This window comes from Choloepus didactylus, chromosome 11 (genome assembly GCF_015220235.1).
Source record: "Choloepus didactylus isolate mChoDid1 chromosome 11, mChoDid1.pri, whole genome shotgun sequence".
In the NCBI taxonomy this organism is placed as follows: domain Eukaryota; kingdom Metazoa; phylum Chordata; class Mammalia; order Pilosa; family Megalonychidae; genus Choloepus; species Choloepus didactylus.
In genome coordinates, this window is record NC_051317.1 from 32,392,368 (window position 1) to 32,464,456 (window position 72,089).

A 72,089-nucleotide genomic window follows, 5' to 3' on the forward strand; every position below is an offset into this window, starting at 1 on the left:
AATACATTAAAAACAGAGTTCCCATATACCACCCTCTTATTGACACCTTGCATTAGTGTGGTACATTTGTTATAATTCATGAAAGACAATTTTTATAGTTGTACCATTAACTGTAGTTCATAGTTTACAGTAGGGTTCACGCTGTATGTGTTGTGCATTCCTATGTTTGTTTGTTTTTTTAGAAACCTTTATTCTAGCAATATATACATGACCTAAAATTTCCCCATTTAACCACACTCACATATGTAATTCAGCGCTGTTAATTACATTCACAATATTGTGCTACCATCACCACCATCCATTACCAAAACTTTACAATCAACCCAAATAGAAACTCCATATAATTTAAGCATTAACTCCACATTCCCTATCTCTAACACAGCCCCTGGTAACCTGTATTCTGATTACATGAGTTTGTTTATTCTAATTATTTTATATCAGTGAAATCATACAGTATTTGTCCTTTTCTATCTGGCTTATTTCACGCAACAGGATGTCTTCAAGTTTTTTCCATGTTGTAGCATGAATCAGAACCTCATTCTTTTTATGGCTGAATATAATTTTTCATTGCGTGTAAATACCACATTGTATTTATACATTCATCTGTTGGTGGACACTTGGGTTGCTTCCATCTTTTGGCAATTGTGAATAATGCTGCTATTGGTGTGCAAATATCTGTTCAAGTCCCTGTTTTCAATTCTTTTGGGTATATACTTAGTAGTGGGATTGCCAGGTCCTGTGGTAAGTCTATACTTAGCTTTCTAAGGAACTTCAAAACTGTCTTCCACAGTGGCTGCACCATTTTATTTGATAAAGTCCTTTGATGCACAAAAGTTTTTAATTTTGTTGAGGTCCCATTTATCTATTTTTTCTTCTGTTGCTTGTGATTTGGGTGTAAAGCTGAGAAAACATTGCCTAACACAAGATCCTATAAATTCTTCCCAATATGTTCTTCCAGAGGTTTTATACTCCTGGTTCTTATATTTAGGTCTTTGATCCATTTGGTGGTAATTTTTATATATGGTATGAGAAAGACGTCTTCCTTCATTCTTTTGCATTGGGATATCCAGTTCTCTCAGTACCATTTGTTGAAGAGACAATTCTTTCCCAATTGAATGGAGTTAGCATCCTTGTCAAAAATCAGTTTGTGGTAAGATGGTGGGGTAAGGAGCTTCAAGACTCAGGTCATCCTCCAAGGCAACTAGTAAACAGCCAGGAACTGTCTGAATCAACTGTTTCAGGGCTCCGGAGACCAGAAGAATCCAGGACACCATCTAGGGAAGGGTGGAAGGAAGAGACTGATAGCCTGCGGTGAAGAGCTACGAGTAAATCTCTCCGTGCTGCAGAGGCTGATGCCTATCCCCCACTCTCATGACAGGGCACCCCGGGGTCCAGTCCCTGACTGGAAATTAAAGTCCTCTTCCTAAAGAACAGGATGTGGAGGGCACAGCTGAGCAACAATCATGACTTTTGATTAGCAAATTTGGAATGCTGAGTCCTGGCTTTGAAAGCTGCTACAGTTTCAACCCGCCCAGGACAAAGAGCAGCTAGCAGCCTCTGTTTCAACCCCACCCCTAATAGGGGTGGAATTGGGCATGATTTAAAGATACAGTGCCTTTTTGGGACTATGGGAAACAGTTTTCTACAGGGTATCTCTTCTCCAAGAACAGGAAAGAGCATGACCAAGCACCAGTCATAGCTTTGGATTAGTGAATTCCAATCACTGGGTCCTCTCTCTGGGCTAGGGCTTCAATTCTCCCCAGATAAAAGCTGCTGGCAGCCTCTGTTTCAACCACAACCCTGACTTGGGCAGAGTCAGATGAGACTTAAAGGCGCAAAAACACCTTAAGACTGAAGGGGACAGCTTGCAGAAGAGCTCCATCTGCTGGCAGGCCAAGAAAGCACAGATTCAGGGAGTCATCAAAGAAAAGTTTTGCATCCTTCTGGGTCTCATTCCCAGGGCACTTTGGAACTCGTCTATGTCCCCTTCATGTGCTCCTGGTCCTGCTTTGACTGAGAAATACTGACTTGGAAAAGTTCTCTCCAGGGTGACCCTCTTCCCAAAATTTTGCCTCCAGGTAAAAGCAGCTAAAGACAATGTAATGAGTGTTAAAAAATATAGAGAGGGAAATCACAAATAGAACAGATCAAAATTCATGGAGAAGGAACAGGGGAAAGAAGCTTTCTCTTGGGGATGAAACAATTGCACAAATAGTGCCTTTGCAAAAATTGTATATCTAGAGCAAGAAATAGATTAATAAGAGCTGAAAAATCTGATAAGTTCAACACAAGGTATTCCAAAGGTCTGGAATAAGTTGAACCAAATGTCAAAGAAATGCCTTAGCACAAAGCCAATCCACAAGAAAATTCTAGGCAAGAGAGAGAAACTGACCCTCCAGAGTAAACTCATCAAGATAATCAGATGTCTAGAAAACTAGCAAAAATTACAACCTTTACTAAGAAACAGGAAGATATGACCCAGCCAAAGAAACAAATTAAAGCTTCAGAGGAGTCAGAGAATTTGGAACAACTAATCAAAGATATTGAAAGAAATCTAAATCAATTCAAGGAGATGAAGAACATATGGACAAAGAGATAAAGGACGTTAAAAAGACACTGCATGAGCATAAAAAAGAATTTGAAAACATAAAAAACATGATAGAAATGATGGGAATGATAGACAAAATAGAAGAGATTAAAAATACACTAGAGACAAACAACAGCAGATTTAAACAGGCAGAAGAAAAAGTCAGTGAGATAGAAGACAGGGCAGTTGAAATTTTACAGAAAGAAAAATAGATAGAGGAAAAAAATGGGAAAAAATTGAGCAGGGCCTCAGGGATTTGAATGACAGCACAGAGCATATGAACATATGCATCATGGGTGTCCCAGAAGGAGAAAAGAAGGGAAAAGGGGCAGAAAGAATATTTGAGGCGATAATGGCTGAAAATTTCCCAACTCTTATGAAGGATGTGAATATACATGTTCAAGAAGTTCAATGTATTCCAAACATACCCATTCTGAGACACATATTAATCAGAATGTCAACTGACAAAAATAAAGAGAGAATTCTTAAAGGAGCAAAAGAGAAGTGATTAGTCACTTCCAGAGAACTGCAAGGTGCTGTTTTCTCATCAGAAACCATGGAGGTGAGAAGGCAGTGGGGTGATATACTTAAGGTACTGAAAGAGAAAAAATGCCCACAAGAATTCTTTATCCAGCAAAACTGTCCTTGAAAAATGAAGGAAAGTTTAAAATATTCACAGATAAACAGGAGCTGAGACAGTGCATTATAAAAGTCCTGCCCTATAAGAAATACTAAAGGAAGTTCGTCAGGCTGAAAAGAAAAGATATGAGTGAGAGGCTTGTAGGAGTGTGTAGAAATGAAGATTATCAGTAATGGTAACTGAAAGGATAAAGAGAGAGAAAAAAGTAAGATATGGTATATAAAAACCAAAGGATAAAATGGTTGAAGTAAGTACCGCCTTTACAGTAATAACATAGACTGTTAATGGATTAAACCTTCCAATCAAAAGACACAGATTGGCAGAATGGATAAAAAGGTATAATCCATCTATATGCTGTCTACAAGAGACTCCCCTTAGACCCAAGGATACAAATAGGTTGAAAGTGAAAGGCTGTTTGGTTACACAAACAGTAACCAAAAGAGAGTTGGGTAGCTATACTAATATCAGAGAAAATGGACTTTAAATGCAAAACTATTATACAATATAAAGAAGGACATTATACATTAATAAAAGAGGCATCCACTGAAAAGAAGTAACAGTTATAAATATTTATCCACTTAACAAGGTTGCCCCAAAATACATGAGACAAACACTGGCAAAACTGAAGAGAAAAATAGACATCTCTATAATAATAGTTGGAGACTTCAATAAACCACTCATATCAATGGATAGAATATCTAGCAGAGGATCAATAGGAAATGGAAGGAAACATAGAACTTGAATAAAATGATAAATGATCTAGACCTAACAGACATTTATAGACCATTCCAATCTGAAACAGAGGTTATAATTCTTCATAAGTGATCATGGTTCATTTTACAGAATAGACCACATGTTGGCCTTCAAAACAAGTCTCAATAAAGTTAAAATGATTGAAATTATACACAGCACTTTCTCTGATTATAATGGAATGAAGCAGGAAATCAACAGTTGGAGAATAGAAAAATTCACAAATTCTTAAAAAATCAGTGGGTCAAACAATCAGTGGGTCAAGAGAAATTAGTGAAAATCTACAGATGAATGAAAACTAAAACACAACATATCAAAACCTATGGTATGCAGCAAAGGCAGTGCTGAGAAGGTAATTTATAGCTCTAAACACTTACATTAAAAAGGAAGAGCTAAAATCAAAGAACTAACCGCACATGTGGAGGAACTAGGAAAACAACTGCAAACTAATCCCAAAGCAAGCAGAAGGAAAGAAATAACAAAGATTAGAGCAGAAATAAATGAAATTGAGAGAAAAAAAAACAATAGAGAGAATCAACGAAACCAAAAGTTGGGTCCTCAAGAAGATCAACAAAATTGACAAACCTTTAGCTAGACTGACAAAGGAAAAAAGAAAGAAGATGCAAGTAAATAAAATCAGAAATGGAGGGGCATTACTACTGACCCCACAGAAATATTAAAGATAATAAAAGAATACTATGAACATCTGTATGCCAATAAATTAGACAACTTAGATGAAATGGACACTTCCTAGAAACACATGAACAACGTACACTGTCTATAGAAGAAACAGAAGATTTCAACAAACCAATCCCAAGTAAAGAGATTGATTCAGTCATTGAAAATCTACTAACAAAGAAAAGCTTAGGATCAAATGGCTCCAGAGATGAATTCTATGAATCATTGCAAGAAGAGTTAATACCAATCCTGCTCAAACTCTTCCAAGAAAAATGGAAGAGGAGGGAACACCACCAGAAAAAGATATGACAAGAAAAGAAAATTACATAACAACCTGTCAATGAACTTAGATGCAAAAATCCTCAATAAAATACTTGCAAACCCAATTCAACAGCACTGTAAAGGAATCATACACATGATTAAGTGAGTTTTATTCCAGATATGCAAGGGTAGTTCAACACAGGAAAATCAATTAATGTAAAACACCACATTAACAGATTGAAAGGGAAAAAGCATAAGATCATCTTGAATGATGCAGAAAAAACATTTGAGAAAATCCAGCATCCTTTCTTAACAAAAATACTTCAAAAGATAGGAATAGAAGAAAACTTCCTCAACATGATAAAGAGAATATATGAAAAACCCCATAGCTAACATCATACTCAATGGCGAAAGACTGAAAACTTTCCTTTTAATAACAAGAACAAGACGAGAGTGCCCATTGTCACCACTCTTATTCAACATTGTACTAGAAGTTCTAGCTAGAGCAATTAGGCAGGAAAAAGAATAAATTCATCCAAAATGGAAAGGAAGAAGTAAAACTTTCACTACTTGCAGATGACATGATCCCCATATTTAGAAAATCCTGAAAAATCCACAACATAGCTACTAGATAATAAACTAGCATTATTTTACTAGAAAATAAATGAGTTCAGCAAAGTGGTGGGATAAAAGATCAAGATGCAAAAATTGTAGTGTTTCTATACACTAATAGTGAGTGTTCTCAGGAGGAAGTCAAGAAAAAATTACATTTACAATAGCAACTAAAAGAATCTAGGAATAAATTTAACCAAGGATGTAAATGACCTGTACACAGAAAACTACAAAACAGTGCTAAAAGAAATCAAAGAGGACCTAAATTAATGGAAGGCATTCCATGTTCATGTAATGGAAGACTAAATATCATTAAGATGTCAATTGTACCCAAATTGACTTACAGATTCAATGCCATCTCAGTCAAAATTCCAATAGCCTACTTTGCAGAAATGTAAAAGCCAATTATCAGATTTATTTGGAAGGGTAAGGGGCCCCAAGTAGCAAAAAAAAATCTTGAAAAAGAAGAATGAGGTTGGAGGACTCACTTTCTGACTTTGAAGTATATTATAAAACTACAGTGGTAAAAACAGCATGGTAGTGCATAAAGATAGATTTTTGACCAAGAGAATAGAATTGAGAGTTCAGAAATAGATCCTCACGTCCATGGTCAATTGATTTTTGCCAAGGCTGTCAAGTCTACTCAACTGAGACAAAACAATCTCTTCAACAAATGGTGCTGGGAGAACTGGCTATCCATATCCATATCCAAAAGAATGAAAGAGGACCCCTATCTCACATCTTACTAAAATTAGCTTAAAATGGATGAAAGACCTAAATGTAAGAGCCATGACCATAAAACTCCTAAAGGAAAATGTAGGGAAGCATCTTCAAGACCTTGTTGTAGGCAATAGTTTCTTAGACTTTACACCCAGAGCACAAGAAATAGAAGAAAAAATATGTAAATGTGACCTCCTCAAAAGTAAATACTTTTGTGCTTAAAAAGACTATGTCAAGAAGGTGAATAGGCAGTCTACCCAATGGGAGAAGATATTTAGAAACCACACATTGGATAAGGGTTTAATTTCCAGAATATATAAAGAAACCCAACAACTCCACAATAAAAAGACAAACAATCCAATTAAAAAAATGGGCATAAGTCTTGAATAGAGAGCTTTCCAAAGAGGAAACACGAAGGGCTAAAAATCACATGAAAAGATGCTCAACATCACTAGCTATTAGGGAAATGCAAATAAAAACCATAAAATAGATATCATTTTACACCTATGAGAATGGCCACTATTGAAAACATCAACAGAAAACTACAGTGTTGAAGAGGATGTGGAGAAATAGGAACACTCATTCACTTCTGGTGGGACTGTAAAATGGTGCAGCCACTGTGGATGACAGTTTGGCAGTTTCTCAGTAAGGTAAGTATAGAATTGCCATATGATCTGGCAATCTGGCTGCTAGGTACCCAGAAGATCTAGAAGCAGGGATGCAAGCAAACATTTGCACGCTAGTGTTCATAGCAGCATTATTCACAATTGCCAAAAGATGGAAGCAACACATGTCCATCAACAAATGAATGGATAAACAAAATGTGGTATAAACATATGAAGGGATGTTATTCAGCAGTAGAAGGAATGAAGTCCTGAAGCACTTGACAACATGGATGATCCTTGAGGACGTTATATGACTTAAATGAGCCAGACAGAAAAGGATAAATATTGTATTATCTCACTATTATGACCTAATTATAATAAGCAAACTCATAGAGTTAAAATCTAGAAAGTAGGTTACCGGGAGTTAGATTGAGAGTACAGAATGGGGAGCTGATGCTTAATTTATGAAGAATTTTTAATAAGGTGGATTGTAAATGTTTGCAGATGGATAGAGGTAATGGTAGCACATTACTGTAAGTGTAATTAACAGTGCTGAATATATGTGAGAATGTGGTTGAAAGGGGAAGTTTAGGGTCACGTATGTCACTAGAAGGAAAGGTAGAGACTAAAACATGGGACTGTATAACACAGTGAACCCTGTTGTGGATGGTGTCCATAGTTAACAGTACAAATATAAGAATGTTCTTTCATGAACTAGAAAAAAAATGCCATACAGAACAGGAGAAGACATATCTGATATGGATTTAGTATCTAGAATACATAAAGGGATCCTGCACCTCAACACAAAGCAAACCAATTTAAAAATGAGAAAAAGTCATGAATGGACATTTCTCTGAATGACCAATCACCAATAAGAACATGAAAAGGTGCTCAACATCATTAAGCATTAGGGAAATGCATATCTAAACCATGATGAGCTACCGCCTCACACCCATGAGAATGGCTACTATTAAAAAAATGGAAAATAACAAGTATTGGGGAGGATGTGAAAATAGGAACATTGTTAATTGTTGGTGGGAATGTAAAATTGTGCACCTGTGGAGAAAACATTTTGATGGTTCCTCAGAAAATTTAGTATAGAATTATCAGATGATCCAGGAATCCAACTTCTAGGTATATATCCAAAAGAACAAAGTATGGCCTTGAACTGATTTTTTTCACACTGACATTCATAGCATCATTATTTGAAATTGGCGAAGAGAGAAGGAACCTAGGTTTCCATCAACATTTGAATGGATAAACAATTTATGGTATATATGCATGATTTAATATTATTCTGCAGTTTAAAAAAGTGAAGTTGTGATACAGGTGACATGGATGAACTCTGAAGACATGTTGAGTGAAATAAACCAGACACAAAAGGACAGATATCATATCATGTTACTTGTATGAAATCATTATAATATGCAAATTCATAGAGACAAAATCTAGAATAGTTTCCCAGGATCCAGTATAGGTGTAGGGAATGGGGAGTTAATGGGTAATTGGTATAGAGTTTCTGTTTAGGGTGATAGAAAATTTCCATAATGGATGGTGGTGATGGTAGCACAACATTGTGAATGTAATAAACAACATTGAATTGTATATTTGAAAGTGGTTAAAATGGGAAATTTTAGGTTGTATATATGTTACCAGAATAATTTTTTTAAAAATTCATAGAACTGTACAATACAAAGAGTGATCATTAATGTAAACTATGGGGCATAGTTAATAGTATAATTAAAATGATAGTTTCATCAATTTTAACAAAAGGACCACACTAATGCAAAATTTATTAGGGAAATATTGTATGTGACAGGTTATATAGAAAGTCTAGTTTCTGTATGGTTTTTCTGTAAACCCACAATTTCTCTAATCAAAAAAATGAAAAAGTAGTGGGCTATGGATGTGAGGGTCTATTTCCGAGCTCTTAATTAGATTCCATTGGTCTATATCTGTGTGCCAGTACCAGTTGTTTTGACCACCGTAGCTTTGTAATAAGTTTTCAAGTCAGGAAGTGTGAATTCTCCAATTTTGTTCTTCATTTTCAAGATGGTTTTGCTATTTGGGGCAGACAGGTAATCGTTTTTGAAAAGAGTGACTGTCTCAGGTTGGGTTTTCTGGAAGCAGAACCTGAGATGACGTTTGGGGTGAAAGATGCCCACTGGTGTTAGCACGTGTGAAAGGAAAATGGAGGAAGGGGGATGGGCAGAGGGCAAATCCCAGTGTGTGATGCTGTCCTGAACAAGCCGAGGCTACCCAGGTGGGAGCTGGGGTGGGAGCTGGGGGATGGGGCTGCCCAGCAGGTCATCCTACCTCAGAGAGCTGGACTGGCCAGGCCTTTGTACCAGACAGTGGGCACTGGACTGTGGGGAGGTAGCTACCTGCAACTACCTGTTGCTGAGCCCACCATGAAAGGGCTGAGGGCTGCCGGGTGTCTGCTGACCACAGCCCTGCCTCTGGGCAGCATGTCCTTCCTTGAAGGGCACGTGGGCAGCTCGTCTCTGTGTGTAACATGAGGAAACATGCTTGTTATACCACCCGGCAGTGCAAGTTCTCCAAGCTTTACGTTAGCCAGCATTTTAAATGCAAGCACACTTATTTGTCATAACCTACTAATTAGGATCAGGGATTTTCTTTGACCATATAATTACTAATTGGCAAGGGAGAGAACACTTGCCCTAAGGTTCAAATCTCAAGCAACTCAAACTAGTGTTGTGAAAATAACTGCAGGTTGCTTACCTAATTTCCATTCCTTTCCTCTCCTTCCTTCTTCCCTCCCTCCCTCCCTTCAGACAAGCCCTGTGTTTGCTCGTATGTGCTGTGGGTGGGGGAGCTATTTAAAAGTACTCAGCAACCCCAGACACGAGGCTGGGATAGCACAGATAGACATCTGGCTAGTGAAACAGACGGAAGTTCCAGGAAGGGAGATCCTAGGGTGGCCAGAAGGAAGCCCTTGGCCCCGCCCTCCACCCTTGGCCTCACCCTCCTCCCCCGGCCTCGCCCTCCCCCCTTGGCCCTCTCTCCTAGCCGGGAAGGTGGAGGAGCCGCCTGGGACTAGGGGCTGAAGCCGAGAGCCGGAGTGGAAACTCGGGAGTCTGGGTCCCTGAGTGGCTGGACTGAGCCCTGGGGCTACCCTTTTTTAAGATAAATCGACACCTAAGTGCTTATGCCAATGTCAAGGGGCATTTGGGGGCAAATAACAGAAAACCAAGCTAAGTGTTACCAAGCCCCTAGCCAGGGAAACCTGGAGGCTGCAGACTTACAAGTGATAACTGTTTTACAAAAAAAGCCATCATACATGCTTAGATCTCCCAATTGCCCCAACTGCTGCTTCTTCCCATTTTCTGGTAGAGGAACTGAGTTTCCGAGAGATGAAGGTCCTGTGACTTCTGCGGCTTCCACATAAGTCAGGGCAGAGCCCTGCGAGGGCAGGGGCTCCAGGAAGAGCCCTTCCTCCCCGGGAGCTTCAGGGATTGTCCTGGCGCCCCTGCCTCAGGTGAGTCGGAGCTGAAGTTGGCACTTGCTCATCCCTTCCAGAGAGCAGAGTCCTGGGCTCAGGGTCACGCCAGCGCCTGGACCCAGCAGGGACCGCTGGAGGAAGGGAGCCCTGTGGACCCAGCGGGACCTGAGGAGCCCGGGCTCAGGTGGCGGCTCCAGGTGCGAGTCAGCGGGAGCCCAGGTGGGGGGAGCCGCAGCCCCCAGACAGGTGAGCAGCGAGGGGCGGGATTGGGGGAGGGAGGTGCGTGCAGAGGGCCACGCAGGAAAGGATCCGCCTTCTGGCAAGTGCTAATGGGGAGAGAACCCGCTGCGCGTCCAGGGCGGTTCCCCAGCAGGGAGTGCGGGGCAGCACCTCAGGCTCCCAGGGGGCTGATGGCCCCGGGACCTGCTTAAAGGCCCGGGTGGGGCTGGTGGCAAGGGCAGCGCTTCCAGCAAGACCCCGGGAGGCTGAGCGCTGGTCGCAGAACAGGCTGCGAGGCAGGCGTCGGGGACCTTCAGGTAGAGGAGAAACAGCCCCTCGGGGCTTAGAGGGCCGGCGGAGGGGTCCCGGGCCAGCGCAGGGCGCGGGGAGACACAGGTGCTTTGGCAGGAGCACATGGGGGAGAGCCGGGGCCGCGTCTGCCTCTGGGAGGCCCTGAGCGGAGCGCCAAGATACCTGCACCCCAAACCGTACAGTGGGATTCGTTGTTTTTAAAAATTTGCAAAAGGAACTAATGTTTCCTTCCTGTAATAACGGCCAGGCATTGAACTAGGTATCTTAAACCTACTTTCCCGCATACTCTTGCGTGCATGTGATGGAGAGCGATGCAGCCAAGGTCACGTTTCGGGAAAGCTGTCAGACGGTGTGAGCGCTGAGGGTGGACGGCACCCCCCAGGCCAGCGCTGGAGAGACCCCGGCCGAGGAACCTGCGGCCGCCCAGGGCGACGGGGGCCAAGAAACAACCCCTTGGTGCGTCCAGATTTTGGCGAATTATTCTCTATAAGCAGCTTGATGACATGTTTGATGCTCAGGGACTTGCGGTGGGGGGTGGGGATAGAGGAGAGCCTTTCTGCTCGTTTCCATCCCCCTCTCCAATGTCGCCCCCACAGACCCTGGAGAGGAACAGAGCCCAGAAGTCAGAGAGATGGAAACACTTCGCAGTTCACCGTGAAGTGAGACCACAACCTTGTGGCCTTGAAAATTGACCAAAATCGATAACTCTGAGCTTCAGCGACTTAGTGTCTGTAGTAGAACAAAATTTCTTCAGTCTGACTAAATCCCCAATTCGCTGGGTGAGTCTATACCCCGTGCCCGGAGCTGGATCTCCCACGGTGCTGTCTCATTGAAGATGCTGTTCCATTTTCTCGCCATGCTTTGAATTTTTTTGTGTGTTGGGGTAAAGTATATTACCCTGCACTGCTTTTATTTGGTTTATTTCTTGAAGGTATAACTCAATAGCAAGATATAGGATAAGAATAATGCATAATTTGGATACATTATGTTGGTTAGCAAACTTTTCAGGGAATTTTAAAAACATCAATTTTGGTGTTTAGAAATCACCAAGAAGATGACAAAATAATAATAATAAATAAGCAAAGGATGAAAATGTGAATTCAGAAATATAAAGGGCCAGCACGTATGTGGGCAGAGGTCCAACATCACAGGAGTCGTAAAAGCAAAACCCCATTTCTCTCTCACACTCTTGGTCAAAACAAAAAAGAACGGCAATGTCAGGATGAAGCCAAAGGAGCTAGCTCCCTTCCAGTACAACTATCAACTAACAAATTTTGGGGCATGATTGGGACATATTTTAAAAGCTTTAAGGTTTTGCTTGGCGTTTAACCCACACCATTTGTCTCCCATATAAATTCCATGCAGAGTGGGTGGTGACCTGGAATGGCTCCTCCCAGCCCAGTGCCATCCCTTGCTAGGGTTCTGGTATGAGCAGCTGAGTAGAACATGGTGCCATTTATTCACTGACACTGAGAATGAAGGAGAAGGATCAACTTTAGGGGGACTGTAGAAAAACATTTGTCAGATATAGCTACAGGGAAGTTATTGTGCACCTTATATGCAGCATTTTCAGCTGCATGTTGGAAGAAAAGAGAGATACAAGTGAATTGAGGAATGCATTGGGGATGGTGGTAAGGAAACGGAGAGAGAAAAGTAGACACGTTTTCAGGAAGTTTTTGGTGGGGGAATAAGAGTCATGTAGATAATAAGAGGGGGAGATATAGAATTAAAGGATTTTTTTTTAGATAGAAGATTCTTGAGCATTTTTAATGCTAATGAATGGACAGAGGAGCTGAGGTTGGATATACAACCTCAAGAAAATAATTGATAGATCAAGGTTTCTGAGGATTGGGAGGAGGTGGTGGATCCCAGGGCATCTGCGGAGGATCTGAAGTTAAGCAAGAGTTGGGCATCTGCTTCCAGTTAACAGGAAGGAGGAATAAGAAAAAAGATGATGAATGAAAAGGAAGGTAGTTTTGTAAAATTTGTGCTACAAATTTGAGATAGACCAATTGCGGGTGACTGAGCTTGTACCTCGGCTTACCAGGCCTGGGCCAGGGGACCTGATATCACCCCCTGGGGAGGGTAGTGGGTACGGGCGTTTAGTGCCCTCTGCAGCCCCCCCGAGCCTGGGGAGCGAGGTCAAGGCAGCTCCCTTTTCCTCACCCAAAATGACACTGGCAGGGGAGGCTTGCCGGAGGGAACCGCCTTTCTCCCAACCGCCCTTTCCCCACTTCCTTATCTTGCCCGCACACTCCCCTGTGCCAAGGCAACTCCTGCCACCGCCAGCGCGCATGCACCGTGGCCAGAACAACTCCCGCCCGCTGCAACGGCTCCTGCGTCCTCTCAGAACCAATCCTAGCCCCTCTCCCTTCAGTATTGCCATTTAAGGCTACTTCACCTCCTTTCCAGTCCTGCCCTTCTTACCAGCCTATATAACCTGTGATCACCCCTGAATAAAGTTTCTTTGGCGCATACTCCTACTGGATGAAGAGTGTCTTGTCCTTATCGCCGCCCTCCACACCTTGTACGCCTCCCGCCGAGGACCTGGCCAAGTCCTCCGCCTCGCCCTCGCCTCCGGGAAAGAGCCCCCGCCGCCGGTACCCTTTAAGCAGCCCCGAGAGCTGAGGGCTCAGCTACCGGCCGCCACTCCCCCACAGAAGCAGTAACCGCGGCCGCAACCAATGGCTCATCTCTTACAGATGTCAGAAAGAAGGGCTTCTGTTGAAAAATAGGTGATACTTTCAAGAGAAAGGAACATATTTGAAATAATCAGAATGGGAAAATGAGCTGGATGCAGCTTAGAGACTGAGATGGATTGGAAGAGAATGAAGTCTCCTTTCATTCTAGTTTGTTTCAATCTAGAGAAATTTTTCTTCTGAATGTTTCTAGCATTACTTTAAAAAAACCTATTTTAAAAAATTCACAGTGCTAGTAATGATTGCAAATGAAAAAAGAAATTCTTTTCTGAATATGATGTGGCTTCTCTGTCTATTTGTTATTGCTTCTCCAATTTACTATTCCTATAAGTATCTGGTAGAGTTTGACTCATGAAGTCCAGAGACTTCATAAATAACACATAATAGACCAAAATTGAACAAAAGGACAAACTAATAATAATATAATTTAACCTCATACTTTTTGCCTTGGAATGAAAGTGGCTGACAAAGCCATTTCTGATCCACATGATTTGATGTAAAATATAATGAATGGGAATAAGGCTTAAAATAATAAGGAAAAACTGCATTTCCTAACAACTTTATAAAAACTATGACTCGTCATATTTCAGTGAGAAGTATTGTAGCTTCTATGTATCTTTTCATTTTTATTTTACTTAAAATAATTACAATAGTTGATTTCTGATTATGTAGTTCAGGTGCTAAGGAGACAATTAAACTCATGTTAATTCTTTCACCTTTGATATTCCCAAAGTCAAAAACTATTCTCACATATCCTCTAGAAGCTTTATTCTACTTTTATCGCTTACATCATAAATCCACTTGGAATTTACTTTTGTTTATAGTATGAAAATATTTTTTTTCATGTGAGCATTAAGTTAACCCATCACAATTTATTGCAAAGATTGCCCTTTTCCCCACTCCACTGTGGTACCATCTTCTGAATAAATTAACTGCCCTTTATGGGTGGTTTTGTTTCTGGCTCTATTTATTTATCACTGTGTCAGTCTCCAGCTCTATAAAAATTCTCCCAACTTTGTAATTCTTTTTCAAGCTTGTCTTGGCTATTCTTGGCCATTTGCATTTCCACATAGATTTTAATTTCATAATTTAAATTTCTACATGAAGACCTACTGGAATTTTAACTGGAGTTAAATTGAATCTAAGGATCAATTTGGGGAAAATAGGCATCTCTAAATTTGTTGTGGATATGTAGTGATAGATTTTTATATAGTAACCTTGCATCCGTGAGCCTTGCTAAATTTACATATTGATTCTAATAGCTTGCCTGAAGATTTTATTTGAATTACATAGTATATAATCATGGTATCTGAAATAGGAAGAGATTTATCTCCTTCTTTACAATCTTTAAAACTGTTATTTAAATTTCTTGCCCTATTCTTCTCACCAGGGACTCCATTTCAATATTGAAGGAAAGTGCCTTCCTTATATCACTCCTGATTTCAGGAGAAGTGTTTCAGTATTTCACCATTATGTATGATTTCTTTTCTAGGATCTCGGAAGATACTCTTCAATGTATAAAGAAAGTTTCATTATATTTCTAGGTTGCAAAATGTCTTTACATATACAGTGTTGAAGTTTTTCAAATATTTTTTCGGAGTCTTTTGCTGTGGTCATATGATTTTCTTCCTATATTTTTCTTTTTAAAATCTAGCCCCCAAACTTTTTTCTTTGTAGCAGTTAGTTGGTTTATATTTAATGCAATCACATGTATGTGTGTTTAAAATCATGTATGTGTGTTTAAAATCTATCATTTTATGTTTTCTATTTGTCCTGCATGTCCTATAGTCTTCTTTCTTTTCTTGACTTATTTTGTATTAAATGTTTTTATTTTTGCATTTCTATAGAATAACAGATTATAATTTATATATTCTCTTATTGTTATTTAGTAGTGACTCTAGCATTTATAACCTGAATCCATGACTTATAAAATCTAAAATAAATCCCTGCTTTTACCACTTCAAGTTCTTTGAAACAACTTCAACTCCATTTACTCTTCTTATGTTTTGTGTTTTTGTTGCCCTGAATTTTTATTATCTAGATATTTCAAAGTAAGTGCAATATAATAATTATTTTACAAAGTTCATCTTACTTTTCTTTTACCCACATATTTATCATTTTCTTGCTCTTCATTTCTTTTTTTATGTTTCGTCTTCCTTTTGGGACAGTTTCTTTAGTGGGTGTCTGCTGGTTGCAAACTCTAAAAGGTTTTGTTTATCTGAAAATATCTTTATTTACCTTTTTAAATAAATGATATTGTTTGAAGGATGTAGAAATATGGAGTGATATTTATTTTCTTTCAACACTTTGAATACTGTATTGTCAGGTCTTCTGGCTTCCCTGATTTTTTTGAGAAATCTTCTGTTAATTGTACTCTCCTTAATGTGTCTTTTGTTCTCTGACTGCTTTTACGATTTTCTCTCTGGGTTTAGTTTTTAACAGCTTTACTATCTTAAGCCCTGGTATGCTTTTCTTCATGTGTTTTACTTAGAATATATTGCATACTTTAATCTGTGGTTTGATGTCTCTCTCTTCAGTTTTTAAAAGCATTAGGCCTTAATTCTTCAAATATTTCATTTTCCCTCTTATTTTGAAGCTCCAATTCAGCATATGTAAAACTTTTGCACAATGTCCTATGTATCTTTTAGGTACACATATGTATTTTCTATCTTTTTGACCCTTCCTACTTGATCCTATTTTCCTCTGACCTATCTTTTAGTTTAATAATCTATGAAAGTGTAAATAGTCCTTTTAATTACATTGGTAATATTTTTAAATTTTATATTTCCCATTCAATTCTTTTTTATAGTTCTGATTTCTATTCTGGAAGTCTTCATTTTGTCATATATTTTCTTGACTGCATATATCTTCCATAAACTTTAAATGTATATTCAATTTGTGTCTAATGAATAAAATATCTGGATATTCTAGGGGTTTATGTCTATTTTCTGTTTTTTTTTCTTTCTTTTAACAAAAATATGTAATACCTTACAGACAGTTACAAACCCAAGACAGAGAACTCCAAATACTTCTATTAAATTCGATAATTAACTTTTCAGACTCTTCAAGGTAGGTTGTTAGAATTTGATTGGTATTGCATTGAATCTGTAGATCAATTTGGGTAGAATTGATATCTTAGTGTCATTTAACCTTCCTCTCCATGAACATGTAATGTCTTTCCACCTATTTAGGTTTTCTTTGATTTCTTTTAGCAATGTTTTGTAGTTCTTTGTGTACAGGTCCTTTACATCCTTGGTTAAATTTATTCATAGATACTAGATTCTTTTAATTACTATTGTGAATGGAATTTTTCCTTAATTACTTCCTCAGATAGTTCACTATTAGTGTCTAGAGGCACTAAAGATTTTTGTATTTTGATCTTGTATCCTGCCACTTTGCTGAACTTGTTAATTAGGTCAAGTAGCTTTGTCATAGTTTTTTCAGCATTTTCCAAATATAGAATCATGTCATCTGCAAATAATGAGAGTTTTGCTTTTTCCTTTCCAATTTAGATGCCTCTTATTTCTTCTTTTCGCCTAATTGCTCTAGCTAGAACTTCTAACACAAAATTGAATAATAGTGGTGGCAATAGGCATCCTTGTCTCTTTCCCAATCTTAGAGGGAAGGCTTTCAGTCTCTCACCTTTGAGTACAGTATTAGCTGTGGGCTTTTCATATATGCCGTTTATCATATTGATGAAGTTTCCCTTGATTCCTACATTTTGAAGTGTTTTTAATCAAGAAAGGATGCTTGAATTTTGTCAAATGCCTTTTCAGTGTCAGTTGAGATGATCATGTGATTTTCCTTTTCGATTTCTTAATGTGTTGTATTACACTAATTGATTTTCTTGTGTTGAACTACCCTTGTGTGCCTTGAATAAAACTCCCTTGATTGTGGTGTATAATTTTTTAATGTGCCTTGGATTCGATTTGCAAGTATTGTGTTGAGAATTTCTGCATTTATATTAATTAGGGAATTGGTCTGTAGTTTTCCTTTCTTGTACTATCTTTATCAAGTTTTGATATTAAAGTGATGTTAGCTTCATAGAATGAATTAGGTAGTGTTACGTTCTCTTCAATTTTTTGGAAGAATTTTAGCAGGAATGGTATTAATTCTTCTTGGAATGTTTGGTAAAATTCCCCTGTGAAGCCATTTAGTCCTGGGCTTTTTGTTGTAGGGAGGTTTTTGATGACTGACTGAATCTCTTTACTTGTGATTGGTTTGTTGAGGTATTCTATTTCTTCTTGAGTCAGTATAGGCTATTCGTGTGTTTCTAAGAAATTTTCCTTTTCATCTTGGTTGTCTAGTTTGTTGGCATACAGGTGTTCATATTATTCTCTTATGATCATTTTTATTTCTTTGGGGTCAATGGTAATGACCTCTCTTCTCATTTCTGATTTTATTTATATGCATCGTCTCTCTTTTTGATTTTGTCAGAATAAGGATTTGTCAATCTTATTGATCTTCTAAAAAGAACCAACTTTTTGTTTTATTGATTCTTTTTTTTTCTTTGTTCTCCATTTCATTTATTTCCTTTTTAGTTTTGTTATTTCTTCTGCTTGCATTGGGATTAGTTTGCAGTTCTTTCTGTAGTTTCTTCAGTTGTTCAGTTAGGTCTTTTGTTTTAGCTCTTTCTTCCCTTTTAATGTAGGTGCTTAGTGCTATAAATTTCCCTCTTAGCACCACTTGCACTGCATTCCTTAAGTTTTGATATTTTGTATCTTTGTTTTTATTCATCTTAAGACATTTACTGACTTCTCTTGCAATTTCTTCTTTGACCCACTGATTGTTTAAGAGTGTGTTATTTAACCTCCATAGATTTGTGAAAGTTCAGGTTCTCTGGTGGTTATTGATTTCTGTCTTCATTCCATTATGATCAGAGAAAGTGTTTTGAATAATTTCAATCTTTTTACATTCATTAAGATCTATTTTGTGCCCCAGCATATAGCTTATCTTGGAGAATGTTCCATGCACACTTGTGATGAATTGTATATCTTGCTGTTTTTGGTGTGCAATGATCTATATATATCTGTTAGGTCTAATTCATTTATCACATTATTTAGACTATTTCTTTATTGATCATCTGAATAGATGTTCTATCCATTGAAGAGAGTGGTGTGTTGAAGTCTCCAAGCTATTATTGTAGAAACATCTATTACTCCCTTCAGTTTTTCCAGTGTTTGCCTTATGTACTTTGGAGCACCTTGATTAGGTGCATAAATATTTATGATTTTTATTTACTCTTGGTGAGTTGCCCCTTTTATTAATATATATTGTCCTTCTTCATCTCTTAACATTTTTCCATTTAAAGTCCATTTTGTCTGATATTAGTATAACTACTCCAGCTATGTTTCTGATTATTGCTTACGTGGAATATCTTTTTCCATCCATTTACTTTCAATCTACTTGTGTCCTTGAGTCTAAAACGCATCTCTTGTAAACAGCATATGGATGGATCATATTTTTTAATCCATTCTGCCAGTCTAAGTCTTTTGCTTGGGAATTTTAATCCATTAACATTCAATGTTACTAGTATAAAAGCTGTTCTTACTTCAACCATTTTATCCCTTGGCTTTTTACTTGTCAGATCTGGTATTTTTCTCTCTTTTTTATCTTTTTAGTTACCCTTAGTGATAATCATCATTTCTATATTCTCCTTCAGGCCTCTCTTTCCTGTCTTTTTTTCAGCCAGCAGAACTCTCTTTAGTATTTCTTGTAGGGCAGGACTCTTGTTGACAGATTCTCTCAGCATTTGTTTATCTGTGAAAATTTTAAACCCTCACTTTTGAAGGACAGCTTTGCTGGTAAAGAAGTCTTGGCTGACACTTTTTCTCTTTCAGAATCTTAAATATATTCTACCACTGCCCTCTTGCCTCCATGATGCCCAATGAATAGTCAGCACTTAGTCTTATGTGGCTTCCCTTGTATGTGATGATTCAGTTTTCTCTTGCTTCTTTCAGGACTTTCTCCTCTTCAGCATTTGACAGTCTGATTTGTATGTGTCTTGGAATGGGTCTGTTTGGATTTATTCAAATTGTTGTATGTTAGGCTTCATTGACTTGCATATTTATGTCTTTTATAAGGGCTGGGAAGTTTTCTGCAGTTATCTCCTCAAGTAATCTTCCAGGCTCTTTACTCTTTTCTTCTCCTTCTGGGACACCTATGAATCTTATATTTGTGTGCTTCATGTTGCCAATCATTTCCCTGAGATCCCAATCAATTTTTCTTTCCATTTTTTTTCTCCATTTGTTCTTTTGTGTACTTGAATTCAGTTGTCTGTCCTCTGGCTTGCATATTGTTTCTTCTGCTTCTTCAAATCTGTTATTGTGTGTTTCTAGTATATTTTTAATTTGGTCTACAAATTGATTCCCATAAGATCTGCTATTTTTCTATATATTCTTTCAAATTCTTCTTTATGTTCTTCTAGTGTCTTCTTGAAATCCTTTATCTCTTTAACCATCTCATTGAAGTTATTTAGGAGGCTTGTTTGAACATCTTTGATTAGTTGTTCCAAATTCTGTGTCTCTCACTTTTTAAATTGGTCATTTGGCTTGGCCGTACCTTCTTGTTTCTTCCTATGCCTTGTGAGTTTTTGCTGGTTTCTTGGCATCTGATTATCTTGATTAGATTATTTTGAAAGCTGATTTCTCTCACTTGTCTAAGACTTTGTTATTGCTTGGGTTCATGTTGAATGTCTCTTTGGCACTCGGTTTGTCAGTAATTCTCAGTTCTCACACATGGTGTGCAATCCTTTCAGAAAGCTGTTAGAGGCTGGGCAGAAAAGCTGCTTGCCAGATTGCACTTTCACAGTCTTTCCAGAAGATGGCACTCTTGGGTCACCTACTCACCTCAACCCTGCCTCTCTCTGACTGCAGTGACCTGCTGGGCAGGGTCTAGGGCAGGTCAGGGTCCAGTACCAGGCTGTGGGCCCCAGAGGGTCACTCTCTCTGGCCAACTATTAACTCAGGACTAATCTGCTTCTCCCTCTTTCCTGATAGGAGGGCCTCCCGGTCTCTCCCAGGTCCTGGCATACTGGGAGATGCTGGCTCTGGGGGTGGGGGATGGGCACTGAGCACTGCAGCACAGACTCTGCTTATGAGTACAATGGATCTGGTGGTTCCAAGACTCCTGAAAGGAAAGACTCCAGGCCTAGGCTTTGGGACTGACAGGTTCAACTTCATAAGCCAGCATCTGGCCCAGAAGTACACTGCATTTTACCAGCTGGCCAGACCCAGGTTGGGGCATACCTGCTAGCCATGAGGGTGTGGAAGGAGCACCCAGCATCACAATGCAGCTCCCTCCCTCACCCCTGCCTCTCTGCTTGTGTTCGCCTCCAAGCTGTGAGCACCCTGTTCCCCTCTGCAGCAAGGACTCAGGCTGCAGGACCAGAGGGTCTTCCTCACTGGCCATCAGATCAGCACTGCCTGTGCCCCTCCTTTCTCCCAAGGTGAGGACTTCCCAGCGTCCCCCAAATTCAGGTGCCCATGGTGGCCAGCCTCAGGGTTGGGGTGGGCACTGGGCACAGCAGCAGGTTCTCTGTATGTGGATACAATGAGTCTGCTAGCTCCCAGTCTCCTATGTGGAAAGACTCTAGGCTGCAGGAGTGAGAGGGTTGAGTTCCCAGCTGGCAGCTGAAGTAAGAGTGTGCTGCTTTTCAGCTGCCTGGTCTGGCTGATGCACAATCACAGACCTCAGGGGTGGTTGCAATTGGGTACACTCACCCCTATTTCTCAGTCACAGTTTTTCTGCTGTTTCATCCAGCTCTTCCTTATATATTGCAGTGGCCCTTCTCTGGTCATCTGAGCCCCAGAGCTGCCCTTTTGGACCTCTTCCTCATTTTTGAAAGGTATTTTTTATTGTATATGGAATTTTTTGTTGGCATTTTTTTTTGCTTTCAGCACTTTAAATATGTCTTCCCAGTGCTTTCTTGCCTCCATGGTTTCTGATGAGAAATCGGCATTTAATCTTATTGAGGCTCCCTTGTATGTGATATGGTGCTTCTCTCTTGTGGATTTCAGAATTCTCTCTTTCTCTTTAGCATTCAACAGTTTTGATTATAATATGCTATTGTGTGGGTCTATTTGAATTTCTCTTATTTGGAGTTAGTTGAATATCTTAGATGTGTATATTCCTTCCTTTCATTAAATTTAGGGAGTTTTCAGCCATTATTTCTTTGAATATTCTCTCTTTCCCTTTCTATCTTCTCCTTCTGGGAATTCCACAATGCATTTATTGGTATGCTTTATGGCGCCCAAGTTTTCCTCAGGCTCTGTTCATTTCTCTTCATTCTTTCTTCTTTCTGCTCCTCAGGCTGGATGATTGCATTTGTGTTATTTTCAGGTTCACTGATTCTTTCTTCTGCCAGTTCCAATCTTCTGTTGAACCCCTTAGGAATTTTTAATTTCTGCTGTTGTGGTCTTCAGCTCTGTTTGGTTCCTTTTCCTATTTTTCACCTCCCTATTGATATTCTCTTTGTGTTCATCTGTCATTTTCCTGTTCTCTTTAGTTCTTTATCCATTTTTCCTTTAGCTTTTAAAGCATATTTAGGATGTATTTTTAAAAATCTTTTTCTACTGTGTCCCAGATCTTATCCTACTCCTAATGGTTTCTTATGCTTTGATATGCTCCTTTGCCTGAGCCATCACTTCCTGATCATTTGTAGGTTTTGTAATCTTTTGCTGAAACCTGGACATTTGGTATTTTAATGTGATATCACTAGAATTAAGACTTTGAGGCCTCGGTTCCTTAAGCTTGTATCCAGCTATTTTTATGACAGAGCTTTCCTTGAATGCCAGTTGCTAACAAATGAAAAAGAAGGAAAAAAGAAAACATGCCTTCCAGTTTTTTGTGGATTGACCAGTGTGAGTCCTCTCCTTCAGAGTTATCCATGCAATGAGTTTAGAGACTAGCTCAAGGCCAAAGTGTAGGGGCTGCCCTGATCCTTTCTGTGCATGCATCTTGTCTTGGTCATACATGTGTAGCCCTGGGAATTCCCCCGTTTACATGGTTCTGAATGTCTCCTCTTCCTTAGAAAACAGTCTTCTCATAGTCCTGGGCACTTTGCTGTATGTCCTAGAGCTAGTAATCTTTTACCTCAGGCAGCTTTGACTGAACTGCTTTCCCACAGTGTTCTGTAGGTGATGTTTATGAGCTGCTTTCTACATGCAGGGTAAATTCTGGGATGGTAAGCCTGTGACAAGTATCCCGGTTCAGTCCCTCAGGCCACCACTAGATAGATTGGGCCAGATATACATGCTCCCAGTATGTGCACCAGGGTAACTCTGCTCCCTCTGGTACTGGGCCAGGGATCTGCACTGGGATTGTAAGCTGGCTCTGTGATGAGCTGGCAACGGGTTGGAGAAGGGACCTACAGGATACCATAAGAGTAAACTGCTTTTAAGATGCCTATTTCTTGATCCAGCCTTGCTCTGTTACTGAAATCCATTGATTGTTTTCTGAAGGTCTGAGAAAGAGGTTTCTGCTAGCTCTTGCTGGTTGTTCAAACCTTCTGTCGGGGGTGGAGCCCTAAAGCACCTCATGTCTCCATCTTGATCCTGGTTTTTCTTTTTGTTTTCCATCATTTGGTCTTGTCTCCAAGTATGTTCAGTAATTTTAGAGTAAAGCCAAACATATATTCTATAAAATTGAATTGTTTTGAGGCTCCTAATGGTGTTATCATCTCTAGAGAGGATTTATTTTTACTTTAGACAGGCATTTGGATTGCAAGCAGATAACTTGACCAGATCTGGGATTTATTGATCAGAAGCTGGCCTTCAGTCTTTGTGAGGGTTAGGCTACTTCTATTTGACCTTATTCCCAAGGTGTAGACCGTAAAGATTCCCAACTGAAAGTCTGGAATAATTACTAAGAATTATCTTCCTTTTAGGGACCTGAACTTTTCAGCTCTGGAAGATGGACAAAATCTGTTCAGCTGCTTCCCCTCTCAGCTTCAAGGTTCTGACTGCCTCTGAGCGTCTGGATTCCAGCTTATTAATTAGTAAATCCCTCAAAATGACAAATGCTTCTGAATGTTGGGCTTGTTTCTCTTCATCTCCTTTATCTAGGTTCCTTGAGTCCTCACTGCCTTCATTTTGAGGATACCAAAAATATATTTCTTTCTATTTGTCCCAACTTCTCTAGTTGTTCTTAGTGGGACAGTTAGTCTGCAATAAGCTAGGCTACAATTACCAAAAATGAGAAAATAGCTTTTTAAAAACATAGGCCAATATGAAGTCAAATAATAAGGATAGGTGCTAAGATTACTTAAATAAATGCATTATTCTTGTGTGTTTCTGTCCCTTAGCCCATAGAACCTATACTACTCCTGGCATGGAAGGACAGTGAGTCCAAATCCAGTAAAGAGAAGTAAGGAACAGAAGGAGACAAGGGCTGAGAGTCAGGTACCCTGGCTGCAATCTGACTCTGCTAATTGTGAGCTGTGGAACCTTTGAGGCGTCACTTTACACTTTTTTCTTATTTTACTCATCTGTCAGAATAGAGCCAAGAACTTCTCTTTCTTCCCCCATGGAATTACTGTGTGGATCAAGATAAAACACTGAAATGGGGCTTATGCAAACTTTCTAGAGTTGTAGACATGGAATTTCTAACTATGTCTTTTTAGACAGAGCTGTTTTTATTTTGTCTGTTTTATTTAGCATAGAGGACAGAAATTTCCACATGAGAACGCAAAATTAAATTTATCCCCTGGGTAATTTTATATTGTCCGTAAATCCAAAGCTACTAAAATGCCCCTTTTTTTTTTCCTGTACTCAAAGTTACATGAATTTTGGGGGCTCAGCAAGGAGATAAACTATTTTGTCACCGTTGAACCTAAGCAGTGTGATTTAAGGTTCAATTGGCTCTGACTAGTCTGAAAACATGGGAGAGAAGCTAAGACTATCCAACTATATCTGGAGAGAGCACTTCAGGGAGGGATTGGTGTCCCAATTAAATTATGGACTTAGCTCCTAGGAAGTTGGAAGTATCTCCCCTTGCAGATATTCACTAGATTATGGGTTGCAGGGATTCATTAGATTACTGGATAGTAGAAAATTACTTGTCTCTTTGGAACAAGTTACTTCTTAATTACTCATTGCTGTAACTACACTTCAAAATCTAGAGAAAAGGCTTGATGCAGTTATATAACACCATTGGATATTGTCAGTTTATTTCATATGAATTTGGCATAAATAACATCTTTAGTACTGGCAAAAAATAGTGGCACTACTATCATGGATGCAACAGAGTAAATTATGAATTTATAGGCATGTGGTTTATGAAAGAATACAAAATGGATCAATCACTTCATGAGTTGAAAAGAAAGGAATTTATGGAAATATTTACTGTGAGAAAATCACTTGAGGATGAGGTTGGATACCACTTTTGAGAGAGCAGGCGTGCTCCCTTCTTGCCAACTCTTGAGAATAGAATATTATGGGAGCAGATAAACTGAAGGAGAAATAATTTAGGAGGTATTAATAATGAAAAGGAGATGACAAGTTGAAAAATGGTGATAATCAAAACCTGAAAGCACGATAACTCCAAATTCTGTTGGCTGACTGTTTTATTGGAAAACTATATATGGTTTTATTGATGTATCTACAGTATAAAGTTTCCTTTCATAACCGCCATCCTTGACAAAATGGTCAAAATGCTATTTTTGTTCTATTGAAGTTGAGGTTAGGAAAACCAGCCACTTTTTGTAAACTAATAATGCCCTTCCCATAAAGACAAATAAAAGAAAAAGAAAAAAGACAATAAGGTATCAAACAGAATTAGAAGTGTAATTAAAATGATGGCATAATTGAAAAATTGAAGAAATTTAAAATATAAAGGCACATGTAGAGGAACTTTAGAAAAGTACCAGAGAAAAATAAGAATTTATGATACAGCTGATGAAGGATAATCACAAGACCTTATTAGACCCAATTAATATGGGTGAAATCCAATAGTTAAGGAAATTAACTGCTTACTATTGACTACATTAGTAGCCAACTTTCTCTTTTAGACTTAACCAGTGCCTTGCCTTATTTCTTGTTGTGAAATTGGTGGGATTACATTACTGTTCCTATGAGTAAAAGGAAGAATTAGCAAAACATTTCAAATCAGACTTGCAAATACTTTTCAAAAACTGTTAATCTAGCAAAAGTTTTTATGCAAAAAGATTCACATGATTTCCTACTGCTTACACCATTCTCTTCCCCTGACTGTGATGATGCCACCTCACAGTTACCACTTAAGGAAACCCATTTGGCTCCTCTACCTGCAAAACAGGTCCTGCCTCCACCTACCTCTTTCCCCCTACCATGGAGTTTTCCAGATGCTGTTCTCAATCCTTCCCATTCCAGGGCTGGGATGCCATCCTCGAGGCTCCACCTGCTTCCACCTCCTCCCCACCTGGGCACTCTGGGCAGCAGCAGGGGCCACCTGTTTGTGGCATAACTGGATCCTGCCATTCACCTGTGGAAACACCTTCTGGATCCTACTGCTTGTGGGGTAAAATAAATAATCCTTCATGTGACCTCCAAGGCCCTGCATGGCCAGGACCCTACCTCTCTCCAGCCCCAACTCCTGACTCCCCCTCACTCTCTCAAGTCCAGCCAGGTTGCATCTCAGGGCATCGGCTTGAGCCCCTCCCCCTCCCTGGCAGCTACCACCCCCCAACTTCCACCTCCTGCCCATCCCAACTTAATCATCACCTTTCAGAGGGCTGTGCCTGACCCCAATCTAAATCAGCCCCCCAACCTCAGGTTTTCTTTTGCGTACCTGCCTATTTTCATTTATAGCCCTTATAATTTGTGGTTATGCGTCTATTAGTTTTCTTGTGTATTTAACATCTGTCTCCTTGCTTGATGCAGAGGTCTTTGAAGACAGGGACAAAATGTCTTTTGTTCATAAAGCCCAGGGTGCAGCTTACATTTCTCTAATGTATTCGTGAGTCAGAATCCTCAACACGGGGTTTTCTATGACAATACAATGGTTTCTGTATGTTAGAATCTCATTTCTCTATGGATGAATTGCAAATGGCTTCTACTTATTGGCTTTGAATCTCATGAACGTTTCTGGGGTAGAAAGGGATAAACTTCCCCATTTTACAGTTGAGGAACCTGAAGTCAGAGAGAAAGGAACTTGTCTTAAGTGACATAGACAGTGGCAGATCTTTTTTGTCTTCAAGTTCAGAAATAATTATTATTGAGTAAATACAGACCAAATTTTATTTTTTGCTTCTACCCTCTAAGCAATATTCTAATCACCTAAATTAACAAATAAGAATCACCATGGCACTGTCTACCTCCAGAGCTGCCTTTACAAATTCTGACATCCTGGAAACCTATGAAATGCCAAAGGAAAAGGACAGAGAGTAACAATTCCTCTCCCACACACTTTGAATCAAATTCAATAACCCCAATAACACAGAGGTAAATTCTCCTCCTGTTTGTGGGTGTGAGAAAAACTGAGGCTCAGAGAAATTACAGAAAGTGCCTCTGGTGCTGAATAGTAAGTACCAGGTGTCCATGACTTACTCCAAAGCCCAGGCTAGTGACAATGAGCAAGTTAATATCTGGCCTTTGAGAACAACCTTTTGCTCCTATATCTTCTAATTCAATAAAATATTCTGGTCTGATAAAGAAATTTCTTTCACATAAATGTCCATGTACACAAGGCTTTTATATTACTTAGCAATACCTACTAAGTTTTCTGCATATTAAGGGCTGATTATTCATGTTTTTTTTCCCCCTTGAAAGAGGATCACTAATGTTGAGGAGATGTGAAACAAAATTGAATTAAAACCTTTTGTTTGCTAGTGGTTCTTTTGTTTTCAACCTCTCCTGGAGATGAGCTGATTGTTTGGAAGTTAACAGAGGTTGCAGGTGTGTTTTCTGCAAGTTGACGAAACATAAGTGAACTTTGGAGGGGCTCAAAATGGACCATGGTTATCTTCCTCATTTTTAAACCCTGAAAATTCTCTTTTATTAATTACTTTGGGGAGAGGTTAGAATTGTGTTTTTCTCAGCCTTGGAACTAGTCAATATTTGTTTCATCTCGTTTTAATTCGTGATCTTGATTAAATGACATCCTCAAGGGCTGATTTCATTTTGAGTGAATTATAAGATTTACACAAAAGTTTTCTATCTTCAACTACAATAAAAAAATACTTAAAATTAATTTATTTAAAGATGCTTAAGTCAGATTCTTGAAATTTGGGCCATTTTCCATTTCATACTTATTTAATATTTCAAACATCAATTTGATACCGATGCTTTCTGGTGCTCTGTTGAACTCTCACACAAAGAGTGACATGAATCTTTATCCAAATATTTTCCCCATAGAAACTTCAAAAGACAAAATTTGTAGTGATCTATGTATCATCCTTGGTGTGGTACTTCCAAATATGGAGGGCATCAATGTGAGGAAGATCATGCTTGTTTTGGTCTTACTAGAAAATATACCATCTCACTGAGAAAATGGACTCAGTTCAAGAAACAGTTCTGGTCTGTCCCTTAAGTGTCAAGCACTGGTCTAGGGCTGTCAGGGACCTATGACCCCAGCTCATGAGGAGCCTACAATTGAATCTGGGAGAAAAGACATGCCCATAAATAACCGTGACATACATTATAACAGGGAATTCAATAACAAAGGCCCACAAGGGTGATGGTGGGTTGGCAGATGAGGAGTCTGAGTACAGCAGGGAGCGAGGCCTCCTGATGGAAGTGACGTGGCTGCTTCATTTTTTTTTTTTTAAATATAAAAAGGCTTGGTTTATTGTAGTTTAGATACATAAACTGAACATCCAAATATCTTAAAATTAAACTGCAGGAACGAAAGTTTAACATTCAAATAGGAGTATAGTTTACAGAAATACCCAAAAAGGTAATTTGTTGCCTAATCCAGAATATTGATAAAGATCACTTAATGGTGAATAAAATGTCTTTAACTGCAGCCATATTCTGGCCAACATGTTAGTTAACAACCATAGTTCCACACCTGAGAAGAAATTACTAAATCTTCTATTAGGCTAAACAACAAGATGTGGCCTACAACTTAGAGGAGACAATCAAAGGCATATAAGTGAACAAGTAAAACTACACTGTTCTTTAGAGACAAAGGTAAAAGCATGTCTGTTATAATAATCTTAGCCTCTGGAAGATAATTCAGTTTTCAGTGATTTATCTTTTACCCACTTTAAAAAACAAAATCAAAACAAAAGAATCCCCAACTAAGGTTTTCTTGGAGTCTGTGGTATTTGCATCTTGCAAGTTCAAACCACATATGCTCTTACATCTTGCATGTTTAACACTGCTAGGAAGAATGTCACCGAAAGTCACTGACTTCCACACCTATAAAAGGATGATTTTTAGCTTTAAGATTTTAGATTTACTAGAGACAGCCTATACTTGGGCATGTATGTCAGTCATGCCACACAAAGAAAGCATAAATATTTCCAAAGTGTTCTCTGTTCAGAAACCATTCACGAATGCTTCTCCTGTTCCTCAGATGGTTCTGCAGTAGGTTGACTAAAGCACATAAATGTAAAAACCTGAAAATTGGCTCACGCAACCATTTTGAACTAATAGATACCCCTGTGGAAGAATATTAGAATTATTTTGTTGATCGTCTTGTGGGTTCTGAGGCTGTGGGAGGCGGTGGGCCCCGGCGATCCAGGTCATCGACGTTTGCCACAATCAGTTTACGCCTTTCCTCTGGTGCACGGTCCAGTGCTAGATACCGTTTGTTCTGCAAAATTTTTTCTACATCTTTCAGATGCTGATCAGATTCTTGGATTAGCTTTTTAGATCTATGTTATAAATTTGGTCTCTTTCAATAGCGTCCTGAAGTCTGCTTTGGCTGTGATGTATTCTTCAAACTCCCTTTGTTTTTTTCTGGTCACTGGAGGAGAACTTAATGCATCAAGGATCTTCTTTAATGATTTTTTTTACTTCTTTCCACGTGGATGTTAAGGTAATCACAGAAGTTTCATCCAGAAGTTGCCTATGGTGCTCCCTCTTCTTTTTGGTAAGTGCTTGAATGTGTTCATTAAAAAGCTTCTCTTTCTCTCTTTCCAGCAAGGATCCAGATTCCCAACGGTGATCTTTTTGGAGAGTCCTCCTTGTATCAGACCATGACACATCTGAAGAATGTACCATGTCAGACAGAAGAGCCTTGAAATTCTGGATAGTTTCTTCTCATTTGTGTTGCTCTCTCTCTCGATCTATTTCTTGTGTTTGTTCAGAACGAGCTTTTTGAACCTCCCTTTCTCATTCTCGGAGGCTTGCCTCAATGCGAGCTTGCCTTTCAAGCTCCTTTTCTTTGAGTCTCAATTCTTCTCACCTCTGGTCTTGGAGTCTTCTTTCTCTTTCTTTCTTGCAGCTGCCACAAATTCATTAAACAAAGCTTCTTGGTCTTTCATCTTTTCAATTGCTTTGAATCTTTAATCTTTAGCATATTTGGCTGCAAATTCACTAAAAGTAGCTCTTGGATTAAACTTTGCTTCTTCCATCATTTTTTTGAAATCTTCCTTTGCTTGCATTATTTCGTTTTTCTTTTCCCTGCGTTTTTCCTCTGCCCTGGTCTTTACATACTGATCAAACACCTGTTTTCTCTCTTTAGGATTGAGAAGTAAGTACCAAGGATCAAAAACTATCTTGTGTAACTCCTTCTCCTGAGTTGGAAAAGCAGACACCCCTCTTTCCTTGAACTGCTTCATTCGGGCCTCCAGATAGACAATGGCCCTTTCTTGGGCAGCTTTAATTTCAGCTTCCATGGCAGCTTCTTTCTCTGAATTAATGTCTTTATTATCATCTCTCCTAAATAGAGAAGCTCAGGCAATGCACATAAAGAACTTCTTTGACATTCTCTCCCATTTTTTTTTTTTTTTTTTTTGCTTTAACAGGTTCATCTTCATTAATTTCTTCCATTAATTCTTGTTCTTCTTTAATTGCACTCATAGAGAATTGCCACTTTGGGATGGACAGCATTGTTGGGGTCAGATGTCTTAGTTTCTTCCCTTCTTCCATTCCTTTTTTATGAGGAGGTTCCTGAATAATTTTGTCAACATCTGCCCTTCCAATCAGATCATCAGGTCGGTCCCACATAGAAAGACGAGTGGTGGGATTATAAAAGAAGACCCGCTCATCACAGTCCAAACACCACACCATGCAGTACCAGGAATAGGTGTGGTAGCTACTAGCTTTGCCTTCTGGGCAGCCTTTTCTTCTCAGTCATATTCTCTTCTTTGGGTTCCTCCTTTATCTCCTTTATAGGTTCTTCTTTAGGATCTTCTTCCTCTGTCTCCACTGGCAGAGGTTCTTCAGAAGGCTCTTTGATTGGCTCTTTAATCTTCTCTTCTAGTTTTTCTTTTTCCTTTAGTTCTTGGGGTTTTTCCCAGGTTGATTCTAATGTTCTATTATTATAATAATATGTCTTCCCATCTGCTATTTTATATTCAGTCCTCTCAGAAACTGCTGTTGCTCCAGCTAAGGTAGCAGGTGAAGCAGCAATAGCAACCTGGGGATGTATCATGGGTACAATAGGAGGGGCCATTCCTGGTAATACACCTGGAAGTGGAATTGGCATGCCAGGAAGAGGAATACGAAACAGAAGCACCATTACTGGTGGAAGAGCAGGTATTGCTGCTGCTGGTTGAGGTACTGAATGAGGAACAGCAGGAGGTAACGTCTGGGGGTGTGGCTGGGGAACGGTTTGCACAGGTGTGGTGGTAGGAGCAGGAGTTGAAACACTAACTGTAGGTGTGGCAACTGAAGCAGCAGAACTTGGGGTCTGATCTTGTGTTGTGGGTGTTGATACTGTCTGCGAAACCGAAGTGGCGGTCGTTGTGGTAGAAGTGGTAGAGGATGGGGTGGATGATGGTGTTGAAGTGGATACTGCAGGTGCTGAGCTACTGCTTGTAGGGGTGGAAGGACCTACTGCTTGTGCTTGTACTTGCACTTGGGCCTGGGCCTGAGTCTGAGCCTGTGCTTGAGCTTGTGCCTGAGCCTGGGCTGCAAGCATAGGTGTCAGTTCTGACTGCTGAATAACCCTAACTCCATCTGGCTTGGTCCATGCATACTCATGGGTCCAAGCATTATAATAATAAACCTTCCTATCAGGAGTTTTATTCTCAACCCATATCTCCTCAGTAGGAGGCAATGCTGGAGTACCAAAAATAGTCACTGGAGGCATTCCTGATGAAACCATCATACCCAGAGGAGGCGGCATGGTTCCCATGGGTGGAGGCATGAAAGGTGGTCTCTGGAGGTGTGGAGGGCCCATAGGTGGAGGAATCCCTCCTGGAGAAGGCATTGGCGGCATATCAGGATCAAAAGGAGGACATCCAAAGGGGGGCGGAGGTGGAGGAGGAGGGCCTTGCATCATGCCTAAAGGTGGAGGAGGTCACATTGGAGGTGGTGGGCCTTGCATGGCTGCATTTGGTGGGGGAGCAGGGCCTCAGAACCTCAAGGCATGCTGTTGAACCATCCTGAGCTCCCCCGGGTTGAATTGCTCACCGTCCCCCTCACCCCCCATCTATGGCTGCTCTATTTTGACCAGAGGGAACTAGGATGTGGGGGGGCACGAGCCAGAAGTCAGAATTTTCCAGAATCTTGGGGTGTCCATACAATGGTGGGAGGCAAGGCTGAAAGAAGATTTAGGGACTGTATTGTGAAGGGCCTAGATTATTGTGGAGCATAAAGACCAGAAGGAACCATTATTTAGTTAAAGGAATATCAGTTGTCATAGTTTGCCATGACAAATACCACATAATTAGTTGGCTCACCAGGAATTTCTTGGCTCATGGTTGGGGAGTGTGCTGGTTTGGATGTATTATGGCCCCCAAATTGCCATTATCTTTGATGCAATATTGTGGAGGGAGGCATATTAGTGTTGATTAGATTTGAATCCTTTGATTGAGTGTTTCCATGGAGATGTGACTCAATCAACTGTGAGTGAAACGTTTGATTGGATAATTTCCATGGAGGTGTTACCCCACCCATTCAGGGTGGATCTGAATTAAATCACTGGAGCCGTATTAATGAGCTGGCATACAGAAGGAGCTCAGAGCAGCTAAGAGTGACATTTAGGAGAGCAACCAAGAGTGATATTTTGAAGAGGAGTTGCAGCTAAGAGAGGACAAAACGCCCCAAGAGCAACATTTTGGAGAACACCATTTTGAAATGCAACCTGGGAGCAAGCAGATGCCAGCCACGTGCCTTCCCAGCTAACAGAGGTTTTCTGGACACCACTGGCCATCCTCCAGTGAAGGTACCCTATTGTTGATGCCTTACCTTGGATACTTTATGGCTTAAGACTATAACTTTGTAACAAAATAAACCCCTTTTATAAAAGCCAATCCATTTCTGGTATTTTGCAAAAAGGCAGCATTAGCAAACTGGAACAGGGAGGCTAGAATTCCAAAATCAAGGTGTGGGCAAGACCATGCTTTCTAAGTCTGTAGCATTCTGGTGCTGACTTGCTGTAATCCTTGGGGTTCCTTGGCTTGCATCTCTGCTCCCCATCACATGGCAATGACTTTGGTTTCCTCCTGTGTCTTTCTCTAACATCTGGTTTCTCTTTATAAGAGAAATACAGATTAAGGTCCACCCTGTTTCATTTTGGCCACACCTATATAGAATTTTAGAAGACCCTGTTCACAAATGAGACCATGCCTTAATGGATAAATTATCTTCAAAGGATCCTGTTTATGAATGGGTTCATACCCACAGAGATGTGCATTAAGATTAAGAATGTATCTGTTGTTGGGGTGCATGAATAAATCTACTACATCAGTCATGAAATATCCATCATTTCCCAAGGGCCAGGCTTAATGTTCTAGTGAATGAGATGGTCTCTGTCATTGAGGGCTTATTGTCTAATGTGGAATTAGATGCGTAAGCTGATAGTCAATAAAATGGGCACAATTCCAGAGATGCACATTAGTTGTTGAGAGAGTTTCAAGGGAAGCCTAGGAGAATCTTTCCTGAAGAATAAAATGGAATAGTTACAGGTTACTCAGGAAAAGAAAGTGTTGATATTATTAACAATAGTGAATTTATTTCTTTTTTTAAAATTTTGTCACACAGGGGAGAAACCAAGCTATGGATTTCAAGTAGTTTAACATTCTTCTATGTCTTTGTTCTAAAATGATGTCAGCTAATTCATGATTCCAAAGAGTGAACTTTCCCTAATTGCAAGAGACAATGTTCCTTTTATTCCTTTAAATCAAAATGTTCTTCGCCTAACAAAAATGAATGGTATTTTTGAAAATTGGAATTTAAAAAATTCCAAATCTACAATTTCCTTCTTCTTAAAATCTTTTAGTAAGCTTTGTCCTTTTTATGGAAATTGTTCAGTCATGTTAATAATTCATTGTGTTTTAAACATTGGAAAAATGAGTTATTCAAGAACAGAAACTCTTCAAATTTACTTTAGATAATTGTGAGTAATATATGCTATTAGGTTTGCTGGCTGTTGGGTAATTAGTTCATCATTTTAGAAACCAGGAAGCCAAACTGGAATGCTAAGGCTGAGTATCCAATCTCAGCAATTAACATGCCTTGTTAGTTTCCAAACTGGTTTCATATCATTCAGGTTTTGATACACGAGTAGAATTTAAGCCAGGACAGTATCTCTAGTAGCACTCACTACACTGAGGATAAACTTCATGGTGCCACAAGGAAGAGGAAACCCACAACTTTTGTCATAAATCCCTATCCATCTGCTTTGCTCACTATATATTTCACATTTCAATAATTTATTCATTCATCACAAAGATTTTACTATATAGGAGGGCAAAGCATTAGCTACTGAGAGTAATATAAAATGCTGAGAGGTAAGGGCCTTTTCCTCATGAGCCTACAGTCTACTAAGGAAACAGATGTCCATGATATAAGGAAAAGAGGGTGCATTTCATCAGAGTCCGTAAATGTAAGTAAGGAAGAGGAAGGAGAGACTGATTCTATCTGGAAGGTCAATAATCTTCCAGATAGGTGGGCAGTTGGGTTTGTCCTGGAAGGATGATTTTGGGCAGAACAGTTGTCTCCCTCTGCTGATTTTTCCTTCTGTGAGGGGAGAGCCCAATTAGTATAACACTGTGACCCTGCTGCCCCTTCTGATTTCCTGAGGACTTATCAAATTACTAAGTTGGTAAATTAGGGAAAATGAACTGTTTGCTGTTGGGTAAGCTCCTGTGCGTTCTTCTCTTTGGAGTGAGCTTGCCTGCAGGTTCACCGTTCTCCTCTGCTCCTTCATGCTCTGTGATTTACCTGGGCAGGTGGCTCAATGTATGGAGGCCAGTTTATCTTTACCCATGGTTGGATGGGTAGGTCTGGACAACTCTGAGATTAACTTGTAGTCCCATTTGGCCTTTATCTGAATCATTTTCTTCTACCTTAGCCTGTGGCAGAACATCCACCAAATCTACCTTCTCCTTCCTTGGAAGTGGGATTATAGCCAGGCACCTGGCTCTAGTGAAGTTCCAGGCTCCTTTGCTGTTCAGTCCGTCCTGGTCTGGTGAGGATAGCTCAGCAATAGGATGCAAACAGAAGTGACACATGCCACTTTGGACCAAAGTTTTCAGGAGTTGTGGGAGCTGTAGGTGCTTCCTCTTCCACCAGGTGCACATGATGATGAGGCTCTCGGAAATAGTGTGCTACCGGAAGGGAGAGTCCTGGGTCCTGAATCACCGTAGGGAGAAGCACAACACACCAACAAAACCATGGGCCTTGTGCTGCAATTTTTACTAAATACTATGTGATTTTTCTTTGCTCTACATATTAATAAATTATGGAGGTTCAGAAGCATCTATGGTTTGTTTGCAGGTTATGTTGATTTGAGATACTGGGTACATTAAACCTGATCAAAGCAATAACAAAAATTCAGTGATTAGGTATTTCCTTGATCCCTCAAACTGCCTACTTGTTCCAAATTATCCTGTTTCGGAAATAGCCTGAGCATTTTGGTGACTTGCCACACAAACTACCCTAACCATGGCGGGAAATGTCCTCAAGTGGTGGACTCATTCGCTCTGCATGTCACTACCTGCAGAGGTGCTGAGAGCCAGGTGCTGGGTCTGTGATGGTGTGTGACATTGCTAGCAGTGGGTTAGAGACAGGTGCCTGGAGCCTGGAGCACGTGAGTCTGAAGTTTGGGCTCTGTTTCTTATTAACTGCCGCTGTTGGACCTCCATGACTCCCGGTTTCTTCCTTTGTAAAGTGGAGGTAAACAGGGCTCCCACCTCCCAGGGATGTTGTGGAGGTTAAGGGTGTCATTTACATGAATCACTTGGGGTGGGTCCTGGACCAAAGTCAGCTTATAGGGTGTGATAGATCCACAATAGGTACCACGGAAGTTGTTCAAGACAAGGAGAGACAGTACTCTCCACACTGTGGCTGGCCCCAGGGAGCATCTGGGCTAATGAATAAGTTTGCTGCAAACATAAGTTAGGGAAGGAGGCATAAAAATTCAGAAACCGGAAGGTTGACATTTTGCTAAGGAATGGCCACACTGAGAAGGTGAATTTTGACTAAAGATCTGAAGGACTTGGGATTAAGACCCTAAAGGGTTTGGGGTGTCTAGTGGGTTTTAGGACAAGAGATATGAGCATTTGTGGGCAGAGCAAAGGAAGGGGACCTTGGAGGAGGCTGAGGGGGCAAGGCCAGGTCAGTGAGGCCTAGGGGGTGCGTCTCTGGTTTCACTCTGAGTGAGGGGAAGTCAATGGAGGGGGACAGGGCCTAGTTAAGTTTTTTTTTTGTTTTTATCTTGAAATAAATTCAAAGTTATAGAAACAGTTGCAAAACCAATACTAACCCCATACACAGAATTCCATCATACTCTGACCCCCCTCCCCCAATAGCCCAACCCACCAACTTTAACATACTGTCACATCACTATTTCTTTCCCTCCCTCCCTATCTATCATCCATCATCTATTGCTCTGTCTTCTGAACATATGAGAGTTAGCTGCACACATCCTTGAACATACACTATAATTCACGTATACAGTTCCCATGAACAAGAACATTCTTTTATGCAATCCCATTAAGCACAGCTAAGAAGTACAAGAGATTCAACAATGATACGAAGCTTACATTCTATATTTCCTTTTCCTTATGTCTCACCTGTGTCCCTTTGAGCCTCCTGTCCTCCATCCTCCAATCCCATCCAAGTTCATCCTTGGCATTCAATTGTCATCTATTTAGACTGTCTTTTTTTTTTTCAGTTGTGGAAACGTATATACAGCCTAAATCTTCCCATTCCACCCCCTCCCTAGCCTTCCATTAGTGGGATTAATCACATTTAGAATGTTGTAATGCTCTTCCCCACCATCCTTTACTAGAAATTTCCCTTCACCTCAAACAGGAACCCTACACTCATTTCTTAACTCCCCATTGCCCCTTACCCCATTTCTTTTAACACATACTCTACTTTTCATCTCTATGGTTATATTCTCTGATAATTTCTTTGTGTTTACTGTGGGGCTTAAAATTAACCTCTTCAATCCATAACAATCTTGTTTTTCTTTGATACCACCTTCACTTCAATAGGACACATAAACTATGTTCCTATACTCCTCCATTCCCCCACCTTTATATAGTTGTCTAAAATTACATATTTTACATTGAGTTCAAAACCACTGATTTGTCATTAGAGTTTGTGTGTTTTATATCATGTAGGAAGTAAATAATGGAGTTACAGTTCAAAAATTATTGACTTCTATTTGTATTCCATTGTGGTTGGAGAATGTGCTTTGAGTATATTCAATTTTTTTTTTTTTTTTAATTTCTTGAGGCTTGTTTTATGTCCCAGCTTATGGTCCCTTCTGGAGAAAGATCCATGATCACTAGAGAAAAATGAGTGTCCTGGTGATTTGGAATGTAAGGTACTATATATGTCTGTTAAAATTCTCTATATCTCTTTCTCCTTTGTTTCTCTATTGGTAGGGCTCCCTTTAGTATCTGAAGTAGGGCAGGTCTTTTATTGGCAGACTCTCTCAGCATTTGTATGTCTGTGAAAAATTTAAGCTCTCCCTCAAATTTGAAGGAGAGTTTTGCTGGATAAAGTATTCATGGTTGGAAGTTTTTCTCTTAGAATTTTAAATATGTCATGCCACTGCCTTCTTGCTTCCTTGGTGGCCACTGAGTAGTCACAAGTTAGTCTTATGTTGTTTCCTTTGTATGTGGTGAATTGCTTTTCTCTTGCTGCTTTCAGAACTTGCTCCTTGTCTTCAGTATTTGACAGTCTGATCAAAATATGTCTTGGAGTGGGTTTATTTGGATTTATTCTATTTGGAGTTCGCTGGGCATTTATGCTTTTGTGTTTATATTGTGTACAAGGTTTGGGAAGTTTTCCCCAACAATTTCTTTGAATACTCTTTCTAGACCTTTACCCTTCTCTTCCCCTTCTGGGACACCAATGAGTCTTAAGTTTGGACGTTTTATTTTATCTATCGTATCCCTGAGATCCATTTCAATTTTTTCAATTTTTTTCTCCATTCTTTCTTTTATTCTTTCATTTTGTGTTCTGTGGACTTCTAGGACACTGAGACATTGTTCAGCTTCCTCTAATCTTGTGTTGTGAATATCCAGAGTCTTTTTAATTTGGTCAACAGTTTCTTTTATTTCCATAAGATCTTCTATTTTTTTATTTACTCTTGCAGTGTCTTCTTTATGCTCTTCTAGGGTCTTCTTTATGTCGCTTATATCCTGGGCCATGGTCTTCTTGATGTCCTTTATATCCTTTGCCATGTTTTCATTCCTTGATTGTAGTCCTTTGATTAATTGTGCCAGATACTGTGTCTCTTCTGATATCTTGATTTGTGTGTTTGGAGTTGGATTCTCCATATCGTCTGGTTTTATCATATGCATTAAGATTTTCTGTTGTTTTTGGCCTCTTGGCATTTGCTTTGCTTGATAGGGTTCTTTCAAGTTGTAAAAATAGATGCCAATCTAATTTTTCAGAAACAGTTTGGTGGTGTACACTTTCTCTAACTAACCAGCAGATGGCATCTGTGAGTCATCTATACCCCTCAAGTCAGTTCTCCACCTTGTCCCTGCAGTGTGTGGGGAAATGATTCTTGTGGGGTTCAGTTGGAGAACTCAGATTGGGTGTGTTGCTGGAGCCGTCCACCCTGAATGTGGGGCGTGTGTACGGGTGGCCAGGGAGGAAGGGCAGCTTTAATATTCCCGGGGATTCAAGGCTGCCGCAAGAGTCTAAGCCTTCATTTCACTTCAGCCCCAGACCCTCTCTCTCTCTGTCCCACTAATCATCGGACTTGGCGTAGTGTTCCTGGGTTCTCCAAGCGGGTCCTCCCTCCCACCTGCAATCCTCCAGAACCTCTGCTGAGGGAATGCCATGCTACGTCACCAGTGTGCGCTGTCCCTCAAGGGAAGCCCTGGGCTGCCGGGCTGTGCCAAGGCGCTTTCAGCCCAAAGCAAAAATGGCCGAACGGGGCATTTCAACACCCCCCTCCTCGCCCAGTTCCTCCTTCCCAGCTCCGGGACAACTGGAGGGGCTCTGGGCTGTGGGCATGGCCCCGGGCAGGAGTTTATCTGGCCCTCCGGGGAGCCAGCTGCTAGCCATGGGGTTTCTTTCTGCTTCCGGCTCTCCCCTCCATTCCTCCAGCCCCGAGGGCATCTGCAGTGGGCTATCTTCCAGGCCAGACACCGAGAGGCCGGCCCAGCCCCCTCTTGCTGTGTTTTACTGCGTGGTTCCCACTATCACAACTGCAGCCGCTCCTGGGTTTTTCCCTTTTTTTTTTTTTTTTAAAGAGCCAGTCAGTTTCCAGATGCCAACCCCTGGCTTCCCCACACCGCTGTGTGGCTGCGGGTCTTCCAGCCAGCTTACTCACTCGTTTCAGAATGCACACTCCTGGTTTCACCAAGTATATGGCCCCTGTGGAACTAGCAGACCTCGTCCAGCTGGCACATCGCTGTAACCGGTATTCTGGGTCACTTTCTGGTTTTTAGCTAGTGTTTTTCATGGAGGTGTTTTTGCCTTGTCTCACCTAGCTGCCATCTTAGTTTCTCCTCTAGTTAGGTTTGAAAGGAATCCCTCCATTCCATGGAGTGGGGGACAGTCAAGGAGCAGAGAGGCCAGCCAGGGGGCTATTGCAATTTGATTCCAGACTGGCCTTGATGGTGCTTGGACCATGGGGTGGCAATGGATGCATTGAGAAATGATCAGATTCTGGCTGTGTTTTATCATTTCTCAACAAAAAAGATTTGCTGATGAACTGGATGTGGTGTGTGCAAGCAAAGAGGAGTGAGTATGAGTTTTGCCTGAGCAACGGGAAGACTGGAGTTCCACTCAAATGAGATGGGGAAGATGGCAGGAGGATTGGCATTGACCTCATAGGGATGTCCTGATGATTAAATGAAGCATTTATGTGAAGTCCTTGGAGGAGTGCCTGGCCTGTGCTAAGTCCTCAGCTACATGCAATGACTGCCTCCTTATCATGAAAATGCCAGGGGCTCTGGTTCTCTTCTCTCCAAGGGAGTCAGTGAGATTTCTGCATGACTTCAAGGGAAGGGTTTCACATCCTCCATGTCACAGCTCAGCCAACCTTGGCATACCTTTGCCTGCTCTTCCTGTTGTCTGATACCATATACCTTCGATTCATATTTAAGAATATGAGCTCCAGTACTACACACCTCACCGTATATGTTCAGAACCCATATTAGGCTATATTTGTCACCTCTTTGAACTCACAGTTTTCCAAAAGTCTATTAAAATTTTATGCTGTATTATCTTATTCTGTAGTTTCATTTTTCCCTCAGTTGAGAAGTGTCCCGCCATGTGTACAATTGAAATGCATTTAAATCAAGAATTAAATTTTAAGTGTTTAATAACAATAATTGGATGAAATAATTCCTTGTCAGTTTTGATCTGTAAACCATTTTGAGGCACAATATTTAATTGCAATCCAGACTTTGATTGTATTTTACTAAACCAGGCCTTCTCAATTGGGATATTACAAATCCTTATATTCTTGGTTTGAAAGACTTTTCAGCCAAGAAATGCATGCTATATGAATGATAATTTTAACCAAACAATGGATTTTCCCCTATTAATATTCTCCTGCAACATTCAGAATAAATTTAGTTGTTCAAATTGGGCCATTTATTTCTCATTTCCTTTAGTTTTAAACCCATTTCCTATAGTTTTAAATCCATTAAATGACCATTTCTTTTGTTCCTTTCCAACAACGAAAAAAAGAGAATATTTTCAGTAAAGATTGCACTTGTGCTGGCCAAGAAATGTTTTGGCAAAGGATAAGCCACGCATGCAGTGGCTGCAGTCATGTTTTGAGGTGGTTGGTGTCGGGAGGCAATCCTCCATGGCTCTCTTCCTCTCCTACACATGTTACTGCAGGTGCCAGACTCTCAAGGCCCTGACTGTTCCTTGGCTGGGCCACTGCCCAGGAAGGCTTATGCAGCTTACAATTATGAAAAGGGAGACAGTGCTACAGAGGAAGATCCAATGCAATCTTCACTGCAGCTGATCTCCCTCTGGATGTAGCAGGGCTTGCTTGTTGGTAACCACAGAAGCAGATTTTCTAAGCTCAGGGTTCCATTGCACGTGCAGTCTCCACTGGCCTTCCAGGTCATGCAGTGGAATCTGGGGCTCTTGGAGCTGGCGGGAATGTGTAATAACCCTGCTGCTGCTTTTCCCGAGTGACAATGTCCTTTGTCTCACACCTCCTGTCAGCATCCAAAGAACATGGCAGCCTAATGTATTCATTTGTAGTCATTTTGGTGGGACTTCTATTCCACACTGTCACACTTTCAAAGTAAGGAAACATCTTCACAGCTGATTTGACCAGAGAGGCCATTTCATCCAAACCTTCCCCTCCGATGGGTCCTTGTCAAGTGGGGCTGAGCTGCAGGAGCCAAACATTCAACAGCTGGTTCAGATTCATCTAGCAGCTAGAGGTGGCTTAAGAGAAGAATAATAAAGACCGTAACAGGGCCAAAGAGAACCCCTTTTTCAGTCTCATCTAAAAAAGAGAGACTCAGCCCTAAGCATAGGCTTTGTAGTTGAAAAGGTAACTACCCCCCACCAATCTCATCCCACACCCCATAGTGCTAAGCCGGTGCCTGTCCTGCCAGCAGGGGTGGTTTCCTCCTTTGCCAGGACCACACATTAGCAAGGGTCAGAGCCGGGATTCGTCTTGCTCTTAACCATGATGCTACTCAGCCCCTTCAGTCACAATGAGGTGATGAATATGTCCACAAAAATGCCAGATGATGCCCCAAACAATCCAAGTTCTCTGTTTCCTTTATAAAGTAGTTTCTTTTCTGAAAACAACAAAGTGGACAAGGGTTAACGATCTTGATCTGAAAATTTCATTTTGAAGTTCACAAATACACAAGCCCAAATTCAAAAAGGCATTGTCTTTCAATTCTTTCATGTTTAATGAAGAATGTCTTGTTCAGTTGTCAAAGTCAAGAGGGAGAGAAATTAATTAATTACTCCAATTCCCTATTGGGGATTGGATGAGGAGTGGAAACATCAACTAGTGAAAAGAGGGACCCCCAAAGCTCTGTGGCCACCGTGAGAGAGAGAATTGCACGGTGCCTTCCTGCCCTCAAGAAACTTAGCATCAGGGAGAGAGGAAAGCAGACCCCTAAAGCTGAGAAACAGGGTGAGGCGGCAGGTGTGGAGGGAGAGCCATTGAGGGAGAGTGGTCCAACGTGAGACCCGAAGGTGGGCAGCTGGGAATGGGGCCAGGACGGTGGGGAGAGGCTGAGAGGAAGCAGAAACCTTCCAGAAAGGGAGAGCAGCACAGAGAGAGGCACAGACAGGCGGGAAGGCACAGCAATGGAAGATAGTGCAGAGATGGTTCTGGGGAGAGCTGAGGACTAAGCAGAAAAGTCCAAGGTGAGACTTAGAGGTTAAACTGGAACCAGGTTGAGCAGGAGCTGGAGTAGTAGGCTGAATGGATGTTATTATTTGTAGGATTGTGAGGAGAAAAAGGGAAGAGAAAAAAGGAGAGGGAAAAAGGAGGAAACTAATGACAACCACTCACCTACTTTGAGCCAGTCCTGGTGCTAGGGATTGTAATGCTATCTAATTTAACTCCCACAAATCTTGAAAGAGGTAAGTATATCCCCCTTTTATAGAAAAAGACACTGGGGCTCAAAGATGGTAAGTGCTTGTCAACTGTTTGAACTGCACTGATGCTTGAATTTTCACACCTGCTGGAGGATGGCAGGTTCAAAATCCAAAGCAGACCCATCCATCTCCAATACATGTGCCTCTGCCATTGTACCATTCTGCAGAGAACTGATGTAATTTTTGTCTCTCTGGCACTAGAGTGCAGCCAGATTAGAGTGCAAGAGATCAGAGAAAGGGCACCTTAATGATAAATAAAATAATTATAATAATAATAACAATACGAGCTGCCATTTATGGTGCAACCAGATGTGCCAGTTACTGCCCCTAGCATCTTTCATCTTTTCAGCCAGGTGCAAATTAAGAAACATCATATATGCTTTAAAGAAACATGAGTCAGACAGGCTAAGGTACCTGCCACAGAGGACCAAACTGGCCAGGGCAAAGGTTGAGGTTCACACTGAATCTGGCTGGTCCCCAGGCCCATTACCTTTGAAGTTTGCAGGTGAGATGTCAAAGGGCAGGCACAGGTGGGAATGGTGGGTATCGAAGCAGTTGGGTGTGCCAGGGTGGCCAGGGTGGCCTCGCCTGGCTGCGGGTCTCCTTGGATACAGGCATACGAGCTGCTCGTCCCTGTCTTCACTTCCTGTGGACTACGGAGGAAAGTGCCGGAAACCCACCAACATGACGACTGTCTGAGAGTCTGAGGAAGGGGGGAAGCCTGAGTGTCCTTGGAAATCACAGTTCCGTTTATTAGCAGAATACATCGATTCTGGCCATGTTATTCAACAATGGAATTTAGTGAACTCTACCAGGAGCTCAGAGACCGAGATCTGGATTTGGGTGAGCAGACGAGAGGTCCTGTATGGGAACAGGCTGGTCTGCCCATCACTCTGATTGCCGCGCTCTGCAAGTGGCCCCACCACCTGCTTGTCTGGGGGGACGTGGAGTCTTCAGGTGGGGGCGGGGGAGAACATTTGATTGACAGCTCACTGAGCCAACTGCTTCAAATAGGCCAATAAAAACAACTCTGTAAGATGGTGCCCCTTTCACTGCTGTAGAGATTTCACTGTTAACTTCAGGAAAATGTGTATTAGTAGCATATGTTCCTTGGAAATCTGACCAGATCTGATTCAACATATTGTGAAGTCTTATTATAAACATATTCACCTAGGAATTTTTTCTGGTGTGCAATTTGAAAGGGGACTATGCAGATACCACATTTCTTTCATTTCCCCTTATTTCTCGAGGGGGTTTTCTCTGGCAGACTTCCAAATGGAAAGTACTTTAAATAACAGCCACTGGCTGACTGTTAATGGTGCTTCAAGGGTAGAAAATGGAGACTGAAATGATATTCCAGCATTAATTCAAAGTCATCTGAAGACTTACCTTCTCATAATGAATCAGACCAAGCTAGAAGCATGAAAAATTTAATTACAATTGACTTTGTGTAAGTACTGCTGTTCATTTACATAGCCATTGTGTCCCAAGGAATAATTTTTCTTACCTACTCGAGTATTAAGAACGAGGAAGGGCCAAAGCACAGAAAGGGAAAATAACTAATTTGCCTGTACTTAAAAACAAAGCTGGTCTCTGGCACCAGGTTTCCTGTTTAGATTAAACTCTTTAGTCTTAGTTCACTGGATGCTCTCTTCATCAATGCACATTGTGATCGTATCAGGTATACTGTGACTATAATTAGAAACAACCTGATTCTCTCAGGCTGGGGGGCTGTGAAGCCCTTGGGGTGTCTCCAGCTGCGGGAAGGAGACGCCCACCCCTAACTGTCCTGCACGGTGAGGAAGCCCCCGGCTCACCTGGAGGTCCCAGCCCCGCCTGCCTGGGTGCTGGTGGGTCCCATTGCTCTTCGAGTTGTGGGGTCCCTGGTTCTCTGTCTCTGCACTCACAGTCCAGCTCCTCCCAGGTTTGGTTCCCTGAGGATGGGAGCTGCCGGGAGCTGGGGCTCCAGGCTTCCTCCTGTATACCGTGGATAGAGAAGGCTTCTCTTAGGCTTTCTCCTGGAAGACAACGGGAGCTTCCTTTGATACCAGTGGCAGACCTCTCCTTTTACTCAGTTGGCCCAAACCATGCCATGTTTCCATTCCAGAGCCAAACACAGTTGACAGAGATGGTTTTAATCTGATTGGCATATTATCACACAGGGGTCCCACCTGCCATCAGAGATGTTATTGAAAGTTAATATTTACAATAATGTTTTGAAGCTTATTGGTGTCTGGAACATACTAAAAATGAGCAAAAAATGAATGAAGGTGTGAGTACTGTTAGCTTCTGATAAATCACCTAGGCTGTATGTGGAGTATTATGGCCAATAAAATCAGGGTCCGTTAAAATGGGAAAATAATGAAAGACATGTTGGGTAGGCAATAACTAAAAGGTATATTTACATTTCTATCTCTGTGTGTATGACACGGTGTGTTATTAAAAATTAAAAATAAACTTGTTTTGTTTGATTATTTTTGAGGTGTGAAGGCTTCAACAGAAAAGAATCAAGCATCGCCATCTCCAGCTGCTACCTCTGGAAGTCTGAAGTTCTTGTACTTCCTTCCGTCACGGGGTGAAGGGGTGGTAGTTTTTGCTGCAGGCCCATTGAGGGATGTGATTCTGCATTTTTCCAGAACTGAGATTAATGATTACAGCTGAGGAAGCAGAACTGACCCATGGAGAGCAAGTGGAGAGTGACCAGGTATGAACCCAGGAAAGGGGTCAGGTATTGGGTTCTGTGAAGGTTGGGACCTGCCTCCTGCATCCTTTAGCAGAGAGAGGACCATTCAGAATTTTTAATTTTTATTTTGTCAGTTTTTATAATTTGTGTCAAGGAATTTGCCCATTTTATCTAAATTGGCAAATTCATTGACTTAAAATTGTTCAACAAATTCCCTTTCCATGCTTTTAATATTTGTGTAACCTATAATGATAGCCTGTGCTTCATCCTTGCTATTTTGTGTCTTCTTTTTTTCTTGATCATTCTAGAGGTTTATCACTGTTTTTTTAATAGATTTTTTTTCATTGAGATTGTTCACATACCATATAATTATCCAAAGATCCAAAGTGTACAATCAATTGCCCACGGTACCACCATACAGCTGTGCATCCATCACCACAATTAATTTTTTTCCGATTTTTAGAACATTTTCATTACTCCAGAAAAGAAACAAAGACAAAAAAAGTAAACTCAAATCCTCCCATACCCCTAACCACCCCCACTCCATTACTGATTCATAGTTTTGGTATAGTACATTAGTTACTGTTGATGAAAGAATGTTAAAATACTACTAACTGTAGTATATAGTTTGCAATAAGTATATATTTTTTCCTATATGCCCCTCTACTATTAACTTCTAGTTATAGTGCCATACATTTGTTCTAGTTCATGAGAGAGATTTCTAATATTTGTACAGTTAATAATGGACATTGTCCATCACAAGATTCACTGTTTTATACATTCCCATCTTTTAACCTCTAAGTTTCCTTCTGGTGAAATACGTGACTCTGAGCTTACCCTTTCCACCACATTCACACACCATTCAGCACTGTTAGTTATTCTCACAATGTGCTACCATCACCTCTGTCCATTTCCAAATGTTTACGTTCACCCTAGTTGAATTCTGCTCATGATAAGCAACTGCTCCCCATTCTTTAGCCTTGTTCTATGTCCTGGTAACCTATATTTCCTGTCTATGAGTTTACATATTATAATTAGTCCATATCAGTGAGACCCTGCAATATTTGTCCTTATGTGTCTGACTTATTTCACTCAATATAGTGCCCTCAACTTTTCCTCATCAATCCATTTTTTTATGACAGTTTTTTTCACACACCACATATTCCATCCTAAGTAAACAATTGATGGTTCCCTGTGTAGTCACGTATTTATGTATTGAGCACCATCACCACTATCCATATAAGGACATCTCCATTTCTTCCACAAAGAAGGAGGTAGAGTCAAAGAAGGTAGAGAGATGAAAGAAAAACAAAACAAGAAAGATATATAGAAAAAAAAACCAACAAAATAAAACAAAACATGACAGCTAGGACGCAACAAAAGGAAAGATAGCATTAAAGTAGAATGAAGAGTCAGACAATATCACCAATGCCAAGAGTCCCATACCCTTCCCCTATGTCCCCCCATACGCATTTAGCTTCAGTATATTGACTTTGTTATATTAAAGGAAGCATAATACAATATTTCTGTTACTTATAGTCTCTAGTTTGCATTGATTGTATTTTACCCCAATCTCACCCTATTTTTAACACCTTGCAATGTTGACATTCATTTGTTCTACCTCATGTAAAAACATATTTGTACCTTTTATCACAATCATTGAGCACCCTAGGTTTCACTGAGTTACACAGTCCCAGTCTTTATCTTTCCTCTTTCCTTCTGGTGTCCTATATGCTCCTAACAGTCCTCTTTCAACCATACTCACAGTCATCTTTGTTCAGTGTACTTACATTGCTGTGTGCTACTATCTCCCAAAATTGTGTTCCAAACCTCTCACTCCTGTCTTTTCCTTTCTGTCTGCAGTGCTCCCTTTAGTGTTTCCCATAGAGCAGGTATCTTGTTCACAAACTCTGTCATTGTCTGTTTGTCAGAGACTATTTTAAGCTCTCCCTCATATTTAAAGGACAGTTTTGCCAGATATAGGATTCTTGGTTGGTGATTTTTCTCTTTCAATATTTTAAATATATCACCCCACTTCCTTCTTGCCTCCATGATGTCGACTGAGAAATCCACACATAGTCTTTTCAAGCTTCCTTTGTATGTGATGGATCACTTTTCTCTTGCTGCTTTCAGGATTCTCTCTTTATCTTTAATGTTTGATAATCTGATTATTAAGTGTCTTAGCATAGGCCTATTTAGATCTGTTCTGTTTGTGGTATGCTGCACTTCTTGGATCTGTAATTTTATGTCTTTCATAAGAGATGGGAAATTTTCATTGAATATTTCCTTTTTTATTGCTTCTGCCCCTTTTCCCTTCTCTTCTCCTTCTGGGACACTCATGACACGTAGATTTCTGAATTTCATGTTGTCATTCAATTCCCAGAAATGTAGCTCATATTTCTCTATTCTTTTCTCTACTTGTTCTTTTGTGTATAGGCTTTCAGATGTCTTGCTCTCCAGTCCCTGAGTGTTTTCTTCTGCCTCTTGAGATCTGCTGTTGTATGTCTCCATTGTATCTTTCACCTCTTGTGTTCTGCCTTTCATTTCCATAGATTCTGCCAGTTGTTTTTTTGAACTTCCAATTTCTACCTTATGTACGCCCGGTGTTTTCATTATATGCTTCATCTCTTCTGCCATATCTTCCTTAAACTTTTTGAATTGATTTAGCATTAGTTGTTTAAATTCCTGTATCTCAGTTGAAGTGTAAGTTTGTTCCTTTGACTGGGCCATAACTTCATTTTTCTTAGTGTATGTTGTAGTTTTCTGTTGTCTAGGCATCTGGTTTCCTTGGTTACCCCAATCAGGTTTTCCCAGACCAGAATGGGCTCAGGTCTAGAAGGAGGCAATGGTGTCATGTCTCCCTGAGGGTGTCTTAGAAGATTGGTACACCCTGTGAGGCCTCAAGTCACTGTGCTTTTCTGCCCAGTAGATGGCTCCTGTCAGCCTATAGCTCCAGACTGGTGTAAGGAGATGTGGCCTGTGGCTATTTTCCCCCAGGCTCTGGGATCTGGTTCTGAATAGAAGGCAGGTAGTAGAGCTTGGCACTACCTTCTTCCTCTTAGAGAAGATAACACCCCCTGGGGAGACATCATTTGCATTTGAATAGTCTCTCTGACTCTGCTATCTCCACCCTTGTCTGGGTCAGATCGCTGGGAACTGAAAATGGCTGAGTCTTTCTCCACTGAGCCAATAAAGGGACAGAAAGCTCCCTTTTAGTGTCCATCTGCGGCCACCCTCCAGCTCTCCAAGGTCAGTCGTCACCAAAAGCTTCTGTCTGCTTGTTGAGGATTCATAGCTTGTATTGAGCAGTCAATGTTTGTTAATTAAAACCCCAGTTGGAGCTGGGCTAAGGCGTATTCACTTGTTCAGAAAGTGCTGCTCTCTAGCACCACAAGGCTCTGCAGTATGGGCTGCCGTGGGGAGATGGGACTCTTGGCTTGGATCTGCAGTTTTTACTTAAAGATTTTATGCTGTGATTTTGGGCATTCCTCCTAATTCAGGTTGGTGTATGATGAGTGGACCATCATGTTTGTCTCCCCCACAGCTATTCCAGATTATTTACTAGTTGTTCCTGGTTATTTATTAGTTGTTTCAGGGGGACTAACTAGCTTCCACTCCTCTCTATGCTGCCGTCTTCTTCCATGATGATGATGAGATGTCACGTACATGAATACGTCACATGACAAAAAGGACTTTGTAGATGTAATTAAGGTTTCTAATCAATTGGTCTTAAAATAGTGAAATTATCCTGAATTATCTGGATGGGCCCAATGTAATCACATGTGTACTTAAAAGGAGATGAAGAAGGCATCAGCTTTTGGTTGCACTGATTTTCTCCTGTTTGTCTATTTCATTATTTTATGTGCTTACTTTTTATTTTATTTTGTTTACCTCCTACCTTTTTGTGTTACTTTACTCTTTTCTTTCTAGATTAAGGTAGATAATTAATTTTAAACATTTCTCCATTTTTAATATACACTTTTAAGACTGAACATAGTCCCCAAAGCATGGTTTTAGCTATATTCCACAGGTATTGGCATGTTGCGTTTTCACTTTCATTGGCTTAAAAACATCCTAATTTCCTTTGCAATTTCTTATTTAACCTGTGAGTTGTTTCAAAGTGTGTTGTTAAGTTTCTCAATATTTGGGATATTTTTCATGCATCCATCTTACTGATCTCTAATTTAATTTTGTTTTTATCAGATAGTATCCTGTTATGATTTCAACACTTTAAAAGTTATTGTAACTTGTTTATAGCATTCTGTGACATATATAACAGTCATAGAGAAAAAAGTCAAACGATAACATGGGATCTGTAGAATGAGTCCGTATCATAATGGCATGTGTGTTATTTGGATTTATCTTATGTCAGAAGACTGAAAGATTGTAAACAGAGAGTAACATGATCAAATATATAATAACTTAAAAATTAAATTTAAAAACAGTGAAATACAAAAAAAGAACATTTGTAGTTAGTGCTTTCTAAAATGTGGGAACAAAATAGTTTTGAACATTAGTAATAGTAGTCATGGTAAATCATTGATAAAAAATGCTGTACAGTAGTTGGTAGTTTTAAAAACAGAAAAAAAAAAAAACAGAATAAATTTCAAGATCACTTAAGAAAATAAATTAAAATCATCCCCCCCAAAACTGGTTCTTCTCTTTGAAAACTAATATCCAAAATAAGCTCAGTAATTAAGATGAAAAATCTTATGGCAGTAGTAATGTGTAAAATGTATTAAAAATGACATACTATATATTTCACTGATAGCCTTATGTCATGGGTACAATTCTAGAAATCTCCCTCCACCTCCCTCAAGTTTCCATGCCCTGATTCCAGGAGCCTGTGAACATGATGAGATTTCAAGTACATGAATATGTCACATGACAAAATGGACTTTGTAGCTATAATTAAGGTTTCTAATCAATTGATCTTAAAGTAGTGAAATTATCCTGAATTATCTGGATGGGCCCAATGTAATCACTTGTGTACTTGAAGGGAGATGAAGAAGGCAGAAGTGAGTCAGAGATATTTTAAACACTCCAAGAATTCAAACACACAGCTGCTGACTGAAGATGGAAGGGGCCACAAGCCAAGGAATGCAGGCATCCACTAGTAGCTGGAGAAGACCCTCAGCCCAAAGCGGCAAGGAAATGGGAGACTTCACTGCTATAACTGTACAGATCTGAATTTGGCCAACAGCCTGAATGAGCCTGTAAGTGGATTCTCCCCCAGAGTCTCCATGTAATAGCTCAGGCTTGCTGATATCTCATTTTAGGCCTTATGAGACCCTAAGCTGAGCTGCCTGAATTTCTGACTTGCAGAACTATGAGTTAATAAATACTTTGTGCTTTTAGTCCACTAAGTTTGCAGTAAGTAGTTATGCAGCAATAGAAAACAGGCATACCTCCTTAAGTTCAAGACTTACTGTTGATGGTGAAACCAACCAATGAAGTTGTTAGTTAAAAAATCTTATAGAAAAATAAGTAGTTAAAAATCATAACAATGGCAATGGTCTAGTGTCTTTAATATTTTCTTCTTAGTCCATGACATTTCTTTGTAAACCCTAACTGAAATTCTGTTTTGAGTTTTCCACAAAACCCAGATCTAGACTACAAGAAGTAGATAATATATTGCCCCAGACCATAGGACACTGAAAGAAAGAAATCCAGACTCCACAGCTGATTAATTAAGATCTTGAAGTTCGCACATAAGAAGTCAACCCTGGAAAAAAGCAAGATATGACCAAAGGATCAAGAAAACAAGACATAATATGAGACTCTGCCTTGGTTTAATTTCAACTAGAGACCTCTTCCTTTACCTATAAAAACCCTAACTCACATCTTCACTTTGAACTAGTTTGGGGAAGATTCCTCCAGTTCCTTGCTGTGCACTTGCTAATATATCACCTTTCTACAGAGGGACATGTTTCTCCTTTGTAGTGCTGGATTGTGCAGGCTCTTCTACTGGAAAAAACGGTGTTTGCGGTATCAAAATTACAAGAGAATTACAAGGGAAGAAAGGGAAAACACACCTTCTCTAATGTATGAAATGGATTTTTTCCTTTTTTACTTTTCCACCAGCACTGAGACCCTTGCATGAGAAAGCTTCCTAGGCTGGGAGCCTAGGAAGACTTGGGTGGAAGGGAAATTCTACCCCAGAAAGGGTGTATGCATCAATGAAATGTTTTTAGAGCAATTGGAAATATCACCCTGAACACTTTCATAGATTTCCCAGGCACAGTAGGTCCTTCAACAAGGGGTCACTAGAAGGGGAAGAGATGGCCATCCTGGATGTCCCCCTAAGTTAGGGGATCAACAGGTGAAACATTAAACAGGAGCACAGGAATCTCAACTCCAAATTAGGAAACAAATAGGACTCCAGTTTAAGAGGACTGGGAAACATAGGAAGAGAGAGAAGAAAGAAGGAATGGAGAAGAATTCAGGAAGGAGGATTTCTCTTGTTCACGGGAATATATTTTTGCTGGAGAAACAAGATGATGAGATCAATGACTGTCCTTCCTAACACAGGCTGTATATCTTTGTTTTTTGGTGTATGAATTCCTTGGCTTGAATTCTGTTGTACAGGGGCAGGAAACAGGGTTAACTGTTAATGGTTTTCAGGTGAGGAAATTTAACATACCCTGGGGAACCCTTTTCAAGGATTAGGGCTTTCTCTTCCCTTCAGGTTTCATTCTGTATCCAGAGTGTTCTTTCCACTAGTGTCGCTCCCAGTGGGTGAAGTAGAAGTTGCCTTTGAATGCACATATTGTCTATCTGTACCATAGTTTCAGTTCCATACTGCCAGTTTCCTTTAGTATCTAGCTACCACTCTTCAAACTAACCTTTTCAATTTTTCTCCCATTCTCCTGATCTGGTATCACTAAAAACTAAAACCTGGCTGTCCAAAGGGAGGTACTTGTGACCTAATATATAATCAATGTTGCTTTTATATTAATAAGTCTGGCACAGTGATAAATAACCTAATATCTTAAAGGACCAATTTAAGGTGTCCTCATGATATCAGTCAGACTGCAACATTTCAATGGACAGACCTATTTCTGACCTAAGTTCTTGGTTCAATGAAATATGGGGACAACTAGTATACTTTTAATTTGTGATATTAATTATAATTATTAGTCTCTATATTTTTATTTCTTGTTCTACCAACAGTATTTCAAGATTCTGTTCAAATTCTTTGTCACATTTAAGATACATGGTTGTTCTTAGGATAACTAATAGAAAAGAAAATGATTTAGGAATGGGACTGTCTGTAGTGGACTGAGAATAAAAATAAAATAATAGATGCCCTGACTTGCATAGGGGGCTGTACCCATAATTCACTCAACTGAGTAAGTAACCACACTCTAAAGGTTTACATGTAATTGAACAGCACCCAGCAAACCTTGCTGCCATCAAGAAAAGAAAACATTATACATAAAAGTGAAATAGAAGAACAAGACGACTGACTGAGCCAACTACGACTGCCTTGAAAAAACAATAAATCAGTGGTGATGACCCAAGTGTTTTGATCATGTTTCCAATTAGATCATCGGAAAAATGACCAAAAAGGGGAATTATTAAATAAAATGAAATGGTCACCTGCACTGGGTGTTTCTGGGAGCAACCCCATTCCAAGAAATGACAGGGACTTGCCAAATCACAAAATGATCACAGAGATGGGACCTTCTGGAAAAATAAGGCATTCCCAGTAAGTTGCAGTTTGAGCAACACTTGGACACTTATAGTTATGTCATTTTTTGTCCAGACTAGGTAGTCTATCAGAAACGGATAAGTGTATCACACTAACCAACATGTATCTACTCCTATCATATAAGACCCTCCTATGTCAACCTTTGTTGTACCTTCCCACTGAGAAATCCTCTAAGTGCCTTTGTAAGTGGCTGTGACCTGACAGCTACCAAGACTCTTCCTCCAACTTCTCCAGGTTGCAGATCTTCTCAAGCAGTGTCTCCTTCAGTAACCCCACAGCTTTGATTATATTGGTGACTTTGTTTCTTTTGTCACTCCTAAGATTTAGGATTTCTTTTCTTTGTGGGTGCCATGGGAGGTATTCAGCTATTGGTTGTTCCTGAAATTCATTTCATTATCTCCAGATTTCTCTCAGTCCCTACAGGAATATCCAGCATACTTTTTCACAAATCTGATTTAATTGGCCACGAGGTTTTGGTTCTTTTCTCTGATGTTTACTCTTTGCGACCATTGTGTTTATCTGTGCTTCCCCCATCTTGTATCATGGTAATATCTAAGGGCTTGCTTTGAAGTGTGCACAGCTCTATTTAAGTTTACTGTTACCGATGGCATTGTTTTCCTGTAGGTTAAGTTACCGAGTGTTTAAAGTAATTTTCTTGTCTTGAATCCTCAACTGCAAATGTTGTAAATGTGCTAGTAATATGTCCATCATCTTTTTCCTCGGGTAGAAAATACTTTATTTACTAAAGCCTCATTCAGAATCCATTAACTCAGAGTTCACAACAATCAGAGCCTTAAATTTACACTCTCTATGAAAAATGGAGGCTTTGAGAATTTACAATAATAATAATAAAGGGCATGTCCCTTCCAGGAGCTAATGATGGCCAGTAAGTTTACACAGCTGTGCTTAAATGTATCTCAAATGCCAGCCCCTCCATGAAGCTTTATCTGATATCCCCGTCTCTCTCTGAATCAATTCAGGGCATTTGGTTTTTATCCCTCTTGGGCACTAATGTTCTACCTGGCATCTAAGCTTCTGTAATTTCCTGATTATCCCCTAATCCCCAATTTGTTCATTATGAATAAGGTATCATTCATTTTTATCACCTCTCTATCAAATAGGATAGAAATGAGAATATAATATGATCTTGGACAACTTTTTGATTTGGAACTTTCATTATCCATTCCTTTAAATGTGCACAAAAATTTATCACAGTCTAGATACATGCTATGCCCAGGGCAATATTGGAGTTCCCTTAAGACATTCAGAATATTCTTGACTGCAATCTATTCTGCATTCCAGATGCTTGAGTAAAAAGGCTGAAGATTTCAACTGGAATGAAGCTGCATGTGGGCTCATCCAACCCTGCTCCCTGCTCCCCACCACTCACTTTTTAATGACAGTTTTTATAACCAAGTATCTTCTGTGTCCTCTCTTGTTTTGCAGCTATTTTCTTTGCAGCCTATATCATTTTACTCATGAAATACATGTGTCAAGGGCATGCAAATCATTTAATCAATAACAAGGATATGTGTATAGGTTACTTCATTACTGTGTTTATTCCTACCACCTTATAACTACCACAATAAATGATAAGACAATGTAGATTAGGGGTTAATACTACAACCTCTAAATAGTTCTTTCTAAACAGAAAGACTACTAAACAGGCTTTCTAAACAACACTAACACATAGCACCCCAAATGCATAGTTGTTCAATTACATTGGAATATTATCTCATGCTTATGTAACAGTTTAACACTAGGTTAATTTCTATGAATATTTGACATAAATGTCCAAGTTCATTTCTCCACATGGCTAAATGGTGTTCCAGCACCATTTGTTGAAAAGACTATCCTAGCCACCATTGAAGTATTTTGATAACTTTGTTGAAAATTTCCTTAACATGTACATGTGATACTATATCAGGAGTCTATTCTGCTCCATTGATTTATATGCATATATTTATGCCAGTGAAGCACAGTCCACAGTCTTGATTATTTCAGCCTTATCATAAGTCTTGAAAACAGCTCCTTTATGTCTTCTAATTTGTCACACTTTTCTCTAAATTGTTTTGGCTATTCTAAGCCTTTGCATTTTCATATAAAAATTTGACTTCTACAGAAACCTGTTAGAATTTCAGTTGGTATTGTCTTGAATATGTGGGTCAATTGGGGGATAATTTCCTCTTCCATCCTAATAATATGGAATATTCCAAATCATTAACATGATATGCCTCTTCTTTTCATAAGTCTTTTTAAATTTCTTTCAGCAATAATTTTGTTTTTTAATGTACAGTTCTTGAGGATTTTTGTTAATTTTATTCTCTGTATTTCATCTTTTTTTGCCATTGAAAGTGGTATTCATTATCTAGTTGTTAGGTGCTTACGTATCGAAATATTATTGGTTTTTGTATATTGATATTGAATCTGAAAATTTCCTAGCTATATCCATTAGTTATAGTAGCTTTTATGTAGATTCCTTAAGATATTCTATGTATGTATTCATATCATCTAAATATAAGACAGTCTTCTTTTATGTTCTCTATTATTTTATTTTTCTTGCCTTATTGCAGTGGCTAGGTTCTTCAGTTCAATGCTGAATTTAACTGGTGAAAGCAGATACACTTGCTCTGTTTCCAAACTTAAGGATCATTATGTTTCTTCTTCATGACTATATATAGTCACCGTTATTTCTTCCAATTTCTTCTTTTTGGAATGGGAATGTCTATCTATGCCTATCCCATCTTGTATTTTGGAAACAGATAACGTGTTTTGTAGTTTCACAGGGCCATAAATGGAGAGGAATTTTGCACCGGGATGGATCATACTCAGAATTTCACCCATTCCTAATTCAGATCATTTAGATAATGACATTTGGTACATTTGAGCTGTTGATATTTAGATGATATTTTGGACTTAGAGTTAATGCCCTAATGAGACTTTTGGACATGTTGGGATGGGGTGAATATATTTTGCACATGGGATGGATGTGAACTTGAGGGGGTGGAGAGGGCAGACTGCAGTGGATCAAATGGTGGCACTCCAAAAGATATGTCCACCCAGAACCTGTGAATGTGATCTCATTTGGAAAAGGATCTTTGAAAGCATGATGAATTAAGCTTCTTGAGATTATCTAGGTTTGTGATAACCCAATTTTGAGTTATTCTGGATTATCTAGGTAGGCCTTAAATCCAATGACAAATGTCCCTATTGGAGGAAAGCAGAAGAAGATTTGAGAGGCAGAAGAGAAAGTGATGAGAACACAGGCCGGGATTGGAGTGATGCAGCCACAAGCCAAGGAACACCTGGAGCCACCAGGGGCTGTAAGAAGGAAGAAGGGATTCTCCTCTAGAGCCTTCAGAGAGAGGGTGGCCCTGTCAACACCGTGATTTCAGACTTCTGGCCTCCAAACTGTGAGAGGACACATTCCCAGTTTGTGGTAATTTGTTATGGCAGCCCCAGAAAACCAATATGGTCATGATGTATTAGCCTGTTATATATTGCTGGATTTGATCTGCTGCTATTTTTTAGCATAATTCTGCATCTGTGTTCTTGAGGGATTTTTGGTTTTTAGTTTTCTTTATTTGTAATGACTTTGTCTCATTTTTCTATGGAGATAATGTTGGCCTTGTGAAAGTATTTATAAGGTGTCCTACATGCTGTTTTCTGAAAGAGGTCGCAGAAATCTACCATTAGTTCTTTCTTACATGTTAGAATTCATCAATTAGGCTATATGGGTCTGGTGTTTTTCTCTATGGGAATGACCTTAATTTTAAATTCCATTTCAAAATAGATACAGAGATACTCAGATATTTTTTTCTTGAGTCCATTTTGTTAATCTGTATCTCTCAAGGAATTTACTCATCAATCTGTGTTGTCTAATTTACTGGCATAAATTTATTTAAAACAGTCCCTTTTTATCCTTTTAATGACTATTAAATCCCTACTGATTGTCATCTTTCATTTTTAATGTTAGTAATATCCGTATTCTTTCTTTACTTTCATCAGTTTAACTAGAGCCTTATCAATTTTATTGATATATTCAAAATACAGCTTTTGATTTCATTGATTTTTCTCAACTGTTTGTATTTTTATTTTTGTTGCTCTTATCTTTTATTGATCATTTACTTCCTTCCCTTTCCTTATATAGCCATTTATTACTATCTGTGCTATACATTTTCTTCTAAGAGCACTGCTTTAGCTTCATCTCATACAGCCAATACATGTTATTTTAATATATTTATTAAATATTTTTAATTTCCCTTGTGATTTCTTCTTTGACACGTGTTACTTAGAGCTGTGCTAATTTACAAATATATGGGGGATTTCCAGATAGTTTTGTTGATTTCTAAATTAATTCTCTTGTCATAGAACATACACCATATAATTTCAATCCTTTAAAATTTGTTGAAAGACGTTTTATGGTAAGTGCATGTATTAACTTGGTGAGTGTTACTGTTCACTTGAAAAGAATATGTATTTTGCTCTTTTGGGATGATGTCTTCTATAAATGTAAATTAGATCAAGTTGGTTGATGGTGTCTTTCTAATTTTCTCTCTTTATTGATATGTTTTTTGGTCCAGTTTACCATGAATAATTGGTATATGAGGGTTAAAGTTTCCATCTATAATTATAGATTATTCTCTTTTTGTATGTGTTAGTTCTTGCTTCAAGTATGTGAATGTTGTATTAGAGGTGCATATACATATAGAACTTTTCTTCTTGGTGAAATAACTCTTTTCTCATAATCTAGTGTCCCTCTTTATTTATGGAAATACTTCTTATCTTGAAAACTATTTATTGCCACTTGTTATAGTTAGTGTTTGCAATGGTATATCTTTTTTTTTCCCCATATTTTAACCCTGTTTTTATATCTAATCTATGTCTCTGGTACTCTTATCATTTTACTGTACTGTTTTTTACTCTTGACTTACTATTTCTATTTTGAAGTGGCCACTGCAGATAATTTGAATTTAATGTAATTTATGATATTTTGGGGTTCATTCTTCTTTTTTACTATTTACTTACTATTACTTCATGTATTGGTTAGGTTCTCCAGAGAAACAGGACCAACAGGATATATGTATCTACATTAAGAGATTTATTCTAGGGAATTAGCTCATGTGAACAGGAAGGCTTGCAAATCTGAACTCCATAGGGCAGTCATCAAGCTGGAAACTGATACAGGCAATGATTAATTCCTTAGTCCCAATTCCCCAGGGAAAGATGGCTGGCTGGAAATTCTGGCAAGATCCAATGCTGAAATTGAGGCAGAAAGTCTTTTTCTGACCTCTGAAACTCTTGGTTCTAGCTTTTAAGACCTCCAGCTCATTGGATGAGGAGATTTCCCAATTGCTGAGGACAATCTCTTTTGTCAAGTAGATATAGTTAACTGATACAGATGCAAATCCCTTCTACAAAATACCCTCTTGGTCACAAAGCAGAACAGTGGTTGACCACACAACTGGAAACCTATAACCTTGACAGGTGGACACGTGAAATTGACTCTCATACCTCATCTGCTTATTGTTTCTTTTTACCTCTTTCCCTTTCTTTTTGGGGATGAAGTGACCAATTTTTGGTAATCCATTTTATCCCCACTCTTGGTTTATGAGCTGTAACTCTCTCTTATTTATTTTTGGTGGTTCCAGGAATTTAAAATACAAGTTTGATCTTTCACAGTTTACTTTTAAATTATATTATACCACTTTAAGTAGCTTGTAAGAATCTTGCAAAAGTATACTTCCATTTTTTCCTTCTGTTGGGGACTGAATCATGTACCCCACACAAAACAGGCTGAAGTCTTTGTCTGTTTTCCTATGTGTGTGAATCCATTTGTAAATTGGACCTTTCAGGATATTATTTTCTATGGTGTAGCCAAACTGAATGAAGGTTGACCTTAATCTAGTAAGACTGACATCCTTATAAGCAAAGGAAATTGAACACAAAGTAAAAGGTAGAAACCCCTGGAAACCAGAGGAGTGGACACAAAGAGAGAGAGCACACGTGTAGGAGCATTGCCTGATGCTACAGCCTCTGGGAGAAAGCAAGCCCTAACAACAGCCTGATGCTCAACCACTAGCCTCCAAAACTGTGACCACTTACATTCTTGTTCTTTAAGCCCATCAGTTGGTAGTATTTGTCCTAGGAGCCCTGCTAGTATTTGTCCTAAGGCACATCCCTACATTATGGTCTATTTTGTCCTTCTAAATATGTTATAAACTCCAAAATGCATCGTTATTATTTTTGTCCCAAACAAGGTTTTCTCAAAATGTGGTCCAGGGACCCTTGAAGTCCCTTAAACTCTTTAAATTGCCCATGAAATTGAAACTATTTTCAAAATAATTCTAAGATCTTAGCTACTTTTGTACTTTCATTCTCTCATGAGGTATATAGTTGCATTTTCAGAGGCTATACGTGTTATTGTAACAGAATGAAAACAAGCTGATGTGGGACTCTCACTGTCTTCTATTAATTATGACATTAAAGAAATTTGCAAAATATGAAAGTATTTCTCAGCTTTAGTTTTAATATATTAAATATATTAGTAGATATAATTCACATAAACAAAAGATCTTTGGTGTCCTCTATAATTTTTTTGAATGAAAATGGATCTTGAGGCCAAAAACTTTGAGAGCTGCTTCTTTGGAAAATATTTATTTTAAAAGTAATATGTATATAACATAAAAATTTAAAAATCTGTCATATTTACTTACATGAATATTTTCACTTTTCTATTTTCTGTCATGTAGATGCAAATTTCCTTGTAGTGTCATTTTCTGTAAACCTAACTTTTTTTTTGGTTAGTCGAAGGTGTCTTTATTTTACCTTCATGTCTAAAAGATAGCTGGATATAGAATTCCATGTTGACAGTTGTTCTTTTCCAGATATTTGTATTCAACATTGTTAAGTGCCTCATCTTCCCCCTGGTCTCATTTGGAATAACTAGTTACCCTAGAATCTTGGAGAGGATATTTGAGAAGGTCAGAGTGAGCAGCATATTAAGAAATTAAGGCAATTGGATTGAGGGAATAAGAAAAGAGCAATACATCCATTTTAAATTTAATGTGATAAAACTGCCTTTTTACTGATTCATTCTCTGTCTGCAGATACTGGAATATTTCAAGCTCAGTTGTCCTATAAAGTTTATATTTTTTCTCTGCCTTCAGATCTTTAAACATTTGTTCTCAGATAACTACAGGTGTCACCTGACTAATGGAATTAGCGCTCTTTTCTATGAGGTGCTGCCGAGTGTTGCTTTTACTTCAATTTACACTACCTGTGTTGGTTGTTTACTTGTCTGGGACCCTCCTGAATTGGGCAAAGGGGTTACTGCCAGACACCAGCAGCACCTGGCATGGATGTAGCCTGGGGCTTACTGGAGAGCCTTATGAGCAGAGAAACAGTAGAACTCACCGCCCTGAATTCTCATCAGCCCACACCCTGGTCCCCAAGCCCCATGGCCAATCTACCAGTACCCAGCATCTCTGCTTCACTGGTGCTTTACACACTTATTGTTAGAAGCAGGGAATGCCTGTGTGACTATTCTCAATGGATGCTCCCTGGTAGGAGAAGGGGACTTCTCAGAAAGGGGTCGCAGTGGCTGGTATCAGCCTGTTCTGTTGAGCAAACTCTAACATACTGAGCCATCCCTCTATCAGGCTACCTGTGCTGTTTGGGTGTATTATGTCCCCTAGAGAAAGCCATATTCTTTAATGCAATCTTGAGGGGACAGATGTATTAGTCTTGATTAGGTTGGAACTTTTTGATTGTTTCCATGGAGGTCTGGCCCCAACCATTCAGCCTGGGTCTAGATTAATTTGCTTCAGTCCTTTAAAAAGAGCCACACAGATCTAAAATGGTGGCATAGAAAGGAATGGAAGCTAGTTAGTCCCCCTGGAACAACTAACAAACAACCAGGAACAACTAGTAAATAACCTGAAATAACTGCAGGGTGACAAAGGTGACCATTCACTCATCATAAACCAACCTGAATTGGAAGGACTGCCAGAGATGACAGCATAAAATCTGTAAGTAAAAACTGGATCCAAGCCAAGAGACCCCTCCCACAAAGGCCTGAGCTGCAAAGCCTCCTCATGCTAGAGAGCACCTCTCTCTGAGCAAGAGAATACAGCTCAGCTGAGCTCCAACTGGGGTTTTAATTAACAAATGTGGACTGCTCAATACAAGCTATGAATCCCCAACAAGCAGGCAGAGGCTTTTGGTGATGACCTTGGAGAGCCGGAGGGTGGCCATGGACTGGCCTTGAAGGGGCATTTCTGTCCATGTTTCAGCTCAGTGGAAAAAGCCTCAGCCATTTTCAGATCCCAGCACTCTGACCCAGACAAGGGTGGAGATAGCACAGGAAGAGAGAACGAGTATTAAAATGCTAATGACCTCTCCCTAGGGGGTCTATCTTCCCTAAGAGGAAAGACGTGGGGACCAGCTCTGCTACCCACCTTCCATTCAAAACCAGACCCCAGCGACTGAGGGAAAACAGCCACAGGCCACACCTCCTTACAGCAGTCTGAAGTTACAGGCTGACAGGCACCACCTGCTGGGCAGGAAAACACAGTGACCGGAGGCATCACAGGGTGTACCAATCATCTAAGGCACACCCTCAGGGAAACCAGATACTGAATAGTTCTTCCTTCTGGGACTGGAGCCCATCTTGATCTGGGAAAACCTGATTGGGGTAGCCAAGGAAACCAGATGCCTAGACAATAGAAAACTACAACCTACACAGAAAAACAATATTATGGCCCAGTAAAAGGAACATACTTACACTTCAACTGAGATACAGGAATTTAAACAACTAATAGTAAGTCAATTCAAAAAGATTAGGAAAGATCTGGCAAAGGAGATGAACTGTACAATGAAAACACTGGGCGTACATAAGGTAGAAATTGAAAGTTTGAAAAACTAACTGGCAGAATTTATGGAAATGAAAGGCACAGCACAGGAGATGAAAGACACAATGGAAACATACAACAGCACTTCTCAAGAGGCAGAAGAAAATACTCAGGAACTGGAGGACAAGACACCTGAAATCCTACACACAAAGAACAGATAGAGAAAAGAATGGAAAAATATGAGCAACGCCTCTGGGAACTTAAGGATGAAATGAAAAGCAGGAATGCACATGTCTTTGGTGTCCCAGAAGGAGAAGAGAAGGGAAAAGGGGCAGAAGCAATAATAGAGGAAATAATCAATGAAAAATTCCTATCTCTTATGAAAGACATACAATTACAGATCCAAGAAGCACAGAGTACTCCAAACAGAATAGATCTGAATAGGCCTACATGAAGACACTTAACAATCAGATTATGAAACCTCACAGATAAAGAGAGAATCCTGAAAGCAGCAAGAGAAGGTTGATAAGACTATGTGTGGATTTCTCAATAGAAACCATGGAGGCAAGAAGGAAGTGAGGTGATATATTTAAGATACTGAAAGAGATAAACCACCAACCAAGAATCCTATATCCAGCAAAACTGTCCTTCAAATATGAAGGAGAGCTTAAAATATTCTCAGAAAAACAGACAATGACAGAGTTTGTAAACAAGATACCTGCTCTACAAGAAACACTAAAGGAAGCACTGCAGACAAAGGAAAAGACAGGAGTGAGAGGTTTGGAAAACAATTTTGGGAAATAGTAGCACAGCAATGTAAGTACACTGAACAAAGATGACTGTGAGTGTGGTTGAAAGAGGAAGGTTGGGACCATGTGGGACACCAGAACAAAAGATGAAGGATAAAGACTGGGACTGTGTAACTCAGAGAAACCTAGAGTGCTCAACAATTGTAATAAAAGGTACAAATATGTTTTTACATGAGGTGGAACAAATGAATGTCAACATTGCAAGGTGTAAAAAATATGGTGGGATTGGGGGGAAAATACAATTAATGCAAACTAGAGACTATAATTAATGGAAACATTGTATTATGCTTCCTTTAATATAACAAAGGGAATATACCAAAGCTAAATGCATTTGGGTTGGGGGATAGGAGAAGGGTATGGGACTCCTGGCATTGATGATGTAGTCTGACTCTTTATTCAACTTTAGGTTAATACTATCTTTCCTTTTGTTGCTTTCTAGCTGTCATGTTTTTGTTTATTTTTTTTCTCTCTCTCTCTTTTTTTTTTTTCTCTTGTCTCTCTGACTTCTTTGACTCTTCCTCCTTCTTTGGGAAGAAATGGAGATGTCCCTATATAGATAGTGGTGATGGTGCTGAATACTTAAATACATGACTATACAGGGAACCAATGATTGTTTACTTAGGACAGAATGTATGGTGTGTGAACAAAACCATCTTAAAAGAAATGGGTTGATGAAGAAAGCTTGAGGGCACTATATTGAGTGAAATAAGACAGACACATAAAGCTGAATATTGCAGGGTCTCACTGATATGAACTAATTATAATATGTATGCTCATAGATATGAAATGTAAGTGACCAGGATTTGGAATGAGGCTAAAGAATGGGGAGTGGTTACTTATTATGAGCAGAATGTTCATCTAGGGTGAACTTAAACATTTGGAAATGGATGGGGGTGATGATAGTATGTTGTGAGAATAACTAACAGTGCTGAATGGTGTGTGAATGTGGTGGAAAGGGTAAGCTCAGAGGCACATATTGTTCTAGTTTGCTAATGATGCCAGAATCCAAAACACCAGAAATGGATTGGTTTTTATAAAATGGGGTTTATTTGGTTACACAGTTAGTCTTAAGGCTGTAAAGTGTCCAAGGTAACACATCAACAATCAGTTACCTTCACTGGAGGATGGCCAATGGTGTCTGGAAAACCTCTGTTAGCTGGGAAGGCACCTGGCTGTCATCTGCTCCAAAGTTCTGGTTTCAAAATGGCTTTCTCCCAGGATGTTCCTCTCTAGGCTGCAGTTCCTCAAAAATGTCACTCTTAGTTGCTCTTGGGGTATTTGTCCTCTCTTAGCTTCTCCAGAGCAAGAGTCTGCTTTCCATGGCCATATTCAAACTGTCTCTCATCTGCAGCTACTCTCTCAGCTGTTGTGCATTCTTCAGAGTGTCCCTCTTGGCCATAGCAAGCTTGATCCTTCTGTCTGAGCTTATATAGTGCTCCAGTAATCAAGGCCCATGCTGAATGTGTGGGGCCACACCTCCATGGAAATTATCTCATCAGAGTTATCACCTACAGTTGGGTGGGTCACATCTCCATGGAAACACTCAAAGGATTCCAGTCTAATCAGCACTAAAATGTCTGCTCCACAAGATTGCATCAAAGAATATGGCTTTTTCTGGGGGACATAATACATTCAAACTGGTACACATATGTCACCAGAAGGGAAGTTGGAGATTAAAAGATGGGAATGTATAAAACAGTGAATCTTGTGGTGGACAATGTCCATGATTAACTATACAAATATTAGAAGTCTCTCTCACAAACTAGAACAAATGTATGACACTATAACTAGAAGTTAATACTAGAGAGGCATATAGGAAAAAATATATACCTATTGCAAACTATATACTACAGTTAGTATTTTAACATTCTTTCATCAACATGAACAAATGTACTATACAAAAACTATGAATCAATAATGGAGGGGGTTGGTTAGGGGTATGGGAGGATTTAAGTTTCTTTTTTTGTCTTTATTTCTTTTCTTGAGTAATGAAAATGTTCTAAAAATTGAGAGAAAAAAACTAATTGTAGTGATGGATGCACAGCTGTATGATTGTACCATGGGCAATTGATTGTACACTTTGGATCTTTGGATAGTTGTATGGTATGTGAACAATCTCAATTTAAAAAAAAAGAGCCACACAGACCCAGAAACTTGCTGACTTTTGCTGATGCTGACACTTGGAGATGCTTGGAGATGCAGACAGAAGGATGTTTGGAGATGTTACGATAAGAGATGAAGCCTAGAGTTTGCCCCAAATATGCTAAGACAGGACCCCCAGTCACTTAGTGAGAAACATCCTGGTAGAAAGAACCAAGAATGCACAGGAGCTGAGAGACATTATGGAGAAATTGATTTTGAAACACAACCTGGGATCAGCAGACACCAGCCATGTGCCTTCCCAGCTAACAGAGGTGTGCCAGATGCCATCGGCCCTTCTTCAGTGAAGGTATACTCTTGTTGATGCCTTGGTTTGGACACTTTTATGGCCTTAGGACTATAAACTTGTAACCTAATAAACCCCCTTTATAAAAGCCAATCCATTTCTGGTATTTTGCATAATGGCAGCATTAGCACACTGCAACACTGCTGAAAGGGTGGAAAACATTGCTTTCAGGGTCAAACAGGTTTGTCTTTTTAATAGTAAGCAGAAAAGAAGGGCCATGTCCTAAATTTTTTAAAATTAATTTTTAAAACATTTCCCAAATTTAAAAATACTCTATACCCACCAAGTAAAACTCCCCATTCTACCCTCCCTTCAATACTTGGTAACCTCTAATCCACTTTGTCTCCATGAATTTACTATTTCCAGATATTTCATATAAGTGAAATAGTATTTGCCTGTATTATTCAGGCTTCTCCAGAGAAATATAACTGACAGAATATATGTGTATGTGTGTATATATATATATATATATATATATATATATATATATATATATGTAGCTATTAAGAGAATTATTATAAGCATTGGCTCACATGATCATGGGGATTGGCAAGTCAAAATTCCATAACACAGGCTGCAAGTTGGAAACTTAATGAAGATGCAATTGAATTCCCCAGGAGAATATGACTGGCTGAAGTAGAGAAAGAACTTCTTTGTGACTGCTTGAATCCTCAGTTCTGCCTTAAAGGTTCCAAACGATTGGATGGGGAGATTTCCTATCATTACTGAAGGCAATACCCTTTGTTGATTGTAGATGCAATCAGCTGTAGATGCAATCAACTGACTAATGTTTTAAATCCATGAAATATCCTCACAGTAACAATGAGGTCAGTGCTGGCTTAACTGACAAGACACCATAACCCAGCCAAGTTGACACATGATATCAGCCATCACATTGTCCTTATGTGCCTTGATTATTTCACTCAGCATCATGTTTTCAAGGTTCATCCATGTTGAAGCAAGTCTCAGAACTTCATTCCTTCTTATAGGCAAAAAAAATTCCATTGTGTGCACCATATTTTGTTTATCCATTCATCATTTGGGCACTTCATTGTTTCTACTTTTTGAATAATGAAGCTGTGAACAATGGTGTACAAGTATCTGTTCAAGCCCCTGCTTTCAATTCCCTTGGGTATATATCTAGGAGTAGAATTTCTGGTCATAAATTCTATAACTTTTTGAGGAACAGCCATACTGCTTTCCACAGTGGCTGGACCAATTTATATTCCTACCAACAATGTCTGAATGCCTGAGGGTTCCAATTTCTGGATATCCTCACCAACACTTGTTATTTTCTGTTTTAAAAAATAATGGCCACTTTTAGGGGTGTGAAGTGTGGCTTGTCACTGTGGTTTTGATTTACATTTCTATGCTGGTGAAGGATGTTGGCCATCTTTTCATATGCTTATTGGCCATTTGTGTATATTGTTTGGAAATATAGCCTTTCAAGTCCTTTACCCATGTTTTAATAATATGATTTTTCTTTTTGTGGTTGAGTTATGAGTTCTGTATATATTCTGGATAATAAGTCCTTGTTAGATATATGATTTACAACTATTTTCTTCCATTTGGTAGGCTGTATTTTCATTTGTTTGATAACCTCTTTGACACATGAATGTTTTTAATTTTGAGGCAGTAAAATCTATCTACTGTTTCTTTTGTTTTTGTTTTTGATATCATATCTAAGAATCCATGGCTGAATTTAAGGACCTGAAGATTTGTCCCTATGTTATCTTATTATAAAATTTTATGGTTTTAGTTCTTATATTTAGGTCCTTGACCATTTTTTTTTTTGTATGTAGTGTGAGTTCAGGGTTCAACTTATTCTTTTCATGTGGACTTCATGTTTTCCACTTGTTGAAGATATTATTTTTCACTATTGCGTATACTTGGTACTCTTGTAGAAAATCAGTTGCCCATAGATGTGTGCACCTATTTCTGTTCTAGCAAGTCTATTCAGTTGGCCTATTTGTCTATCCTTATGCTGGTTCCACAATGATTTAATGACTGTAGCTTTGTGGTAAGTTTTAAAATTGGAGAGTGAGGTCTCCAACTTCATTCTTTTTTGAAACTGTTTTGGCTATTTGGGGTGACTTGTAATTCCATTCCTGCATAAAAAAGTTGCTTTTTTAAATAGACTTTAGTTTGGGGGGAAATTTTAGGTTTACTGGGAAATTGAACCAGAAAGTACAGAGTCCCTACGATGGTTTGAAGCTGTTGTGTACCCCAGAAAAAGCCATGTTCTTTTAACCCATTCCTGTGGATGTAGACCTATTGTGGGCGGGACCTTTTAGGTTATTTCAATTTCAGATGTGACCCACTCCACTTAAGGCGGGTCTAAATCTTCTTTGCTGGAATCCTTTATGAGAGGATAAAAGACAGAAAAAGCCCAGAGAGTTGAGAGAGAAAGAGCCAGAGAACTTTGGAGAGATCTTAGAGAGACAAAAGTCCCAGAGGTGCTAAGAGAGTACCCATAGAAGCTAAAATAGAAGGTCACTGGAACCAGGAGCTGAAAGCAATAAAACCTGGGAGTGAAGGACCAGCAGATGCTGGCCATGTGCCTGCTATCTGACAGAGGAACCCTGGATATCAGCAGCCTTTCTTCAGAGAAGGCATCTTCTCTTGATGCCTTAATTTGGACATTTTCATGGCCTTAGAACTATAAGTTTCTGAGCTAATAAATGCCCATTGTTAAAAGCCAGTCCATTTCTGGTATATTGTGTTCCAGTAGCTTCAGCAAGCCCAAACAGTTTCCATGTGCTCTTTCTTTCCCCCAGCACACAGTTTATTCTATTTCTAATATCTTGAATTAGTGTGTTGCATTTGTTACCAATAATGAATGAATATTGATATATTATTACTAATTTAAATCCATAGTTTATATTAGGGTTCACTCTTTGTGTTGTACAGTCCTACAGGTTTTGGCAACTGCATAATGTCAACTATTTCATTGGGAATAATTTCTCATTTTTCTGTCTTAATTTACATATCTATTTGATGATATATCTCTGTATTTTAAGAGTCTAAGGTGGAAGTGCCTCTATAGAATAATTATCTTTACTAGTAATAAATCCTCATTAAAAATCAGATGTGCTAAACAAACCTGTTAGTTTAATTTTTCTTGTATTTTATGCATATGCTTTCAGGTGAATGCCATATATCTAGTCCTTGCCACAAGCATCAGCTAATAAGAAAAATTCAGGAACATAATGTCACACTCAATGAAATATAATTCTAAAGGGGGAAATTGAATGTTATATTTCTATGGCCCTTCTCTATAAATTCTCTGGTCCTTGAAGTCTAACTCACTGACCACTAATTGCAAACATAATTTTCATTGCCCCTTTGTCTACTGTCACTTTAGAAATATGTTTCTTAAAGAACCTAATATTTTCAGTTCTCAGACTCAGAATTGGAAAATTTGCAAAGACATTGAAATCTGTCCATCACTTTGTCCAAAAACCAGAAATTTCCAAGTGAAATTATAAATATGTTTTTAAGTTGTCACACTTAAAAATAAACAAAAACTTCTCTCTCTTTTTCATAAGTAAAATGCATTAGCTCTCAGAATCTTCTGTTATCACACATTGTCCAAAATCATTGTCAGACATACACTATTTTTAAGTTTTCAGAAGTTGGATTATAGTGTATGTTTTGCTGCAGTAACAAAAAATGTCAAAATCTCAGTGGCTAACCATAATTGTTATTTCCCATTCACACCACTTGTCCAGTGTGGGTTGACATGAAAGTTCTACATTTTGTAGTTACTCAGGTTCAATTTGACAAAAGAATAATCTCAATGCATGTTTCCATATTTGCCACAGCAGGTAAAATGGAATGTGACAAATTGTGCCCTGGCTCTTAAATCTTCCACCCTGTAGTAATATATTTCACTTCCACTCACAGTTCAATGGCCAAAGCGAGTCACACACCACACGCACTTTTAAAAGGGAAGAGGAATTTCAGCCTTGCCCTGTACCATAAAGAAGGAAGATGAGATGTGTATTTGTGAATTTCTTTATTGACTGACACAGTTAATAAGAATGCAGGTTGGTACTGAACTTAATGGTAACCTAGTTTAAGCCCTTCAGTTTATACATTGAAAAGCTGTGAGTGGTTAGACACTTGGCCCTTATGGGTCTGACTGGGATAGCCTCAGGGCACCTGGTCAACTCATCAACTTCTCTTGGTTCTGTGGGAGTTCTGTAGGAATGCTGTTTCTTGGCAGATTTTTAAGTATTGAACCAGCCTTGATTTACTGAAACAAACCTTGCTTGTTCATGCCGTATAATTCTTTATATATATCTAATATTTTAAATATATTTATTTAAATACATATTCTTTTACATATTGTTGAATTCTATCAGATAATATTTTGTTAAGTATTTTTGCAAGTCTGTTTATGGGTACATTGCTCTGTAGTTTTATTTTGTTGCACTGTCTTTGTCTGTTTTTGGTATCAAGGTAATTTTGACATCATAGAATGAGTTGGGAAGTGTTACCTCCTCTTGTATTATCTGGAAGTAATTATGTAGAATTGGCCTTTATTCTTCTTTAAACATTTAGTAGAATTCTCCAGTGAGAGCATCCAGCTCTGGAGCTCTCTTTTATGGGAAGTTTTAACTTATGAATTCCATTTTTAAATTAGTTATAGGGCTATTCAAATTATCTATTTCATTTTGGGTGTGTTGTTGTAGTTTGTCCTTTTTGAAGAATTGGATCATTTCATCTATGTTGCCAAATTATTGATGTAGCATTATTTGTAGTATCCCCCCTCTTTTTTTTTTTTTTTTTTTTTTTTTTTTATCTTTCTTGTGTTTGCAAGGTCTGAAGTGATTCTCAACATTAGTAATTTGTGTCTTGGTCAATCTTGTTAAAGGTTTACCAATTTTATTGATCTTTTCAAAGGACCATCTTTTTGTTCATTGATTTTATTTATTATTTTTCTTTTTTAAATTTCATTGGTTTCTGCTTTTATCTTTATTATTTCTTCTTTCTGTTTACTTTGGCTTTATTATATTCTTATTTCTAGTCTCTTGAGCAGGAACTTAGATACTGATTTGAGATTTTCTTCTTTTCTAATCTAAGGATTTTAGTGCTATGAATTTCCCTTTCAGTACTGCCTTAGCTGCATTCACAAGTTTTCATGTGTTATATTTTCATTTTCACTCAGTTCAACATATTTGATTTCCCTTGAGTCTTCCTCTGTGACTCATGGAATGTTGTTTAATTGATGAGTGTTTGGAGATATTCCTGTTATCTTTCAGTTGTTGATTTCTGATTTGATTTTGTTTTAGTCAGAGAACACCAACTGCATGATTTCAATTCTTTTACATTTGTTGAAGATTGTTTTAATGTTTTGGGTTTTTTTTGTACTTAGCAGGAGTAATTGGGAAAAGTGCACCTAATCTGTCTTCTTGGAAGTGGAATTCACCTGCCTTATTTTCAAAAATCAGTCTTGGTACTATTTTAAAAGGAAAAAGAAACCTTTGGAAAAATTGGCTGCCTTTCAGTAGCCACCTCATAATAAAGCAGGGGCTGAAAATCCTGGTTGAACTTTTTATTACCCGGGTGTTTAAAAACGTTTCAATGCCCGGGTCCAACTGCAAAACTAGTAAGCCAAAATTTCTGGGGGTAAACCCTGGATATGGGAATGCTTATTCTAATATGGGTCTTGGGTATAAATTCCCCAAAACAGGTTCTTTGTGATGTCTAAGGACAAAAGGACAAAAGCAATGGTTAATCTTAATTGTCACAAGTGCAGCCCAGGTGAGAGGTGGGGTGTCTCCCAGTAACAGAGCCCCAAGCTCTTGTGACTTCAAGAGTAACATCATATTAGTGTCCATGGCTTATATACATTTCTCCCCACAACAAAATGCTAGTTATCTTCCTCAGTTCCTTTGATTAATAAGAAAGCATTGCTTTTTGAAAACTGTTTATTTCTAGAATGTTGTTACGACTCTTTCAAAGGGCTAAAACAGATCAAATTAGATGAGGTCCCATCCACAGAAGGTCCCTGAACATGCCAATGACTCCCAGTGATCACATTCAAACAGACGTTAAGTTTCCTGGCCGTGGAAGCAAGCACAGTGCAATGGGTTGGCTTAAACAATGAGAATTTATTAGCTCATGGTTTTGAGGCTAGAAATTCAAAATCAGGGTGTCATTGGGTGACACTTTGTCCCAGAAGGTTGCAGCGTTCTGGGACTGGCTGCCAGTCATCCTTGGCCCTTGTCTCTTCTGTCGCTGATAAGGCACATGGCGGCCTCTTCTGGCCTCTCCCTTCTCTTCCCGTTCCACTGACCCTAGCTTCTGGCCACCCCCTCTGGCTTTCTCCCTCTCTGTCTGAATCTCATTCTGCTGATAAAGACCCAGTAATAGGATTAAGACCCATCCTCATTCAGTTGGGCCACACCTTAACTGAAGTAACCTCACTAAAAGGTCCTCCTTATGATGGGTTCACACCCACAGGAACAGACTGACATCAAGGACCTGTTTTTCTGGGGTATATAGTTCCAAAGCACCACAGTCATTCAAAAGCAAAATCAAAGAATGTCAAGACTTTTGGAACTAATAGAAGTTACTGTTTTGCCACCTTCTAGGCTGAATTCCACATGAAAAGAACCCAGAAAGGACAAGGCAGAGTCATGGTCTTGCCTGGCTGTCAGAAGAAGCAAGGGCTGCAGACTTCAGGTGTCCTTGGGCCATGTCATTATCCCTGACAAGCAAGTGGGCGACCAGGTCCAGACAAGCCAGACGTAGGCGCATTGGCTTTTGTTTGCACATCAGTCAAGCTGCACATCAGGCCCTGAAGCAGCTGCCCCTAGAAATGGCAGGAGGCAAGAGTGTTGTGATTCCGATGTCACTGGGGTTCCTGTGCCCAAAGCAGTAGAGGGGAGTGGGCCTGAGGCCATGGGCTGCACCAGCGGCTCTG

At 39.4% G+C, this 72,089-nt stretch overlaps 1 long non-coding RNA gene and 1 pseudogene across 2 annotated transcripts; one reads left to right on the forward strand and one right to left on the reverse strand.

Annotated features, from left to right (window-relative positions):
- Window positions 1-10,688: 10,688 nt before the first annotated feature.
- LOC119506283 lies at window positions 10,689-45,266 on the forward strand. 2 transcript variants are annotated; one of them, XR_005210963.1, is made up of 4 exons: window positions 10,689-10,852; window positions 11,095-11,303; window positions 11,444-11,626; window positions 45,142-45,266. It is a non-coding gene; the product is annotated as an uncharacterized LOC119506283 (long non-coding RNA). The 2 variants fall into 2 exon arrangements; XR_005210962.1 differs by lacking the exon at window positions 45,142-45,266 and having other exon boundaries at window positions 11,444-12,902.
- LOC119506282 lies at window positions 29,147-32,059 on the reverse strand (annotated as a pseudogene).
- Window positions 45,267-72,089: the final 26,823 nt, after the last annotated feature.